The sequence below is a fragment of the Cryptomeria japonica genome, chromosome 7 (assembly GCF_030272615.1).
Source record: "Cryptomeria japonica chromosome 7, Sugi_1.0, whole genome shotgun sequence".
NCBI lineage: Eukaryota > Viridiplantae > Streptophyta > Pinopsida > Cupressales > Cupressaceae > Cryptomeria > Cryptomeria japonica.
The window spans coordinates 16,892,346-16,964,434 of NC_081411.1; the positions used below are offsets into that span (position 1 = coordinate 16,892,346).

The 72,089-nt window shown below is 37.7% G+C and overlaps 2 protein-coding genes and 1 pseudogene across 2 annotated transcripts; 1 reads left to right on the top strand and 2 right to left on the bottom strand.

Annotated features, from left to right (window-relative positions):
- Positions 1-342: 342 nt before the first annotated feature.
- On the bottom strand, positions 343-945 carry LOC131037144 (uncharacterized). Its single transcript, XM_057969189.1, has one exon. The coding sequence runs from the start codon at positions 943-945 to the stop codon at positions 343-345; it is 603 nt and encodes a 200-aa protein (XP_057825172.1).
- A 2,566-nt stretch (positions 946-3,511) lies between these two features.
- Positions 3,512-7,234, top strand: LOC131037145 (GDP-mannose 3,5-epimerase 2-like; annotated as a pseudogene).
- Positions 7,235-24,005: 16,771 nt separating this feature from the next.
- LOC131053771 (TMV resistance protein N) lies at positions 24,006-28,727 on the bottom strand. The gene is made up of 5 exons (XM_059207872.1): positions 27,823-28,727; positions 26,542-27,628; positions 26,090-26,434; positions 24,709-25,923; positions 24,006-24,636 (listed from the first exon to the last, which is right to left on the bottom strand). Exons 1-5 carry the CDS (start codon positions 28,587-28,589, stop codon positions 24,055-24,057), a joined length of 3,996 nt encoding a protein of 1,331 aa, XP_059063855.1. The 5' UTR covers positions 28,590-28,727; the 3' UTR covers positions 24,006-24,054.
- Positions 28,728-72,089: the final 43,362 nt, after the last annotated feature.

The window sequence follows — 72,089 nt, forward strand, 5'->3', positions numbered from 1 at the left end:
ATTGCAAGCTTCTGCCCATAAAAAGCAAGACGCATCCTGATAGTGAAGCATGGCCTTGGTTGCTCCAATTATAGCCTCGTTTTTTGTTCAACAACCAAATTCTGTTGAGGGTTGTACGAAACTGTCAACTCTTTCTTGATACCTTCCTGAGCACATAAGTCTTTGAAGGCATTTGAGGTATACTCACCTCCATTATCAGACCTTAGTATCTTGATCTTCCTCCCTGTTTGGTTCTCCACGAGAGCCTTAAACTCTTTGAACCTACTGAAGACTTCATCTTTATTCTTCATAAAATATATCCATGTCTTCTTGGAGAAATCATCAATAAAGGTAACATAATATTCATATCCACTCAGGGATCCTATTAACATGGGCCCACATACATCTGAGTGTATGAGATCCAAATCCAAAAATTTCTTTAGATCTAGTATTGCTGCTTAGAAAATTGGTCTTAGCATATTTCCCAAGAGCACAGCCTTTGCACACCTCATGCTTATCAACCTTTATTTTAGGAAGCCCTGTTACTATTTCTTTGAGCACATTAAGTGCTCCATGGTGAAGATGAGCCATCCTCCCGTGCCACAGTTCTCTAAGCCCTTTACTGTTACTCATCAATGCATGTGCTGGTTCAAACTGTAACCGAAACAAACTACCATGCTCAACTCCAATCACTTTTGCTACCTTGGATTTCTTAGGATGGATATAAACTTTGCCTTCTTCAAAGGTCATGATGTAACCCTTGTCCTCCAAAGTAGAAATAGAGATTGAGTTCCTTGTCATTCCAGGAACATACAACATGTCCTCCACCAATAGAGGTTTTTCGGACTCCCTCTGAAACTTGACCATGCCAACACAAGTTGAATGGTACTTGGCATTGTCCCTGAGCTCAATGAAGAAATCCAACTTCTTCTCCTCCAACTTGGTGAAATATTCTCTGACTCCCATCTTGTGGCAAGAAGCCCCACTATCAATATACCAAACACTGTTGGCAATTGAACTTGAGAGACAAGTAATGAGTGAAAACTCATTCTCAAACCACGTTGAAAACTCTTCCACCTCTGTAGTAGCTGCAACTTACTTCTTCGGCTTACCCTTGTTTTTCTTATTCGGGCATTGACTAGCATAGTGACCCATCTAATGGCAAGAAAAATACTTTATCTTACTTAGGTCTTTCTTCTTCCCATCCTTGGAAGATGGCCCTTTAGCTTGCCCTTTACTGAATTTCTGCTTGCCCTTGCTTGCAAGTGCAATATTTTCTTCATCATCAACCTTCTTTGTCTGGCCCCCTCGATGGTCGCTTTCACGAATCTCTTCCTGGACGAAATCATCCCAAAGCCTTGCACTGTCAAGTAGGTGATCACGACCAACAATGTATTTGACAAACACTTCCCAGTGCTTTGAAAATCCATTTAGGGCTATCCGCACCAACTCATCTTCAATAATCATCTCTCCAACAATAGCCAACTCATCCCTGATCTGTGTCAATCTGGACAAGTAAGAGGTCACACTCTTGCCTTTGGACATCTTTGTGCTATGCAACTTGTCCTTGAGCATCATCTTACGACTTTGATAGTTGCTCTGATAGAGTTTTGTGAGCGTATCCCACATTTCTTTGGTAGTGTCTTTCCTAGATAGATGAGGAATCAAATGATCTTTTACCCCATCAAGGATAATCCTCTTAGTTTTGGCCTCCTTGATTTCATGTGAATCTAGGGCAATAGGATCATTTGCTGGAGGAGTCACTTTTGTACTAGCATAGATCCACAACCTATTCTCCTTGAGAATAGATGTAATTCGAACCTTCTACTGTAAGAAGTTAGATGCACCCTCGAGCCTATCCTCATACCGAACACTGGTTGCCATTGCAAACTAAGACCCTCGAAGAAGTTGCAAACTAAAATCTGAAGAAATTTGTGAAACAAAACTTGGCTTCTTATTCAGAGTTTAGAGCTATGATACCATATTAATTTTTATAACCCAACAACCGATTAATTGCTCAACAAATATCACATAGAATAAACTATCTGATTTGTAACAATTAATACTCTGGATTATTTAACTAAATGAACATCGAAAGCAAATTTAAAAAAACCAAACACATAAACACAGATAACACTGATATACCCAAGAAACCTCAATGCGGGGAAAAACCTGTAAAATGTTGAATCTTCTATTCAGCTTCAAGAGCAAACTTTCCTTTGAGAAATCACTTCACGAATCTTCCAATCTCAAAAGAATCTCATACTAGTTGCTACAATGATCTTACATATATAGCCGTTTTGATGAAAACATCAACTATGTAAGATAAGTGAAACTTTCCTCACACAACACACCCTAAGAGAAACATTCCTTACATGACTTGGGAAAGGAACTTTCCTTACATGACATGCAAATTGAAAGTTTCCTTACATGACACATGAGAAAGGAAACTTTTCTTACACAACTAAGACCATCCACACATAAAACCGTTCTTGGAAATAACCTCACAACTCTAAGAAACATTCTAAATACATAATAGAAAATATCCTCTTGTTGAACATCCAACATGAGCTGCACTTAAGCAACTTCCACAAACACACCTTCCGGACTACAAAAAAATCAACATCCATACATTCATCTTTTAAAATCCTCCATGTTGATTCATCCTAGGTTGGTGTCACCCATGTTCCTCCATCTTGAGACAATCCTTGACTTAGGGAATATTCCTTTAAAGTCGTTCTTCATTTATGCTTGTCTTGAGACAACTCTAATTCTTTTACTCGACATTTACCTCTTGAAAGAAAAACACGTTTAAGTTACACGAATGAAAGGATGCTAGGATCACTTGAAAAACATATCAATGCAAAATGCAAGAAGTAATTAGAATGAATTCGTTGAAAAATTTGATGAATTCTTGCATTAGAACGCATGTAAAAAGGCTTTTCATAAATTTGTCAAATGAAAATCACAAGAAAATGATCCACATCCTTGTTTAAAACCTGGATATATAAGAAAATTTGAATGAAAATCTGATTTTGTTTCACTTAAATAACACTTACTTCGTTTTTACTCCCTTCCATTTCTCTTCCAAAATTCAGAAATTTGATTGAAGATGGTGCTGTGAGCCTGAAAGATGATGAAATGAAGATAAAATCACTTCCAATCGGTATGGTTCCACTTCTCCTTTGGTTGGAATGATTGCTCTAATTAAGTCTGATAAGAATTCTACTTTGTTCCTTGAATGATGATGGAAAGTGGCTTCAATCTATTGCAATTCGTTCTTTAAGGCTGGGACAAAATCTCCTTAAATGCCCGCTACAACTCACTCTAGGTCTGATAGTAAGGTTGCTTCAATGTCTGCTACAATTCGCACCAAGGCCGCTGATAATTTCGTCCACAATCTACTTCAAAACCTGGTTAAATGTCTTCCAAGTTCGCTCAAATCAGGCCTCCCAAGTTCGCTTCAATGAGTTGATCAGAAATTCGCTCCAAATGGAAGGAGGCTGCTGAAAAATTAATGAAAATCGTCTTAATGTCCGCTGACCTACTCACCACTCCTTTTGCAGGATTTCAACATGGAAGTGGAATTCGCAAGATGTAAATACAACTTTTTCTCTCATCTTGAGCGCATGTTAGAATGGGATATGAAATTTTTTGAGTGGATGGAATTGCAAAGGGAAGAGGAAATTCCGCCTTCTTTATTGCTCTTCCTCTTTACTTAGTTAATTTGATCATATCTTTGGTCGAAAATTGAATGGTGGGAAGCAATTTCTCGTCTTTGGGCGGGATTGCACATAGGTATAGAAATTCCGACCAAACTCACTGTTTCTCCATCTTTCATGTTGAGCGCATTTTCATGATTGTAAGGAAATTTCATGATTGGAGGGCGCAATTCCTATGTTGTCAAGAAATCTCCTAGTTTGGGGTGCAAATTAGAGGTGGACAAGAAATTTGATTAGAGCACCATTGCAAGGTGTATAGAAATTTTTTTTCTTGAAGGGTGCAATTCTCTATATGTTCTTGCAATAAGTTGTTTGCTTAGGTGCAATTGAGACCCAAGGAAGGAATTCAATCCTTGGAGCGCACTTTAGATGTTGAAAAAGAATTTAATCTTTGGATGGTTTTAGACGAGCCACTAAATTGCATTCCTTGTTTTGAAAATGGATGTCCTTATTAAAATTTTCCTTTCGACCATATTGACAAATTTGACAACTTCTGCATTTTGACAACTTGATAATTTGAATTTTTTTTTTATTTTTTTATTTGCACTTTTTACATTTTGACAAATTTTTGACAATATTGAAAAACATTATACAAAATTGTCAATATTGTGCATTTTGTCCTTAACTCGTAGCCCTGAAGTTGATTCATAAATCCCGACTCCGATGATTGACCTAATCACATCCTTGATAGTAAATCTCAACTTCAAGAATCAAAACCACTACCAAACATACTAAACCTTAAACAAAGCCCTAAAGCAATGCAACTCAATAAAACAAAAAAACAAAGGGGGTCCCCATTTGCAATGGAAAGATTTGTACAAACGTCACAACATAAAACTTAGTCGGCTTTATAACACTGGAGCGGAACCGTAGTATGCTGTATAATAGCCAAACTAACTGAGTCAATTGACTTTTTCTTCTTGCTATTGTTTGTTTACATTTTCTGTTTTTTAATTTCTTTGCTATTGTTGTTATTCTTTCATGAAGTAAGTGAAATGTAACCATTGTAAACGAAATTATTAAATAGCTTTAGGCTGGGTAAAAACAAAAGCATTGAGATTTGAGTGATTAATCTAATTTGTATGATTTTCTATGAATTTGAGGGTACAACTATCTTTGATTAATGCTGATCTCTGAGCTGTGTGAAGTCGTGGGTACAATTATCTTTGATTAATACAGATCTCTGAAGTCGAAATCTTTTAAAATTATTTAAATTTTAAACTCTCTTTGATAAGATTGGACTGTTTTGCAGGTTTTTCTATTCTTCAAGTGCATGCATCTACCCAGAGTTTAAGCAGTTGGAGGCAAACGTGAGCTTGAAGGAGTCTGATGCCTGGCCAACTGAGGTATGGAGTCTATTGCAATTATTACATACGATAATATTGATTGAAGTTGTGCCATGCAAAATTTTGGACCAGAATTCCAAGGCTTTAGGACTGGAATCTGTATAGAGAATGCATTCAAAGGTTTAAGAACTGGAATATATGTAGAGAACAAGGTAGATTTGATAGCAGGCATAGATGCTCAGTGGTATTTGACTGTGTCCTTACTCCTTACTCATTGTCAATCTAATATTGAATATTATTGAGCCACTGCAGCAGGGCAGGCCCTGATTTTAGTTTTTTGTTTTCCAACGAGACATCAGGGTCTTCACTTTTTGTTTTCGCGTGAAAATATTGGGGCTGGTGCCTCCCTGGCCTAGAAGGAAACAAAACTCTTCACAACATATTAGGCTGCCCGATCAAGGAATGTCAACAACTCCATTTTCAGCAAATGATTTATAGTAGTGAGCCATCCCAACAGGATAGGGCAGTGCCCAATTTTAATTTTTTACCCCTACTTTGAAGAGAACATCAAGGCCTTTGTAGTTTGTTTATTATTAGATGAAATTATTGGGGAGTGCCCCTTCTTCCCTTGCAATAACAGTAATTCTTATCCTTCAAGGTAGCTAACTCATTACACCTCCTCCATTGGACAGCCCAATCAAGTAAGTTCAACAACTTGATTTTCTTTAAGGCTACATTATACCGAATTTTGAACTCACAGACAACAAGGCCTCTGGAGTCACAAACAATGATGTAATACTGTAGGAACTGATTTTATAACTAGAGGTTTGCAAATATTCTAGATGTATCATGCTTTCTAAATAGTGAACAGTTAAAATAGAATTTGGAATTTATAGCTGAATTTGTATGAGACTGTTTGCTAACTGCTGGATCTGTTGGTTTCTAGCCCCAAGATGCCTATGGCTTGGAAAAGCTTGCCACTGCAGAATTATTGCAAACACTACACCAAGGACTTCGGTATTGAATGTAGGACTGGGCATTTCCACCCAATTATGGTCCCTTTGGCACATGGAAGGGTGAGTTATGGAAGTGACTAACTTTGATGGTTGTGGTATGATGGATTGTGTAATAATGCTCAAATTATTGTGGTTACCTTGCCAACAGGTGGACGTGAGAAAGCACCTGCTGCTTTTTGCAGGAAGGCACTAACATCCACTCATACATTTGAGATGTGGGGTGATGGCAAGCAAACACGATCATTTACATTCATTGATGAATGTGTTGAGGACCTGAGGTACCCGAGTCATAGTTCTTTCACCATGAATATTGGACATATTCGTTCTATCTAATTTTGTGCTATCAGATATTTCTTTTGTTCTAAATGATTGTGGAAACTTCCATGGTCGCATATTTTCCAGGTTGACAAAATCAGACTTTAGAGAGCCGGTGAATATTGGTAGTGATGAAATGGTTAGCATGAATGAGATGGCTGATATAGTTTCTAGTTTTGAGGACAAAGCATTAATCACATTCCTGATCCAGAGGGAGTGCGTGGTCGGAATTCTGGCAATATATTGATAAAGGAAAAGCTGGGATGGGCTCCAACTATGAGACTGAAGGTAAAGTTCTAGATCAATCAAGCAAATAAATTTTAAGATTGTTTTGATATGCAATAAAGCAACTTGCGGGTATAAACTATTAGAAAATGCAGTTAATGCTTGCTATTTGTATTGACAGGATGGCCTTAGGATCACATTTTTCTGGATCAAGGAACAAATTGAAAAGGAAAAGGCTCAGGACATTGATCTTTCCATCTATGGATCTTCTACCCTGTTCAACTCGGTTCGGTTCGTGCTGCTGATGGCAAGGAGTGACAGAACCTTGATATTGAGAAAAATAAGTAACTTGCTATTTATTATATAAGCAGTAATGGAAGGGCATAGACAGTGGAGGAAGAAGCGGCAGTTTGAGTTGGTACTCACCTAAATATATGGAGGTGGTCAGGCCGAGAAGCAACTGTACTACTTTTCTCTCTTGTTCAATTAAGTAAGCACACTTTGGTGTGATGGTGATGACCACATAGTTTCTCTAATGTTGAAGATGACATGACTTTGACATGCAATCAATCATGCTTGGCTTAACTAGAAAATAATCTCTTGAGATGTCAAATATTATTCCGAGAGTATTTGCATTGAAGTGCCCATGCTTCCGTTCAAAGTTTTCATTTATAATATAAGGCTATTTTACATTTTAACAGTTCTGTTGCTGTTGTTTTGATTTATGCTTGGTTGCCGACTTGTCTAGCATATCTGTAACTGAGTTGAAAGTGGTGTCATCTGTTTTGATGAGTATATTTTTAAGTAGGTGTATGGAATTAATGGCATATTGCTCACATAATGGAGTCCTTGAGGAAAGTAATTTAAATTGTAATTCTCATTATATGACCCATAACAACTTTTGCTTCACTAAATTTGTAAGGTCAAAACAAAGTTCTATTTGTATGCTTTGATAATTTGTTCTAGAACATTTTCAAAATTATAACACTTCGCACACGGGTATTATGCAACTTTTATTCTTATCCTACTCATCATGCAAAATAATTACAAATTATCAATTTTGTCAAAGTACATGGTATCAACTAGAATGGAGATCTCGTGCCATTTATCTTTGTGATTGATCATAGAAGGCAGTGGCAGACGACTAGACTGAAGTTTATTCTTCTCCTACTCATCTTCTAAAACAATTACTAATTATCTTTGTGATTCATCATGGAAGGCAGTGGCAGTCAACTGGACTGGAGATTTAGTGTTGTTATTTGTGGGATTGATCATGAATGGCAATCACAGTCAACAAGAATGGAGATTTAGTGCTGGTAAACAATTTTGGGCAATAACAAAGTCAATTTTTTAGTTTTCCTGGTAAAAGCTGAGAATAAAATAAGCATTTAATACTGGTCATCATTTCTATGTGATTTTTATTTAGCCATATCAACTACACCTTTTCCCTACAACATTTTAGCCACCAAATGTCTAGAGTTGACTTAAATAATACTCTATTCCAAACATGCTGTAAGTTTCTTGTCTTGCAAAGTTTTCTAGTCTACCTTTTATTTGAGTGATCTGATCTGATCATAAGTGGAGATTATAAGATTGTAACGAACTAGTATGGTACATGCTGGAGCCTTCTTGCACTGGAAAGTTTTCTTGTTTATGTCACATTTCAGTGACTTAAGCTGATCATAAGTGAAGGTTTTAAGACTGTAGCAAAAAAATGTGCTATACTTTTGTTTGTTTCACATGAAGTAAGCTATTGGTTGCTTCCATGTTGAATGGGGTTTCAATCCAAAGATCTAAAATATGTGGTTTGAGTTTCCATCTACAATGTGGAGGGCTATGCATTAACAAGGCTTCACCATATTCTACCATTGAAAATACTATTACCTGCTGCCCTCCATGAAACTAATCACAGTAATAAACCAAATCAAAATGAAGTAAACAATACTTCCTACTACCAGTCCTCATGAAACCATTCCACATTAATAAACCAAATTAAAAGGAAACAAAAGATGCCTTAGACTCCATATGTATGAGTGTCGTGGTCAGATTTGTGCCACTAGGTGGTCTATGATGTTGGAAATATGCCTCGAATTCTCTTGACCAGTGTTCGGGTTGATCGGTGTAACTTACCTTGATGGAACAGCTTGTGGGAAGGTATCAGGCTATGGACTTTTTCCTATCGGTGTAACTCTGGCCGATGAACATGTTGCAGACAAGTATCAGGTTAGCCGGATTGAAGTTATCCCGATGACCCGACGAAGTCGGCTTCAGTCATCGGGGTAGCATCGGGTACTGAGAGCGGTCTCGGTCTGCTATATCGATACCCAATGAAGTCCTTCCTATGTCTAACAGAGCTCGGAATAGCTGGTCTTGGGTTATCCCAATGACTCGACGAAGTCAGCTTCGATCATCGGGTAGTATCGGCTATTGGGTGAACCTGTAAGGAGTTATACCGATACTCGATGGATCCACCTTGGGTCATCGGAGTGCTATCGGATATCGGAGGAGCCTGCTGGATGTTACGCCGAAACTCGATAGTCACCTTAGGCGATTGGGTTGGTATCGGCTATTGGGTGGACCTGTTCGGTGTTATGCCAATACCCGATGAAGTCGCTTTAGGTCATCAACATAACCTATCCCGATGGAACAGTTGTCGGTGTAACTCTTGCCAATGAGCCGATGAAACCATCTTCGTATGATTGGTTAACTGGTGAGCAAGTCCAGGATGATCGGATGACTATCGCTACACCACATGATAGAAATGCACGAACGTTATCCATTGTCACTTGGTGACCAAGTGGTGGAGCACAAAAAGAGATTTAGGAAGATTAGCTTATCGGGATAACATCTCAATGTTGGTTCTAATGGGCCGATGAGATCGTCTCTTAGTTATCGGAGATTGGGATAACATTTCATATGTCTTGTCGATGATCTAATGGAGTCGCCTTTGGCGATCGGGTTTCATTGGGAGATTGGAGTAACATGTTTGTGATCTGCCCGATGGCCGATGGAGTAGAGATCGACTATGGATGTGCGCTCGAACTGTAGTCCAAAAGTTAACACTTGGACACTGAAGATGGTCTTGTCGGTATATATGAAGATGAGGCGACCCGATTTCCTGGTGCATGTGGGATATTGTGTTTCTCACAAATGCAGATCAACGGTTAGACTTCCTGGTGGTTGGAGCGACTAACTGTCAGAGTGGCCAGAGGAAACATAAATGCAGTTGGACAGATGGAAGACTGTTGGATTCCACAACGGTTAGGCTTAACCGATAAATTGCAATCTTGGCTGATATATATGTTGCCAAAAATGTAACCAATACTGTGATGAGTGAGAAGCTCAGAATTACATAGAGTAGAAGGCATGGAGTGTCATTGAAGTATGATAGGAACTTCGAGATGTTTTGTCTTGCTCGATGTGTGAGGAGTGAGAGAAGTTGAACAGTGGTTGAGCAGAGTGGAGTGAAACGATAGGTCTGGGCTGATCAGAGCAGAATGAAATGACTACGAAGGAATGTAGAGAGGCTACTTTGTTGTAGTCTTGCATGACTGTAGTTTTGAGTGTTTTGCATGATGTTATAGCAGAGTTCCAAACTATGAGAATCTGAGAATGAATATCTGTAATTGCAGACTGTATCTTTATTGTAATCTGTTTGTTGTAAATAAAGTAGTCTTGTAGTTGGGTGGTGGGTTTTTTCCCTTAAGTATTTTCCTATGTAAATCTTGGTGTGATTTCTCTATGTGTTTGGATATGTGAATCATCTGTCTGTGTCATCTTAATGTGTTGCAAAGAATTTTAAAAGACATACTTGCTTAATCCCCTATTGAATTGACATTAGGAAGACGTTTCCACATTGTGTTTTCCTTACAAGTGGTATCAGATTCTGATTTTGTTTTGTTATCCTTGTTGGGTGGGGTTGTTGTTGTGTCAGTTATGGTTTCAGTGGGAGTTTAGCAGAGCATCTATTTGTCTTATTTGTAGTTTAAGATGGCGAATTCTTCTGGGCGAGTGGAGATCGAGAAATTCAATGATGCGAGTTTTGAGTTGTGGAAACTCAAGATGGAAGACTTGCTAGTTGATAGAGATCTCTGGGGTGCTGTGATTCTAAATGCAAAGCCTTCAGGCATGAGGCAAGAAGACTAGGATCTTGCAGATACAAAAGATAGAGGGTTAATCAGACTCTGTTTGGCAGACTCTGTTCTGTTGAATGCCAATGAGGAGAAGACTGCTAATCTTCTATGGAAGAAGCTTGGAGACATTTATCAGGGAAAGTCTCTGGTAAACAAGCTGTTCCTGAGGATGAAGTTATATTCCCTGAAGATGGACGAGGGTACATGTGTTGCAGATCATTTGAATTTTTTCAACATGATCATTGCTCAGTTAACCTTTGTAGGAGTCCAGATTGATGACGAGGATCAATGCATGCTTCTGTTATGTTCTTTGCCTGACTCATGGGATCATCTAGTAATGACCATTGGGAGTACAACAACCAAGCTCACAATGGAAGGTGTGGTTGCTTCATTATTGTCAGAAGAAACTTGAAGGAAATCTTCTGAGATGGTCAAGGATTCTCTCACTATTAAAGGTAAGCTAGAGGACAAGAAGTCGAAGTCCAAGTCAGAGGAAAGCTCCAAGACTCTGGGAAAGAAGTCCAAAGTGAAGTGCTGGAATTGTGGGTAGGCTAGTCACATCTAGAAGGATTACATAGAGAAGAAGAAAAGTAAGGGTTCTTTTGATTCTGTGTCCTCTCAGAATGAGGATGGAGATGCCTTCTGAGCTGCTTTGGCAAGTCAAACATCTGTTGGTGTTTGGTTCAATCACGATGCCATTAAGACTGGGTATTACAGAGAGAAGAAGAAAAGTAAGGGTTCTTCTGATTCTGGGTCCTCTCAGAATGAGGATGGAGATGCCTTCTAAGCTGCTTTGGCAAGTTAGACATCTGTCGGTGTCTGATTCAATCATGATGCCATTAAGACTGGGTACCTTGGGTCTTTGGCAGTGATGTAGATTTATCATGTATTGGTGAATTTTCTTCATGTAATTGGAGATGTTAACATCTTGAGGATTCATAAGGGCTCTTTGGTAGAGATTTGTTAATTCTTAGTTAGAATGTTTTTATGTTAGCATATACTCTTGAGATGCATTTAGATTTTTTGACATAATGTGTTTATGTTCATATAGAGCATGTAATCTCTTTGAAAGAGATGTTTTAGATCATGGTTGTCATGTTTAAGTTCCTGATTTTGTAGTTGGAATTTTGACAATGATCTTGGTTTTGTTTTTGTGTTTAGAGTACATTGATCATTTGTTTGGTACTTCATTATATTGTGGTTTTGCATTTGAAGTTTTAGCATGGGCTGATTAGCTATAGGTGCTCTTGGAAACATGGAAATGTAGATGGTGCTGAGTTGGAATGAGTAATAGGTTCAACTGAAAGGCATTCATCTATGATAACACAGTTAGCATTTAGAGGTGAAGAAAGAGTATTGTGAATGCTCTTGGTACAAAGGTTTTATTTACTTCTATGTAATGTTGACAAAAGGATCTTTTTCAATTCTGGCATTACCTATGCAGTGGGAAATTCTTGGTATGTATGTGACTGTCATTGCACTTGGAGTTTGAGACTGTAAGTAATAGGCTATATATGTGGGTGATTTGAAATTTATCTTGTTATACCATGAAGGTATGTATAGTTGGATGTACTAGCACTTACTGTGGGTGCTATTCTAGCTATGTTTGTGACTAATGTTGGTACATTTGAGTAGCCTTAGGATCGTGAGGTTTGTGTTCTGGGAGACAGAGTATGTGGTTTTATCAGTGGATAGCTTCTATGTGTGTCCGGTGACAGTGGCATGGTAGAAGGTAGATATGTCCATGAATGAGATGAGATTTCTCTGCATGTGTCTCAGTGGTGCACAAGGTAAACTATATTTCCTAATGGTTTATGATCGAGTGATATATCAACATTGATGGGTTTTTTGAGTCCATGGTTCTCAATGGTGTTGGTATGTGTTCGACATGGTAGACAGGTCCAGTGGATTCCTTGGCAAGTGGGAGATTGTTGGAAATATGCCTTGAAATCTCTTGACCAGTGTTCGAGTTGATCGGTGTAACTTACCCCGATGGAACAGCTTGTGGGAAGGTATCAAGCTATGGAATTTTTCCTATCGGTGTAACTCTAGCCAATGAACATGTTGTGGACAAGTGTTGGGTTAGCCGGATTGAAGTTATCTCGATGACCCGATGAAGTCGGCTTTGGTCATCGGGGTAGCATCCGCTACCGGGAGCAGTCTTAGTCTTCTATACCGATACCCGATGAAGTCCTTCCTATGTCTAACAGAGCTCAGAATAGCTAGTCTTGGGTTATCCCAATGGTCCTCGACGAAGTTGGCTTCGGTCATCGGGGTAGTATTTACTATTGGGTGAACTTGTTAGGAGTTATATCGATACCCAACGGATCCACCTTGGGTCATCAGAGTGCTATCGAATATCGAAGGATCCTGCTGGATGTTATGCCAAAACCCAATAGAGTCACCTTAGGCAATCGGGTTGGCATCGGCTATTGGGTGGACCTGTTCGGTTTTATGCCGATACCTGATGAAGCCGCTTTAGGTCATCGACATAACCTATCCTGATGGAATAGTTGTCAGTGTAACTCTTGCCGATGAGCCGATTAAACCATCTTCATGTGATCGGTTAACTGGTGAGAAAGTCTGGGATGATCAGATGACTGTCGCTACATCGCATGATGAAAATGTATGAACATTATCCATTGTGGTTTGGTGACCAAGTGATGGAGCATAAAAGGAGATTAAGGAAGATCGACTTATCGGGATAACATCTCAATGTTGGTTCCAATGGGCCAATGAGATTGTCTCTTGGTTATCAGAGATCGGGGTAACATTTCATATGTCTTGCCGATGACCTGATGGAGTCGCCTTCGGTGATCGGGTTTCATTAGGAGATCGGAGTAACATGTTTGTGATCTACCCAATTGTCGATGGAGTAGAGATCGACTGCAGATGTGCGCTCGAACTGGAGTCCAAAAGGTTAACACTTGCACACTAAAGATGGTCTTGTCGGTATATATGAAGATGAAGCGACCTGATTTCCTGGTGCATGTGGGATATTGTGTTTCTCACGAATGAAAACCGACGGTTATACTTCCTGGTGGTTGGAGCAACTAACTGTCAAAGTGGCTAGAGGAAACCAAAATGCAGTTGGACGAATGGAAGACCGTTGGATTCTACAACGGTTATACTTAACCGATACATTGCAATCTTGGTTGATATATATGTTGCCAGAAATGTAACCGATACTGTGATGAGTGAGAAGCTCAGAATTGCACAGAGCAGAAGGCATGGAGTGTCATTGAAGTATGATAGGAACTCTGAGATGTTTTGTCTTGCTCGATGTGTGAGGAGTGAGAGAAGTTGAACAGTGGTTGAGCATAGTAGAGTGAAACGATAGGTCTGGGCTGATCATAGTAGAACGAAATGACTACGAAGGAATGCAGAGAGGCTACTTTGTTGTAGTCTTGCATGACTATAGTTTTGAGTGTTCTGCATGATGTTATAGCAGAGTTCCAAACTATGAGAATCTGAGAACGAATATCTGTAATTGCAGATTGTATCTTTATTGTAATCTGTTTGCTATAAATAAAGTAGTCTTGCAGTTGGGTGGTGGGTTTTTTCCCGTGAGGGTTTTCCCACGTAAATCTTGGTGTGATTTCTCTGTGTGTTTGTATATGTGAATCATCTATCTGTGTCGTCTTAATGTGTTGCAAAGAATTTTAAAAGACATACTTGCTTAATCCCCTATTGAATTGATGTTAGGAAGACGTTTCCGCACTGTGTTTTCCTTACATATGATTCAAATAGTCTATTGGTTTGTTGGAACTGGATTCACTTTGAGAGGGGGGGGTGAATCAGAGTGAAGAAAAATTTCACAAGAAAACAAACTTGAGACATATGTAAGACTTTTAATCACAATACATGAGTGAAATGAATTGAACATGTGAGAGCAACTGAAGCACTTACTCAAATAAATAATTCATCTTAAGAGCATTTAATAAAATTGTTCAAAAGAATTTACTGAACAATTTGTTTATGCTTTATTGACATAACATGTTCATTGCAAACTTATAATCATTAGTCAAACTGACCAAGAAAATTTTAGCAATAGAAAGGTACAAATTGAACTGAATGATCAACTCAAAGAAATTAAGTATCAGAGCTTGACATATTGCATGAACATATAAGATAAATAGAGAGAGACAAATGACAATGCATAACACCAAGATTTCCTGAGTGGAAAAACCCTCATGGGGTATTAAAAACCACTCGAACCTGTCTTCTTTTATTCAATCTCAAATCTTCAGCACTTTACAATGGTGGAGTATAACCCTACACCTCAAATCAACTTCCTTCACAAACACCAATATCAAGAAATGTACTCAACAATGATCTTACAACTGCATTATATGTGCAGTCCTAACATCACCGTTGAATACAATTAAAGTATGATTTTTAATAATCTCATTTCAATACCATTGAATAAAAAAATCCGCAATAATGCCTCTAACTGAAATAATGTTCTCTGTTATCAGAACCAGAGACAATACAAACTTGTTCTCTTTTTTCAATCTTTTAATTAAGATAGAACGGTAAATGCTTCTTAAACTAAGGAAGAAATCCGAAGCAACGGAGAAGTTTAAAATTTTCAAAGCTATGGTTGAGACCAAGACATGATTGAAGTTGAAGTGTCTGAGATCTGACAGAGGTGGAGAATTCACTTCTGGTGAGTTTAATGCATATGGTGAAGAGCATGGAGTTAAGGGATAGTTATCTGCTACTAAAATGCCACGATAAAATGGAATTGTGGAGAGGAAGAATATAACAGTTCAAGAAGCTGCTAGAACCATGATGATTGAAGGAAATGTGTTGCATGTGTATTGGAGAGAAGCCATGAGTACTGCAATATACACTCTTAACTGGGTGAGCATGAAAGGTGATACTTGTAAGACCCCTTCTGACTTATAGTTTGGTCATTCTCCTATTGTTAGATATTTCACAATTTTTGGAAGTAAATGCTACATTAAAAGAGATGAAGATCTAGGAAAATTTGATGCTAGATGTGATGAAGGAATATTTCTTCGTTATTCTACTAAGAGTAAATCCTACTGGTGTTATAACAAAAGACTGAGAAAAAATGTTGAAAGTGCTAATGTGAAGGTCGATGAAGGAAATATGAGATAGGTGAGACCTTGCGGATGTGATTCAGATGATGAAGATGTTAATGCAAATAAAGGAAAGCCATGCTGAATGCGAATAAAGTTCAGATTGATCCGGAAAAGATAGAGAATCAAGGAGATTGTACAAATGCTAATGTTGAAGAAAGAATTTAAGAACCGAAAAATCAAGCTAATCGTAAAACTCCAAAGTATGTGAGATTGAATCATTTAAAGAATTAGATTATTGGTGATAAGAGTAAAGGTGTGATGAATAGGAGAAGAATTGTAGAAGAAATTTGTCTGATTTCTAAGATCAAGCCTAAAAAAGTTGATGAAGCATGTAAAGATGAAAACTGGATTAAAGCTAGGGAAGAAGAATTAAATAAGACTGAGAAGAATGAGACTTGGGAACTTGTTCCTAGACCTAAGGATAGAAATTTAATTGGTACTGTAGTCACATAAATCTATCCATTTTAATTAAATGAATATTTGCTACTTATTTGATTAAAAATCCACTAGCCATCAGTTAATTAAATTAATATTTAATTAATTCTTCTTCAAACATTCTCCTATTAATTAAATAAATTATTCAATTTATTTTAATTAATTCATTAAACCAAACTCACAATCAATTAAATGAATAAATCCTATTTATTTCATTTAACCCTTTTCATCTTTTAAATAAATTAAATAAAACATTTATTTAAATCATTTATCCCCCCCAATTGCATTTTCCTACAAATGCAACTTGCACCTATTTATTAACATAAATGAATTTTATTTTAATAAAAATCCTATTTTCTCTCAACCACCAAACCCACTTGCAATCCTAACCCCCTTCTAGATTCTTCTAAACCCTTCCTAATTAACCTAATCCATCCCCTAAATATTGTCACATTCCTAAGCAAATTAGAGTCATAAAAAACAATTAATGCTTTGTGTGTTCAACAATTTAACCTCCAAAGTCTTCCAAACCACTAATGGCTCTTACATGACCATTTATGGTTAAATCCACTTGCACCCATGGTTAGGGACTTTGACCCCTAACTCAACCCTCATGTGACTCATGTGTCTCCTCAAGCATTTGTTGCTTTGACCATGGTTATCCCTTTAACCTTTTCACAAGAGTTTGTCCATTGGATAAAAGCATTATCCTTTGGATAATAAATTTATTCACTCAACCCAACCATTGACCTTAACTCCCAAGTTAACCCTCAGGTCATGTCAAGCATTTAATGCTTCTTCCCTCTCCTCTCAACCCCTCTCATGTTGACACTTGTCATCTTGGGATTGGGTTGAAAGCCCTCACATGGATTGAATATCATTCAATCTCGACCCTTGTTGAGATTACTCAATCTCAACCATCCATTGCTCCATTTTTCCTATAAATAGAGCTCACATTCCTCATCAAATCCTCAAGCATTTAGCATTCGTAGTCATAATCCTGAAAACTTGTATGCATCTAAGTTATAGAGAATTTTAGAGAGCATTTAGCATATTTTAGTCATATTCACTCTTTTGGTTAAAATTAACAAATAGCATTTAGATAACTCATCTTTTTTTGGTTATTAAGCTTGCATTTGCATACTTTTCTTAATCATCTACAATCTTGAACCTCCATAAGGCATCCATAATGCAAAAAGCTGCTGAGAGCTACACTAATTTGGAACTTGGAGGGAGAGGAGAGGAACAAGGGAGAAGGAGCTAAGAGCATGTTAAAAGGCATTTGGAGATGCCTTGTTGTATTTACTTCCATATTTAAATATTTTATCATGTTTTTAGTGTCTCTTTTGATATGCCTGCTTAGACTTCCTTTTGGTTGATTAACACTAACTTTGATCCTTGTTTCTTGTTGTTTTTGTGTGTTATACGACCACAGGTTTTAGTCTAACCTTTTGTGTATTTTGCAGTGCATCAGGTACTAAATGGGATTTTTAGAATAAGATTAATGAACAGGGTGAAGTTGTTAGATACAAAGCTAAACTTGTGTGTAAAGGATACTCTCAAGAAGAAGGAATTGATTATGAGGAGAATTCTGCTTGGGTAGCTATAATTGAAGCTGTTAGATTATTTCTTGCTTATGCTATCATAAAGATTTTAAAATTTATCAGATGGATGTCAAATGTGCCTTTCTAAATGGTGAATTGGAAGATGAAGTCAACATCGAGCAACCAAATGGATTCTTACTGACAAATGAAAAAGACATTGTTTGCAAGTTAAAGAAAGCATTGTATGGACTGAAGCAAGCCCCTAGAGCCTGGTATGCCAGATTGGATAATTATTTGATGAATCTTCAATTCAATAAAGGTACCGTTGACAGTATTTTGTATTTCAAGATTGATCAGAATAACATTTTGATTGTTGAAGTCATTGTTGATGATATTATTTTTTAAGGAAATGATTTCTTATGTAAGAAATTTGTTGGAGATATGCATAATGAATTTGAGATGTCTATGATTGGTGAAATGAAATTCTTTCTGGGATTGAAAATTACTTAGTTGGATAAATGTATCTTTATATCTTAGAGTATGTGAAGGAATTGTTAAAGAAATTTGGTTTGGATGACTCAAAGCTTGTTGGTACACCTATGATGATTGGATGCAAGTTGACAAAATATGATGAATCTCTGAAAGCTAATCAAACCAAATATAGTTCCATGACTGGTGGATTATTGTATTTGACACAAACTAGACCACATATAATGAATGTTGTATGTCTTGCTACTAGATTTCAAGATGATCCTAAAGAATCTCATGTAATTTCTATTAAACGGATATTCAAATATTTGAAAGGGACAGTTGATTTTGGTTAATGCTATCCTATGCATGATGACTTTACTTTGAATTCTTATATAGATATTGATTGGGCAGGTGATGTTGATTACTGAAAAAGTACTACAGGTTGTGCATTCTTTTTTGGTAAGAAGTTGGTGTCATGGGCAAGTAAGAAGAAAAATGCTATATCATTATCTACCGTAGAGGCTAAATACATTTCTATTGCTAGCAATTGTATTCAGGTAATTTGGATGAAACAAATGTTGAAGGATATGTGAGTTATTTATGATAAGCCTATTGCTATATACTGTGATAATTCAAGTGCTATCAATATCTCTAAGAATCATGTACTACATTCCAAGAAAAAGAATGTATAGATCAAGTATCATTTCTTGAGAGAGAAGGTGAATGGGGAAGAATTTAGACTGGAGTATGTGTCTAAAAAGGAACATATTGTAGACATCTTTATGAAGCCTTTGCCTAAAGATAGTTTTGAGTATCTTTGGGAGAAGTTAGGGATGATTTACCCTCCCGATGAGAACTAAGATGCATGAATTTGCATCAGTATAGTGAGCTTCACAAAAATATCTTGTGATCCGGATGGATGAGTGGTGGCTGCTACTCAAAGGGAGTAGTCCGTGTTATGATTCAGATGTTCTGAATTGTGTGCTAATTCTAAGAGGGAGAGAGAATTCATATTTTTGCACCTTTGTCATTGATGTCAAAGGGGGAGAGAAGCATGTGAAAAACCCTAAATCTATTTAGGGGAGATAAGAAATATATCAGATATTTGTGATTTGAGTTGTTTATCTTAGGGGGAGTTGATTCTTTGCATTGATTGTTTTTCACATTTCATATGTTGCCATCAATGCCAAAGGGGGATATTATCGGGAGATTGTTGGATATTGGCTGATATGTTGTCACTGATGTCAATATATGTGAAGTCAATATGTGTTTTTGTGTTGTAGTCATATTGGTTGAGTTGGTTTAGCTTGTATGTTGCAGATGAGCTTATGCGGTTTAATGGGTTTCCAGACACTTATCTCTAGTTGATTCAGCTGAATTTTTAGAGGTCCGCATGATGATTTGATTGAGTTATGTGATCAAGTATTGAGGTTTGTTGTTCAGTATTGGTAGTGTTGGTGAATCCATATGTTGTGCTCCAGAATTGCAACATCTTTTGTTACAGATGTGTAGGATGTGTCTTGGACATTAGTGTGTGTCCTTAGTTCAAGTGGTTCATGATTTGGAAATCCACAAGCAAATATTTTTCGGTTGTTAGTTTGTTGTGTTGATGTTCTTGAGGTTTGATATAAAGATGATGATGATTCTTGTAATACGAGTTGTGGCAGTTGTTGCGGTATGATTCACGTTGCTTGTGAATCTTCTTAGATTGTGTGCTATGCATATTGGTGGTCTGCATTGATCCTTGTGGGCGTTATTGAAGATTTTCGTAATCCGATAATGTTCTTTGTGTTATGCAACATTTGTCGTGGTGTAGTGTGTTGCAGATGATCGAGGGATAATTCTTGTAGGTGTTTCATATTTGTGATGGTTGTTTACATCTAGACTATATGTCTTAAGCTGACATTGTTTTGTTCTGCATGCATTATTGTAGCGTGTATGATTATATTTTTTAATATGTAGCATGTGGTGAGCCAACCTTGCAATATAGGTTGATGACTTGTATAAATATATGTAATAATCATTGTGAGAGTATCTACGTGGTATCTGTGAGTGAATTAGAATTTGTGTGATTGAATAAGTATGCGAACAAGTGATTTGATCCTTCGGTAGTGTGAAGAAGTGTGTTGGAGAGCATATCAGATAGCGAGTTTAACCAAAACTGTACTCAGGCATGTGGAGATTCTATTTCATCAGTTCATGATTTTGTGGATGTAATTCGAATGATTGTGTACGTCAGTGAGACTTCCTGTAAGGTAGTTAGCCTTCCCTAAGGGTTGTAGCCCTCCCGGTTTTTGTAATTTGTGCAGTGAGCTCTAGGTTGTGTGATGGAATGCATGTGCATTACCCAATGTAATATTTCACTTACCTCTAAAAGTGTATTATCTCATTGTGGGTAGGTTCCCACCATGGTTTTTCCCTTAGCTGGGTTTTCCATGTCAAAATTCTTGGTGTTATGTGTGTTATTGATGTGGTGTTGTATTTATTCTTTAACTGTTCATTATCAGATCCGTGTTTTGGTTGAAGTTGTATAATTTTTAGAGAAAACTGATTCACCCCCTATCAGTTTGCTACATTGTGGCAAACATGTACATGACATAAAAAATAGAGATTGGGTACAAATCAAACCTAGATAAATGATGAGGAAAATATACACTAAAGTAGGGGCACAAACATAAGGTGTGAGTTGGCCTGGTGACAATTTCCAATGCTACATTTAGCCCCCACTTTAACAAGAGTAGGAGCCTATTCAAATACTTGCAGCAAAGTAGATGAAAGAGATGATAGAGAGGAGCAATTAGGAGCACAATTACAAGGAGTTTAAGACATAAGAAATAAACCTCACAATAAGGTTGATGATTGTATCAATTATCAATTCCCATTGATCACCTGTGATGCTAGTTAGGGTTTTGACTTCTTTGTTCTTAACTGTTCTCTTCACCAAAATGGGTCCAACATCACAAAGACTAGGAATAATTGATATTGCTTCATTCAAAATTGGATAGGGTTTTTCCAACATCATATGACCATCCATAATATTATTCAAAAGAAATTTGATCAAATCCTCATTTGCAAACCATGAAAACTTGCTCCAAATATCCAAACCTTGGTGCCCTAATTCTCTGATTTTCTGTGAATCTTCATTTGATAGGGAACTTTCCAAAATTTTAATTTTCTCATGATCATATTCTTACAAAAGTACATAATCCAATTTTTGAGTATTTCTACTACTAGGTTCTCTCGCAACTAACTTCTTAGGATCCATAGAAAAAGATGTAAAGAAAAATACCTTTTCATGCTAACCCTGCTCTAAATTTTGTTCTTCTCTTCAACAACTCTGCTCTTTAGAATCTTCAAAACATAATGCAAAAATGATCTCGAAAAGTAGATGTTTAATATGTTTTATACACTTAAGGTACTGCCGCCAAAAACTGTCTTGTCAAAATGATGTCAACTAGATCTTGTGCTTCTACATACACACTCTATCGAAGCATGAACAACGCCAACATCCCAATATCAACATCAACATGTCAAGCCACAACATGTAACTCCTTCACAAGAGGGGGAAACATATAGGTTTTCTTTGATACTCCCCCTAAGCCAAAGCTACCAGATCAATTTTTGAAAGAAGAAGCACCTATACCGAATTCACATGTAGCAAAATTAGTCACTTCCTTCTTTTTCCATACCATAGCATTCTTCTTCTTAGGTTCATTTGATTTTACCAGAGCATTTAGGTTCTTGCATTTTTTAGTAAAATATCCATACTTTTTGCGATTGTAACACTTTATATTCCTCTGTCCTAAATTCATCGGAGTTTTTTTAGATCTACACTAATTACCTCTATGACCAAATCCATAACATATGTGACAATAACCTTGAAAGAGCTTATTCATAATTGATCCATTTATTCCATTCACAAACGGCTTATAGCTTCTATTCATGACTTGATTACCGCAGTTATTAACCTTGTGTCCAAAACCTTTACAATTAAAGCATTAAGTATTTCGATTTACTTTGCACTTGCATTCTACAATTTTATGTCTAAAATGTAAGGAAGTTAAGTAGTGGAACAACTTCCTTCACTAACCTTGAGAGGAGGGTAATGCAAAAGCTTTTATAGATTGTTACAATGGTTATAGAAACTTAACAAAAATAGACATAATAACATGCATACCATAACGATTTACGTGGGGAAAACCCTTTCAGGAGAAAAAACCCACACTCCAAAAGCAACTCAATATATTATTCAACAATCAATAACATATTACAATATACTTGTAGAGAAAGCTCTTCACAAGAGTAGCACTAATTAGAGATTCAAAGGTAACTCAATAGCCATAAGACTCTTACACACAACATGCTCTCTAGATGACCCAAAATGTCATTTTCAATCGATTAAAGCCTTGCAACTACCCAATCATATTTTTCCCACCCAAAAATATTTTTTCAGTATAAAGGCATGGTATATATGTACATTTGGTGGTGGAAAAAGAAGACGACCCTTGAAGCCACTAATATGGTGGTTGAAATTTTAGTTCTTCATTGTCATCACACCATATCCTATATTTCCAATGTATTTCACATGCTCTTCCTTGGCATACATGCACCAACTACTCCATCAATATTAGTATAGGATTATGAATTTATCAAATTAAATGTTGCGAATTGAAGATGTTATGTTGACCTACAAAGATTTCACATGTTCTAGTCTAGGTAGGGTTTCTAGTGGTTCATCATTTTACCTTTGATTGATATGATTAATTCGACCATGTGGGAACTATACATATGAACATGAAATTTTGAATAGTCCTCTATACTAAGTACCATATTGATTTGAGGAAGCACAAAAGTTTAAGTGTTTTCTACACATTTTATCCTAATACATTTTTTGGTTGCATAATATAAATTAATTATTTCTATTATAGTGATCTTTGTGATATGATCTTTTCTCTAAGATGACCAGTTTGTTATATTGAATACCTAGTTTATGTTAGTCTATATTTATGCAATATTATAAACCTTTCATGAATGGTAAGGAGGATACTTTTCATAAGAGATTACTAAGTAGAACTATGTACGATCAAAGCACAAAGCAATGGTACTTGTTTTGAACCCTTAAAATATCAACATGAAGTGAAGGTATTACTTTGGCTTTGTATTTCCTTAAATTGACACCAATCAATTTGTAGAAACTCTTTTATCACTGTCATTCTTTATAAGCTATAATATAAACTATAATACAAAAAACACAATCATAAGAATTATTTTTGATGAATTCATAACTGTTCTTTTATTTATATTAAATAATATATATATATTTTTTTATAAAAGTGGATAGAACCACTGAACTATATTAAATTTTAAAAGTTTTTTACAGTGTCTGGTTCAAAAAGCACTGGAGGGAAAGAACTAGTAAGAAAACCCTTCAGTATTGCTTAAGTAACACAAGCCTATTCTACCCAATACCCAATGCCCATTGGCATAGTACATAAAAAAACCCATCCCAATTACATAAGCCGCATTAGATATAAAGGAAGCCGCCAACAGAAGCATATAGAAGGAAGATTAAAGTATGATCACCGAAGGATGCATATCCATTGCTGCCAAAAAAACATCAGTCTGAACCACCCCTGTCTATGAAACACAATTCTCCAAACCACTGGTTAGAATGATACCACATAGCAGAAATGAAACCATAATCAGAGACCCTGTCAAAATAAACATTGTGATCAAGCATAGCAGTAAATAATATTACACACAGTGAATAAAATAAATAATTTTGAATTCATATTATATGATATGAATTTTGCAATATCAATTTGATAGAAGCTGGCATAAGTAGATGAAAGCCTCCCCAAGCGTCTCCACCTCTCCTTTCACAACCCGTCCTCTTTCCACTTTATATGAAGGGATTGTGCCTATTCTGACCTCTGCTGTATCCCAATCTGCAGGGTTTATGATACCTGTACTGTTCAAAACTGAAAATAATCGCCATGTCGTCATGCCTGCTCTCACCAGCCGCGTTGCGCTTATTGTCATCATACTTCCTCTGCTTCTTGCCGACTCCTCTTGTGAAGAGAATGCTGAAGGGAATGCCTTTATTTGATATTTCTGTGTTCTGTGCAACCTGGATCTTTGTGAGAATAGAGCTATCCATAACCATTTACCCTTCTTCACCTCCATGGAGCATATTTCTTCCGTATCACCCATTAACGCCAATTTCATTTTTGGAGATTTACAAGTTACAACAAAACGTACCAGAATTCCGTGGGCATTTGAATTGATATCCTGATTATCATCCCATTCAGACACAGAGAGATTGGGAAAGGCACAGTTTACAAGTGAACCGGCGGCAGAGACTGCCCGCGTACATATTACAATTTCATCTGGCCATTTCTGAAAATTGCATGCACAACATTCAGTCAACTGAAAATAACTAGAATTCTAAATGCTTATAAATATTATTACCTTCATGCTTTGAATGCAACCTTCGACAGCTGATCTGCTGATTGCTGTGAGTTTCACAATCCTCAATCTTTCCATGCGCTCCAAACTTTCTATGCCCGCTTCCTCCCACATCGTTTCTGCTGTCAGCTCCTCCAACGCTCTGCAATGTTCCAAACCTTGTATTTTCTTAACTCCGTAGCAGCCTTTAAGCTCAAATACACGGAGAGAAGCTAATTGCACAAAACTGGGAAGCTCATCCAGCTCGGGGCACCCAGTTATAATCAGCCACTGAAGCCTTACCAGATCACCAACACCGCTTATACTCCTCAGCATTTTACTCTCCGACAATCTTATGTTCTTCACTGTACTTGGTAGAACTTGTATTTCCGTTAGATGTTTATTATATTCAATGAAGATAGTCTCAAGGCCTGGACAACAGTCCTGATGGATTGAAATCTTGGGCAGTTCTGTTTTAAACAAATTTATGAGCTTAAGGTTGCAGAGAGAAGAAACAAACGATCCTGCCTGGAGATCCAATTGGCGAATTGGGCACCCATGAATGTAAAGTGTTTGAAGATTATTCAGTTGCCTAACTGATTTTGGTAAAGATTCCACTCCTGAATTCATTATCATTAAAGACTGTAAGAGGCTGAGATTCCCCAGAGAGTCTGGTATAAATTGCAGCTTGGGACAATTCTCCATCACAAGAGCAGTCAAGGAGGACAAATCTCCCAGAAATGTCGGCAAACATGTGAGCAACTCACTCCCGATCATCAATACTTGCAACTTTTTCAGGTGATTGATGTGATGAGGCACCTCTTTCAATTGTTGGCAGACAGAAAGGTTCAAGTACTCAAGCTTTGTCATGTTTTCTAGAATGTCCGACTCCAAGGTGAGATTAGAACATCCCTGTAAGCTGAGGTGTTGCAGGAGTGTGAGCTCCTTACAAGAGACAGGCAGCCTCCTCAAATTCTCACTATCGGACAAATCAAGATGCCTCAGGTTTCTCAAGAGGCCAAAATCTCTGGGTAGCGATGATAGCTGTCGACAACCCGATAACTCCAGGTGCTCCAACGATTGGAGAAGGCAAAATTCTTTAGGCAGACTCCCCATCCGGTTCCAAAACATGTTTCTCAGGACTATCTTTTTCAAATGTTTGAGACTTCCTATTGACTTTGGAAATCTTTGGAAATTATCACATTGAGAAATAACCAATTCTCTTAACTGCACAGGAGCCTGCAATAAAACACATCAAGTGGGTAGGGTTTTCGCTGTGCTGAGTTACGTGATAAGTGAATGAAATTGACTTATATTTAAAGAGTTGAATTTGATTAAACATCATATTATATAATTATAAAAAATAGTTAAATAAAACTTTTAAACAGTTGAAAAAAATACTTACATCACTGTCAGCTACCCACAGTTCTTCTAGCTGATGGTTTGAAAACGGGTTTTCATAGAATTCTAACACCCTCAAATTTTTCAATGAACCCAGTGAATCCAGATTGTTCCGCTCAATGTCAAACCAGCGGAGCCATATCAGATCTTTAGATATATCAGCAATCACTTGATTATAGTAATTTCCTCTGACATGAAAAATTTTTATTCCAAGCAAAGAGGGTGTGAGAGTATAATATCCTCTGTTTGTGTTAATTGTGATCTTCCTGCCCCGGGAACATAGAGGAAAGCCCTCCACTTGCCTTGTGGATCCAGTTGTTGTGGTCATTATTCCTCGAATTCCAATTCTCTGTTAAATATAAAAATGAATCAATCAATAAATAAATTATTGTAAATTTATGTGAGACAAGAATCAAACAAATACAAATAGACAAAGAATGTAATAATTTGTTTTACCTGTGCTTCATTTTCAACATTAATAATCTGTTCGGTAGACCAAACACGGTAGGGTGATTGATGATTTGCAATTTCCCTTCCTAAATCTCTTAAATGGTCGTGCATTCTTATGCAGTCATCATCACCAAGCTCAATAAAACACTTATTAATAAGTCTTTCACAATTATGCAAACCATTCCACCCTGATCCATCCCAAGCAGCAACACCTAACTTTTTTGTCTCTCCAATGAAAAAACATGCAGTATCCAAAAACATCTGCTTTTCTTCATCATCTAGGGCATCATAACTTATTTTCAATCTATCTTTAATATCTTTGTGTAATATTTTGTAGATCTTATTCAATTCACTTTTCCAATAATCTCTGTTTGAATTACCGTATAATTGTGCTCCAAAAATCTTTAAAGATAATGGTAATCCATTGCAAACATTTAAAAAAAATTGAACCAAATCTTCAAACTGTTGCGGTGGAGAAGGCTTCAAGAAAGCATGCCAACAAAATAGTTGCTTGGCATGAGGTGGATCTAATAATTTCATTTTATAAATAGATGAGATGCCCCAATGTTGAAGGACTTCAAGTTCTCTTGTAGTAACTAGAATCAAACTACCCCATCCAAGACTGTCCTTATTGGGTACGAGAGCATCTAATTGATCTTCATTATTGACATCATCTAGAACGATGAGCACCCGAACAGATCTCAAGCGGTTGGCAAGAATTCCCTTCCCTTCTTCTACATTATCAATTGATAGACCTTGGAGACCGAGGTCCTCTAAAAGCTTTTTCTGTTTATTGTGCAACACATTATTTGAAGCGGCATCCCTGACATCTAAGAGAAAACTAGACTTTTCCATAGTTGTATATTTATTGTTATATAATTGTTTAGCAAGAGTGGTTTTGCCAGAACCACCCATGCCCCAAATTCCCACAATTTGCACAGGGGGAGAGCTTTCTGCAGATTGAAGCATTTTCCTCTCGAAATCCATCACAGTCTCTTCTAGACCAATCGGATGTTTGGAAACCACAAATGGCACATTTTTTATTATTTTCAACACACGATTGACAATATTTTTGAGCAGGCTTCCCTCATCCCTGAACATACATAACAACGACAAAACGAAACAGAACTCATCACTGAACATATAGAACAACAGCAAAAACGAAACAGAACAAACATTGCTTTAGTGTGACATGTCTAGTGAAAGTTGAGATCAGTAAAAATGCACCAAATGTAGAAGATGGTAGGAAAATGTTTTAATTGCAGCAGGTAAGAGTTTGGTACTCACTCTTCATTATGAATGATGCTACCAACAGTATCTGAAACATTGTTGAGCGCGTTCTTCCACTCCTGAAGCTTTTCTGAGGTATACCTACCCTTCTTTTTGTGCTCTGAAAATGCCTCAGCGTAGACTCCTTTCGCATGTCGGACGTCACCAGGCTGAATATGGTAGAAAATAGGAATAATTTGAGTGCCCGTCTTGAGCATAAATGAAAGTTCTGCCAAACACCATGGGGATTGTGCATAACTCTTGGAAAATATGGCTATATGAAGCAAAGCACTGTGCATTGCTCCTTCTATTTCTGCAGGCAATAAATCCCCCAATTCGAGCTCTTCTTTATCAAGAAAAACCCTTAATCCCATGCCAGTGAGGGTTTTATAGAGATCGGTGGCGAGTCCCTCCTTCACATCAGGGCCACGATGATTAATAAATATATCATAGGGCAGCTTTCTTTCGGGCATTTTGGATCTACTAGAATTAGAAGGAGATGATGTAACTTGTTCAAAGGTATGTGTGGTGGATGGAGATGGTGTGATCCCTTGACAATCACTTCTAACCCCAATACTAGAGGTAGATGTAAAAGGCGCAGAACGGGATTGAGTTGAACAAAGAGAAAGTAAGAAAGAAAACCAGCTAAAACAGGATGAAAACAGAGTTCCCACCGAGGTTGTAGCAGAAGTAGATGGAGAGGAAACAATTTCTTCAGATGCATTTGTTTGCTCATTCTCTGGTTGACATCCAGTATTACAGCTAGAAGCAGAAGTAGATGCCATGGAGCTGGACCTGAACTTTGACAGGAAGAAACAATAAGAAAATAAAATGGATTACAAAAAGCCGTGTTATTGAGGAGGTTAAGTGCTAAGTATTTGTAAGAGGAGGGAGTAATGATTGAGCGGCTAAAACAAGAGGAGAGCTGTCCAACCGTAAAAGCGTGGGAAGAAACCTTAAAATCGCTTGACGTGGTTTGCCTGGGAAAAACGCGGGAGGAATCCATCACGATCATGGAGGACATCATCACACAAGTCTTGATTACTTGCGATGAAATGAAAGCAAAATAAAATGTAACTATTCAGCTTTATCTTTATCTCGTTCACTCTGGTCGATACGCTTGTTGACACATATATGTCTGTCGACGCGATGGAAAGGAGTGTAAGGAATCCCGTGCGACCATAATGATCAGAGTGTGCCCCATAGCACAGGTGTTTGCTCACTTAAAATAATTAATGATACAACGGAATCAGTGTGTTCAGATTTTCACTTTATTTCGTCCCCAGACATCTTTACGGTTGTTTACATTTGTATTTTCGTATACACATCTCAAAATTACATTCCCTACTTGTAATTTAATATACACATCTCAAAATCACATTCTCTCCATATATATTGAATTTCTTTATATAAATGCCACAATTTATCATTTTTTTTTAAAAAGAAATTTGCTTAAATGTCACAATGTATCTTTTTTTTTTTAAAGAGTTTTGCTTTAGTCTTGTAAGGTCTATGGTAGCTTTGAATATTTTTCATTAAAATATATGATTTTTTTTTTTTTTTTTCATGTTTTTATTTACATTTTATGATATTTAGATTGTCCACTTTAATTCCTTTTCTTGGTTCTGAAGTTATCTTATTTTTTCATTGATTTAGTTAATTTATGTTTTCATTTATTAGTTAATTTATGTCTTCATTTATTAAGTTAATTTATCTATTATTCAACTTTTGATTCTCTTTTCTTGTTTGTCCACTTTGATGACATGGAATGCAATCCTAAACAATATGAAAAAAAATTGTTCACATAATTTATACACATACAAAGAAGGAAAATGGTGTTGTTTATAGGGGTTTACCTAGGTCCAATCTAAAATTGGAATTAACCCTATAATTGAATTGAAAGCTCTAAAGTAAAATGCTAAATAGTATACCTCAAGCTTGTTGAAGTTGATGATGCAATGCTCTTTGAATGTAATTACAAGTATTGATGCAATAATATGGCATGACATAACAATACATAAATGAATCCCTCATAAACACATTCTTGCATGAAGATTGTTGTAATTTTTTGCTCTATAATGCTTAGATGTAAAAATGTTTGAAGGATATGATGGGATAAAATGTTGCCTTGATACTTAATAACATGGATGGAAACTAAAAACTTGTGATATGAAAATAAATGAAATAATTCTCTCATACAACGTTCTCAAGGTATTTCATAAATTTGGCCAACCTCCTTTGGTCGTATTGAGGCATTGGGATTGGGAACCAACTAGCGGGAACTAGGCACTAGTATATTCATAATTGGGCCCTGTTTTAAGGGACAAAGAAGCCCCAAGTGCCCTTGTCTAGGACAAGGGTGACACAAACTCCATTTTCCACCCAAAAATATTGAATAAGCTGTGGAGAAGGTGCACTTAGTTCATAATAGAGGTTTTGATCACCATGCAGACATATGACACCAGTTTAGTAGCACAAAGGCTAGATATAGGCTTAGATAAGAGTTATGAAAAAGAACACTAAGGAAAGGGCACAAAAGTAGTGTAAAATTGTATAAGGTTACAATTTACAATGCTACATTTAGACCCCACTTTAATATGAGTATAAGTCTACACTCATATTTATGACAAAGGAGAGAGAGAGAGAGAGAGGTCATCATTAAGCTCAAGGGTAAAAAATACCAAGATAGGGATCTTAATTCACACAATCACATGCAAAGACACCTAAAACAAAACAAAAATAAATAAGAAGGAAAAAAAGACAAACAAAGAGTTGGGTATCTTATTCTTTTGCGACATAGTCCTTGGAGACGCTATCATATCCACCATCAATCCATTAATCCCTTCATCTAGAAATTGTTATATCCCAATTCCTTCATCTCTTCATCTATAATCCTTTCATCTCTTGATCTTTATCCATCCACTATCCTTTCATATCCCAATTTTTTTTTTCTCATAATGCTACCATCTCCATATTATTTTAGTTTAATCCTCCATCTCTTAATACTTTCTACCATCTCTTAATACTTTCTACCATCTCATCAATTCATCCAATCATCACTTTCCATTGGTATCTAGCTATTGGATACCCCATATAATCCAATTTTATCAAATCCATCCCTATGCTCCCTGCAATCCATCATCACATGAAAATATTAATTCATCTCGTCCAATTATCCAATCTAGTACACACTCACCAAATCACATACTTGATTTTATTGTTGGCATTATGGATGAATTGATTATGTGTGGCATTGAAGCTTTTTCATTAATGTCAACACTAGTTGTGTAGTGTCGTAAATTGTACGCACTTGCTGTGGTGGTACAATTTCACACCTAGTTTAGCACCCACCTTGGTGCATTTTATATTTTGCATTGCATGTCTCCTTTAGCACTTAATTAATCAAATTAATTAGGTCTAAGGCCCTATTTCATTGTCCTCTACATCATAAAGTTGGGCCCTTTCGTTAAAGCGTGCCCTTTTCATTTTATTCCTCCAATACATCACTCAATCAAAAACCCTAATTAAGTCCTATTTTGAGATTGGGGGCTTGGTTTCGGGGGTCAAAACATCTCGAAATCACCTGTAACTTCGGGATTCTCTCTAAAACCATCATATCCGACGGCCCTGAAAATTTGGTGAAAAGTTGTCGGGACCGTGGCGCTCGGAGTGCACATGGTCTCAGACATTTTTCTCGAAATTTTGGGAGCACAATCCAATCACAAAATAAAGCCTAACCCCAAGAAATTGGCGGGAAATTCAATCTCTAGGTCGGCCAAAAGACGAAATTACGATCTAGGGTTTCCTACATAAGAGCTCTCTTTCTTCATTTGAAGGGATCCGAATTTTTGTTTTCAGGAACCTCATATGCAGTGAAAGAGCAGATCTTTGAAGACTTCAACAACATTCAACATCCTTCTATCAAGCATTTATCAATTTCATTCATCCATTTAGGGCTTGGAAGACATTGAAGAACAATAGGAGATTACCGACTGAAGATTGGCTTGTACTCCTCCCTTGAGGGTTGGGTATGATTTCATGTTGTTTTCATGTCTTTGCATAAGCTTCAATATATCCTTTATTCATGCTTTAGATCACTTTGCATCTTGATTTAGAGCATTTACATTATCATTTACAAGCAATTAGGGTTTACTTTCTAGGTTGCTCTAGTTTGCTTTCTTGCATTTTAGGACCTTGCACATACACTAGGTCTGCACACACAATACATTTTACAAAACAACTTGGCTATTCATGGAGGTGGAAATCACCGAAGCAGGGGTTTGACTAAGGCAAAACCCTATATAGCCGTCCATACCCTTTTCAGATATAAGTGCAGGTTTCGAGACTCGGACAACGCCGCAGGAGACAGATCCGGGAAAAGCAGGTCGAGACAGCACTCCACATCAAATTGCAGAGAAAAAGACCTGGACAGGGGTGCTGGGCGCCCTGGTCCCTGGGACAAAGGCGCTGGGCGCCCTGGTCCTCTGGACAGACAGCATTTTTTGACACTTCCGGCAGTTTTCCAGAGTGCAAAACAGTAGTTTCAGGTGCAGTTTTCGGGACAGAATCAGGACAGTGGCGCCCGCGCCCCCGTCCCGAACATTTTCAATCCGATTTTGACTCCCGGTACGCATCTGCATTCTTATTTCATCCTTGTATTTACAGCTGTTCATTGTTTAATCTCAATTCTGCAATCTTGTTATTCGTTTGTATATGCATTTTGGGATTAGGACTTGAACTTGTATCATTTTATCTTTCAAATTCAACAAAGGAATAGAAATCCTAATAGGTAGCCCGTGGCTCTCTCTTTCACAAGAAGAAGTAGCCAATTGTGTGATACCTCTAGGCTCTTTCGTATTCCGTAATGTGTGTCAAAAGGTAGGATTAGGGCATGTTAACCTAGTCTCGCTTTTTCCCCTACACATTTTGGTGAACCCGACGTGAAATCTATCATTGCTTCCTCTTGCATTGCATTTGTTAGATCTAGATCTAGATTTAGTGTGTTTTCATTTTCATTTTCATTAAAAAGAGAAAAAAAAGAGTGTGTTTCTTTGCATTGTGTGTTTAAATTTTATGCAACCTTTATTTCAAAATGTCACATTTTTATTTGCAAAATGTTCATGCTTTTGATGATTATTATGAGTATAGCCAAGATGAATTAGATGAAGCTTTAGATGAGTTTTTAAACCCTAAAGATGCCAAACCTTCATTTTACCAAAAACTCATAAACCTTGTTACTATGCCATTTAGATGTGATGAGAAAGATAAGTCGAATGGTTCCTCTCAAGGGTACATTCCTATCAACTCTTCCACTGAATCTAGTAACATGGTTGTGTTCAATAACCCCCTCTATGAGGAGATGTCTCCTTTTGAATCAAAAGACAAACCTTTTAATCGATATGATCATGCTTTGTTGGATGATGCTCTGGATGACTTTGTGGCTTTATCAAAATCTTTAAATAAGAACAAGACTTCTAAATTGGTTAACATGATAAACTTGAATGAACATAACAAGCCTCTTTTTGAAGTCCAAGGTGTTTATCCTTCTCCCACCTTTCAAGTTCCTAAATCACCTCTCCTTACTGTCTAAGGAGGGTATGATCACGATTCCTTTCATACTCCGAATAAACCAATCATCACCGTGCAAGGAAGAAAACCTATAAGTCCTTATAGTTATGCCAAGCAAATAACTAGAGAGAGTTATCATGCGGTTGCCCATGCTTATCACACCAGAAATAATAGGCAACCTAATCCTCCTCCTGTTATTGGAGTTTCCCTTCCTAATCCTCAACCAATCCTTCCACAAGCTCCCCGTATTTCGCAAGTTATGGGTAAGGAATATGATCTCATAGAACAACTTAAAGCTACCCCTGCTAAGATATCCCTCTGGGATTTGATTCAAACTTCTTCCGCTCATCATGGAATGTTACAAGATGCCTTGAAAGATTTGAATGTTCCTCCACCGAATACATCTAGTAATATAGCATCTTTGGTTAACTCTGTGATGAATCCTAAGGCTCAAATTGTGTTTACCCAAGATGAGTTGCCTACTAGTGAAATTCAACAACAATATGATCCCTTGATGATTGTGGTTATCATGAAAGATACTGCTATAAGACGAACACTAGTAGATAATGGCTCTGGCCTTAATGTGTGTAGCATCAATCTATTGCATAAAATGAATTTGGATACATCTCTCATTGAGCCTGATTCTCGTCCCATTCGAGGCTTTGACAATGTGGCTAAGACTTCATTAGGTATTATCACCCTACCTCTCACAGTGGGACCTGTTACTTTGCCTACTCCTATCCATGTTATGTCGGGAAATTTAACATACAACTTGTTATTAGGGAGGCCTTGGATTCACAGTATGCAAGCGGTCCCCTCTACATTGCATAGACAAGTTAAATTTATCTATAACAATAAGACATATACCTTGATAGGTGATACTAATTTCCAAGCTTGCTTACAAACATCTACTTCCAAAGGGGGTTCTTCTAAGCCATCCTCGTCTAGTGATGACTCTTTAAACAAGATACCTATCGATGAGTCCTCACTCTCTGATGATCAAAATTCTTTGGATGAGTTTGGAGCTCCTGAAGAAGATTCTTCTCGACTTGAATCTACACATAAGAAGGATTTTGATCCTGAGAAGGTCCTCGCAGAAGATGATTGGGGATCTCTTGATTTCAATCCCACCTTTGTAGGTGAATATAAGGTTCCTTCTAGAGAGCTTAAAGTTGAAAAGAAGGAAGAAGCTAAAAATCAATCAATCTTACCTGAACCTATGAGTAACAATTTTGTGGCTGCTTCTCAAACTTCTTCTCCTCACACCTCTAATTATGAAGAGTTTGATTCTTTGTCTTATGAAAAACCACCTTCTTTTTCTGAAATGGCTGATCGTTATGGTCGTGGTTTTCGCATTTTTGCTAAGCATGGGTATCATGGAAATGGTTGTGGTGCTCATGAACAAGGGATAAAAGTTCCTCTAGAGACTAATTTTCACAATTATGCCTTTGGACTTGGCTATAATCCCTGCAAACGCACTAAAGCTTCTAAAAGACCATGCATTAGTGTTAATGCTATTTCTACATCTCTATCAATGCAACACCCTAAGTATATTGATGGGGATCCTTCGGGTGACTGTGCTTTGGATGTCTTCCCTACCGACGATGCTTTAGCTGAGTTCTTGGGAGCCTATGACACTCTTCCTCGTTATCATCACAATAGGGGAATCCCTTATTGTTTGAACACTGAAGCCTATTTTGGAAAAGAGATTGATAATGATGAGATTGTGAAAGAATTCCCTCAGTTAAAGGATACTCCTCAACAAAGTAATCTTCTCATAAGTGACACCACTGATGTTAAGATGGATCCTTGCAATAAAGAGAAAGTTATTAAAATTGGAAAATGTTTGGATGAAGAGGAACAAAAACAATATGAAGATTTATTGCATGAATTCCCCGAGATCTTTGCTTGGACATACTCTGACATGCTTGGTATAGATCCTAAGATTGTTACTCATAACATTGTCTTAGTTCCTAATGCTAAGCCCGTGAAACAAAAGATTCGAAAAATGAATCCTAAGGTGGCTCTGCTTGTTAAGGCTGAGATTGAAAAGTTATTGGAAGCTGGATTTATCTGCCCTATCGACTATTCCCCATGGATTTCAAATATTGTCGCTGTGGCTAAACCAGATAACAAGATAAGAATGTGTACTAACTTTCGGGATCTAAATAAGGCTTCTTTAAAAGATGATTTTCCTCTTCCAAACATTGACATGATAGTTGATTCTACGGTAGGAGATGCCTTGTTATCCTTCATGGATGGTTTTTCAGGATACAATCAAATTTTCATTAACCCTCAAGATCAATTCAAAACCGCTTTCACCACTCCTTGGGGTATGTTTTGTTGGATGATGATGCCTTTTGGACTTAAAGATGCCGATGCAACTTATCAACGAGCGATGACCCTTATCTTTCATGATTATATGCATAAGATTTTAGAGGATTATGTTGATGATATTTTAGCCAAATCCTTTCTTCGCATGGATCATATTAAAATCCTTCGTCAAATCTTTGAAAGAATTCGTAAATATCACATGCGCTTGAATCCCCGAAAATGTTTTTTTGGTGTGGATAGTGGAAAACTATTAGGGTTCATAGTTTCGCATCATGGGATTGAGGTGGACACTAAGAAAATAGATGCTATTGTCAACATGCCACCTCCTAGAAATGTGTCTCAACTTAAAAGCTTACAAGGAAAGATTCAAGCTATTCGTAGGTTCGTGTCTCAACTTGCAGATCGTACCTTTCCTTTTACTCAACTTCTTAAAAAGGATATCACTTTTCAATGGAACGAAGATTGTCAGCAAGCATTTGAAGATTTAAAAGTGTATTTGGCTAGTCCTCCTATTCTTCAACCTGCCGAACCTTCTAAACCCTTCCTTCTGTATACAGCGGCTTCCTCTCATGCTCTCGCAGCATTGTTGGCCCAACATGATAAAGATGGTAAGGAATGTCCAGTTTATTACATAAGTCGTACCTTACTCGATTATGAGACCCGATATTCTGCGATAGAAGGACAATGCTTGGCCTTGGTGTTTGCGACTTAGAAATTGAGACATTATCTTTTAAATTCAGAAGTCCACGTCATGGTAAAGTTTGATCCTTTAAAGCATCTTTTCTCTAAAACCGATTTATCAGGATGCCTAGCTAAGTGGGTTATGATGTTAACTGAATTTGACCTTAAATTTGTTTCACAAAGAGCAACAAGAAAACCCTCAAAATCCTAAAAATGCTGCTCTTTGTGAAACCCTCCACGTCCTCCATTAGATCATGTAGATGCCACACAAGAGGATCTCATCAATCGCCTTACACAAATAATGCCCAAATTTTTATATTGGTGAATAGGTTGAGGACCTCTAGGCTTGAGCACCACTCAACCCTTGCTAGAACACTAGAAACAATGGCTAATAGTGCAAATGAGGTATCTAGGGAGGTTACGAAATGGGGTTCATGGAGGGATAGATGTCGAACATTTTATGCAGATGGTTTGTCATATGATCAAGTGAAGAAAAAGGGCATAGTTAAAGCTGACATATGTGCTCTTTTCAGTGATCCTGTTACCAGTAACAACCTAGACCTAAATATGACACAGTTTCCTATACATTGGTGTGTTCATGCTAGGTTGAAAGAAGGTTTTGGGATAGGTGGTAGATGGTCTTTGACCAATCACCTTTTAATAATTGGGAGGTGCCTCTATATTTTTTGAGAAAGTTGTATTGTAAGTTTATCTTCGGCGAGAAGCCAAATTACTTTGACATCCAACAATTTCAGGGTAGAGGGAGAGGCTCTGTGCAGGATACACTTGGGGCCCATAGGGTGGTAGATCCACAACATAGGAGGCGTATAACTCCTAAACCCATGGTTCATGTCACTATCCCTATATCCTTGAAGGAGTCTATGGAATTACAGATTCTTTAGGCAGCTACATCATTGACTGATGTCATTGTTCAGCATGGCACACATCTGGTCGGAGTAGAGGATGTAACAACACCTCCTTCATCAGTGACACCTCCTTCATCAACGACACCTCCTTCCTCAGCGACACCTCCTTCATCAGCAACACCTCATGCATCATTTGGCACGAGCCAACCCATTCAGCATATGTGCCCCACCTGCCAGGGTGTATGTTCTAGTGTAGACACTGACGCAAATGAGGATGGTGGGACATCTCATTCATGTACATGTTGCGGGACTAGATGCCATGATTCCACTGTAGAGGATGTGGCCCTCATTGATGAACTTCTCAATATGTTGTACCCTCTCTATCAGACACAGGTGTGTTTAATTTTGTTTATGACATGTTATCAATTAAGTGACTAAATCTTATAAAAAGAAATGAATTTTTATTGTTAGAACAATTTAAAGTGACATATAAATAAAATGCATTGCAGGGTGCAACAGGTGGTGGGAGTACACCACATATTGTGCAGTCTACTCCACGGTCACGAGTAGTTTCGCCACTAGAGGTAAAGATTTGTAAATTTGTTAAAAATATAATAATACATTGGATTCAAAATATATTTTGTTAATTATATGTATCATTACTTGATATTTTGTAGGGCTTATCAGTGGCTGAGATGTCCCAACTTGATGATATCACGCTTTCAACCATTGACTTTGGCCAAGATAGCTATGCGGTACCATTTAGATTTATATATTTTTGACTTAAGTGATATATTAAATACATGCTCTTTTCCCTTATATTAATTTTTTTCCATTAGTTTACCCCACCTCCCTCGAGGACATCTCGTGTGAGAAAGCCATTCTCTAGCACTCTGAGGCAGAAAAAGATATCCTCTCAGACACCTAAATGACAGAAGGCAATTCACTACAATTTAAATTCAATTGTTGAAATGTATTATGATTAAACATGTATATGTAGATATTGATAAATGCACTTAATTTATTTGTTCTATATACAGAAACATATGGGGTTTACGGAATTAATGAATGCACCTGATGTCGATGAGGTTCAGCAGAGGGAAGAGGTGATATCTTCATATTCACTTTGGATTGCATTCTTGCTTGTTCGAAATAACTAAATCCTTTTATGTCTATATCATATGTTATCATTTTTCATATAGGAAATGGTAATAGCTGCATCAGATTCGACTAGGCCTCCTAAGGTTATAGGAGAGCTATACGAGGCTTCGGTGTGCATTTTTTTTACATATGTTAAAAATATTTTTTTTATCTAGTTTGTCAACAACTTTGGGTTATTGACTTGTATGATTGTCTTTAAACTATTACAGGCCCCTTCCAAACTTCCTACTGTTATTCTACCATTCCATTTCAGTAGAAGTCCTACACGTATATTATGGGATCCAACACGAGCAAGGCAAAAGGTATGTCTGTCTTAGATCAACTCCTTTTCACTAAGTGCACAACGGAGTTGAAACCGTCTAGTTAACTCCTTTTGGATCACTTACCATGGATATAGGAAATGGTCGTAACTGATTCATTTGTGACTTTGCCTCCTACAACCACAACACATCCATCTAAGGCTCCGGTATGCTTTAGTTTTTTAGTCTATTCATTTTTAGTTATTATGTGTTATTTGACATACATATCATTAACATGTATTAATGTTTGTTGGTGTAAATAAATATTCATTTTGGATATTATTACACTTACTTAAGTTAACTTAGGATAATGCATCTCTTCATAGTTTGGATTTGAGACACTTAGGGAAGTGTGCACTTAGGGATAGAGCTTGTAGGAGAAATTCCACCCTTTGTGGTCTTATTTTGCTGTTACACTCCACATTCGGTGGGTCATCCACCTCTTGTGGAATATTATATTATTTCTCCTACCTACCCTTAGTATTTCTTACCTACCCTTGTTTCTCATTGAGCCACATGTCATATTTGTGTGCTCATACATCCATATGGCCTTGCCTATATAAGCAGGCCTCTATTCATTGTATTGGTTAATCTAGTTGATCATTTTGCATATTGATGAGAATACAGTTTGTTCTTGTCATTCTATTGTCTCTTTTATGCTTTTCATTGTGCCCTTGATCTTGGCAAAATCCTACATGGTATCAGAGCTATTGGGGCTTTGTTGATCAGTTTTTGGAGACATCGTGGAAGGCTTCTACTTTCGGATTTGGGGATCTTCATTTTTTGGGGGCATCATACAACGATTTGGACATCACTGTTGAATCAGGGAGGCCATGTCCATAAATTTCGACTATAAAGTCGACCTATTTTGGTGAGAATTTTTTTTTCCCCATTTTGGCTATTTTCGTACGGATTTCGAAATTTTTTTACAAAAAAAATTATTTTTCAAAAAAAAAAATTCGAAAAATTTCGAAAAAAAATAAATTGAAAAACTAAAGCAAAAAAAAAAGTTTTTTTTGCATTTTTTGGGGGGTCCGCAGACCCCCCCCCTTGCTGTACGAGTGGTGTAGGGTTTGTAGGTACGTACCTGCGCTGTCCGAATGCCACCGCAGACCGCCGGTACCCGAGCTGCAGGCGCCGCTCGTACCTGCAGGTTCCGCCGCCGCCGCCGTGCTCGCTGCCCGTGCCTGCCGAGTTCCCCGCGCCACCGTTGCCGTCGCCACTGGCCGCTCCAAACGCACCGACCCCGTCGGCCTCCGCCTCCTGCCCTGGCGATGCATAGACTCTCGCCGCTGGCCAAAGACCTCCGGCGCCGTCGTTGGCCAAAAGACCTCCAGCGCCGTCCAGTCACCTCCGGCAGCGCCACGCTGACACCCAGTCAGCATACAGACCCCGCCACGTGGCTCGAAAATAGCTCTCCATACACCACATCATCGCGCCACGTCGACTGTATGGTCTGCACAGTCATAGAGCCATGAAGTCGTCCGTACAGTGCCATTTCATCCGTACGGTCTGCACAGTCACCTGCGCAGTCAACCGTCCGTACAGTATGGATGCCCAGTCAGCAGGGAGGCGAAATTTTTGCGACGGTCATACAGTCGTCAAATTTAACATAGTGACTTGTTGACATCAGTGCCACATCATCACTTTTTGAAATTTTTTTGACCCCTCTCCATTGGGCTTTTCAATTTTACAGTCCAACTTTGAAAGGCCATATCTTGCTCATTTTTGCTCCTTTTTTGGTGCAATTTTTTTTGAAATGGGCTAAAATTTTGTGATCTTCGTAGTGGTGTGGTCATTTTCTGATTTTGGTGCACAGGTTTTTCAGAATTTTTGGATTCTCTTAGCTATACCTGTCCAATCCTCAATTTTGCAACTTCAAAGGCCTCGTTTGAGCTCATACGACCTCCTTTTCAGGTGCCGTTTTTTTTGAAAGTGCTTTTTTTTTCGTCTACTTTTAGAATCTATGATCAGATTTTAGAGATTTTGAGTGAAAATTGTACTTTCAGATATTTGTCTTATTTGGCCTATTAGGTACTTGTAAATTGCTTGGATCTTAGTTAGATCTCTTGCATTATCAGTTTGAGTCTCTTTTGGCCTTATTGAGGGAGTTGTAAAATTGTAAATCAGAAGTCCACTTTGCCATTTTTTGCAAGTGGCCCATTGTATACGCACTACTTATAAAGTGCCAAAATCATCACATTGGGGGGGGTTATTTGATTGAGTGAATTTGGGGGGGTCTCTTGTGTGATTGTGCCTCTCTTTGTGCTCTTTCCATTCTTGTTGCAATGAGTCCTAACAAATTTCCACCTTTAACTCCACATAATTATGCATCATGGAAAATTAAAGTATGGAGTAAACTAATGGAAAAGGGTCTCACACACTACATAGATGGAACAATAACAACACCACTTGATCCTAAGGCTAATCCAAATGCTCAATTAGAATGGCTCACAAAGAATTGCATGGCTCTTGGAACTTTACGCAAGTATGTATTAGATGACCTCATTTTTCACATTGAGAAGTGTAAAACAATCAAAGAGGCTTGGGATATGTTTTAGAAATTATATTGACAAGTTGATGAAATCAGAGGCTATCAGATTGACAATGAGCTCACCAACTTAGATCCCAAGAGTTTTGATACAATCCAAGATTATGTCACCAAAGCAAATGAGCAAAGAGCAAAGCTAAAGGATTGTGGAATTGACAAAAAGGATGCTCAATTAATATTCAACTTGTTGGATAAGCTTGCACCAGAATATGCAGAATTTGTGTCTAGCTTCCAAACTCATCATTTGACAGTGGGGAGTTCTTATGTTATGCCTTCATTTGATGCTTTCACAAAAATGTTGATATTGGAACAAACTAAGTTGTTGAACATGGGGTTTCTCAAGTATTCAAAGTCCAAGGCTTTGGTAGCAAATCAAGGAAATCAAGGAAGTGAAGGCAAAGATTCTAACAAGAAGAAGAAGCAATCCAAGTCTAAGCCACACCAGGAAAAGGGACAATCATCCTCTCCATCACAAGGCGATTTTACATCCTCTTCCAAGAAGGGGACACCACCTAAGAAGGATAAACCAACTTGTGCATATTGCAAAAAGTATGGTCATGATGAGCATCGATGCCACGCAAAACAAGTTGATGAGTTAACCAATCTTCTCAAGAAAAACAACATCAACTTGCCATCCGCCTACACAAAGAAGGATTCATCTCCTTCTTCTTCCTCACAGTCTAAGGGAAAAGGGCAAGCATTTGTGGCTAAAACAGGTTCTTCACAGCAATGGATACTTGACTCAGGTGCCTCATATCACATGGGTTCTACAAAGGAGCAGTTTTCTTCATTGGAGCCATCTAAGGTACCTCACATTTACATAGGTGATGACACACAAGTAGAGGTTGAAGGGAAAGGTTCAGTTGACATGGATGATGGAACATTTGAGAATGTTCTCTATGTTCCTAACTTGTCTACCAACCTTCTCTCCATCTACCAAATCACTCACTATGGGAATGGGAAAAAGGTTGAGTTTACACCAGATTTAGTTGTGGTAAAGGAACTTGATGATGATGCCTTGGTAGCAGTGGGACAAGTCAATGACAACTCAAGGCTTTATTCATTCTCCCACTTTGTGCCAAGTTCACCTTCTAGGGCCTTGCTTGCTCATTCAAATTCAGAAAGTAAGCTATGGCATGAGCGGTTTGGTCACCTCAACTACCGCTATCTTCAGCAGCTAAGCACTAAAGACATGGTCATAGGTCTACCTCGAATCAGTTTTTCAGAGGGTGTATGTTCAGGTTGTTCCATGGGCAAGCATCGTGAAGAGAAGTTTGATAAAGGGAAAACTTGGAGAGCTTTGGAAGTTCTTCAACTTGTTCACAGCGATGTAGCAAGTCCATTTCTAGCACCTTCATTCAGTAAGGCTTGCTATGTTCTTACCTTCATTGATGACTACTCCCGCTTCACTTGGGTCTACTTTCTCATTCATAAGAGTGAAGTATTTGACAGTTTTTAGGACTTCAAGACTCATGTGGAGAAGCAATTAGGGAAAGTGGTCAAGATTCTTCACACAGATAATGGCAGGGAATATGTGAACAAGAGACTTGAGGATTTTTGTACATTTGAGGGGATTGATCTTCAGCATTCTATTGCATATACTCCATAGCAGAATGGGGTTGCAGAACGCAAGAATAGAACTCTCAAAGAAATGGCTAGCTGTATGATACATACACATTCTCTTGATCCCGCCTTTTGGGCAGAAGCTATCAGTTGTGCCACACACATCTAGAACCGGGTTCCTCACAAAGCTTTGCAAGGTATTACTCCTTTTGAAGCTTGGGCTGGTAGGAAGCTGATTGTGAGACATTTCAGAGTCTTTGGGTGTCCAGCATGGGCTTGCATACCTCCATAGAAACGCAAGGCATTGGAACCACAGAGTCAGCCTTGCATATTTGTTGGATATCTTGAGGGTGTTAAGGCATACATATTGATGGATCCAGAGACACATGAGGTATTCATTGAGAGGAGTGTTCACTTTGAGGAAAGCTCTCCTAGCTTAGCCTCTCTACCTCCACCTTCATTGTGGATAGTGATGTTAGTGATTCAGATGATGAGACTCCCTCAACCCCGACTCGCAGGATTACACCTTCGCAGGGTCCACTTGCAGTTGACGAGCCTCGTTCTCCACCTCCCCCTAGACCTCGTTGGGCTCGACAAACACTTGAGTCTGCAGGTTCTCTTGTTGGGTATCCTTCGGATACACGGAGAACTCGATCACAACATTAGGATCTTCCACATGCATTCATTGCTACCGCTTCCGATCCACAGACATTTAAGGAAGCATCAAGGGTTCTTGAGTGGGACCAAGCTATGGAGGAAGAGTATAGTTCCTTGATGAGGAACAACACATGGGATCTAGTCCATCTCCCTAAGGGGAGAAAGATGGTTCGATGTAAGTGGATCTATCGGACCAAGTTTGCAGCAGATGGTAGTGTGGATAAATATAAGGCTCGGCTTGTTGCAAAAGGTTTCTCGCAGGTTGTAGGTGTTGACTATACTGAGACCTTTGCACCCATAGCCAAGATGAACTCCATTCGTTTGACACTTGCTATTGCTGCAGCTCATGGTTGGGCTGTACATCAGATGGATGTGAAGAGTGCTTTTCTTCATGGTGATCTTGATGAGGAGATTTATATGGAGCAGCCACAAGGTTTCATCCAGGACACTTCCTTGGTTTGCAAACTAAGGAAATCTATCTATGGCCTTAAGCAGCCCCCGAGGGCTTGGTACGCCAAGATGGATTCCTTTCTTCTCTCCGCAGGTTTCACCAGGTGTCATTCCGATCTGAATGTCTACATTTTGTGACAGGATGACTCTCACTTGATACTTGTGCTCTATGTTGATGACTTGATCATTATAGGGAGTACTTCATCCATCATTAGCAGGGTCAAATCTACTTTGCATGACAGATTTTCTATGACTGACTTGGGTCTTTTGCACTACTTTCTCGGGATAGAGATTTCACAGTCACCTTCTGGGATTACTCTATCGCAGCCCAAGTATGCTCTTGATCTACTTGCACGCTTTCATATGGCTGATTGTAAGCCTGCCCCGACTCCCTTTCTTTCAGGAGTCAAGCTTGAGGCTCAGTGTTCTTCTCCACTAGTTGATGCCACTTTGTATCGTCAGCTTGTGGGTAGTCTCATCTACTTGACTCATACACGCCCTGATATTTCATTTGCAGTTGGCATGGTTTCCCGCTTCATGCAGGATCCACATGAGCTTCATTGGAAAGTCGCCAAACGCATCCTTCATTACATCCAGGGTACACATCACTATGGGATTCACTATGCAGTAGGCACTGGACTTCGCTTGGTTGGTTACATAGACTCTGATTGGGTTGGCGATCTAGTTGATCGTAACTCTACTTCTGGTTACAGTTTTCACCTTGGTTCGGGCCCTATTTGTTGGCAGAGCAAGAAGCAACATGCTATTGCTCTCTCTTCGACTGAGGCTGAGTATCGAGGCACTGTTAACATAGTGACTGAGGCCATTTGGCTCCAGCAGATCCTCACAGAGTTTGAATTCACCAATCCTTGGCCGACAGTCCTACATTGCGACAATCAGAGTGCTATTGCCATCTCGAAGAACCTGGTCCAGCACCAGCGGACCAAACACATTGAGATTCATATGCACTATATCCGAGAGCTCATCCAGGAGAAGGTCATTGATTTGCAATATTGTCCTACAGCAGAGCAGGTTGCTGACATATTCACCAAACCTTTCACTGAGAGTAAGTTCTAGCAGTTGTGAGCTCTCTTGGGGGTGTGGGATGTGTCATTAGTGGGGGGTCAGCTAACTTCTCCTTCCTCTCTTATGGGGGGGACTTTTTCCTCTTTGAGGTTTTGTCCTTCTTATTTGAGATTCTTTTGTACATTCATCTCTCTTTTGGGGGGGAGTTTTTCCCACTGGGTTTTCTCCCTTTCTCTGTTTGTGAGAGATTGCATTGCATAGTTTTGCTTGCATTTGCATATTGTACATGGGTACCTATCATGGCCTAGTAGTCGGGACCCATCTTGCATTGTTAACTTGAGTCTTCATTCCCCTAAGTTGCACTTAAGGGGGGGTGTTGGTGTAAATAAATATTCATTTTGGATATTATTACACTTACTTAAGTTAACTTAGGATAATGCATCTCTTCGTAGTTTGGATTTGAGACACTTAGGGAAGTGTGCACTTAGGGATAGAGCTTGTAGGAGAAATTCCACCCTTTGTGGTCTTATTTTGCTATTACACTCCACATTCGGTGGGTCATCCACCTCTTGTGGAATATTATATTATTTCTCCTACCTACCCTTAGTATTTCTTACCTACCCTTGTTTCTCATTGAGTCACATGTCATATTTGTGTGCTCATACATCCATATGGCCTTGCCTATATAAGCAAGCCTCTATTCATTGTATTGGTTAATCTAGTTGATCATTTTGCATATTGATGAGAATACAATTTGTTCTTGTCATTCTATTGTCTCTTTTATGCTTTTCATTATGCCCTTGATCTTGGCAAAATCCTACAATGTTGTTTTACCAGTTGCAGCCTCCTTCAGGACATCCCATGGATCCTCAGCCTCACTAAATTGCAGAAGACAAAGATGAGGTAATCAAAATTTCAACTTCAAACAATTTAGAGTTTAGTATTTAGTTATTTTGATGTTATATTGAGAAAATATATCTGATTTGACATTTGAATTGTCATTGTGCAACCACTTGTAGAGCCACGTACTGCTTCGAAGAGGCTCTATTTTGATGATCCGCCACAGTCATAGATACCGATAGAGACATAGTTATAGTTGTGGTCATTGAAGGACCAATTTTTTTATATATTCAACATTTGTATATGTATATATTGACTTTGATAGACATGGCACATACCACATTTTTGTAACTATTATTGATTTGGCATATATGCCATTTTTTGATATATGTACATGATTATTGTTCATTTTGATATATATGAAACTTGATATTCGATCCAATTTATTCATTGATATATATGAAACATGATATTCCTGAAACTTAGTTATATGCTATTGAAATGTGATCAAATTTGTTAGTTGTGTATATGTCTTAAAATGTGATCCAATTTGTTCATTACTTGTAACTCATATGCCTTATACTTTTAAACTATCTATTGCTCATATTGTGTATACCCAAGTACTGATACCGGTAATGTTGATATTGTGTATTTTGATTGAGTGAATTTGCTTTGAGTCTTTCGTGCATGAAGAGATTGGAGTGAAGTTATTATTTCGTAAACTCATGCTTATGGAGTGAAGTTCATCATTTCAAGAACCAATTAAGACAAAATTTGAACACACAAAGCATATTTGAAATTTATCTAAGGATGAGTCAGCTTAGGTAAGGTTTTCATTTAAATTTTATTCCATAACAAGTCGGCCTTAGCATGAGACACACACCTATTCATCCAAATCACCTAAAAAAGAAGAGTTGAAGCACTTATGGATGATCTATGTGAACCAATGGGGTCATTTTGTTGCTGCCTAAAAAATCCTATCTCGATTTCGAGCAACTCGATTCCATTTTCTTGTGGTGAGATTTTTTCTATCGCAACAAAAACTGTCAGTGAGAGGTGGCAAAATAGTGCATCTTTCATTCTGCTTGTCATGGGAACAAACCGTCAGTGCAAGTGCATCCGGGTGGCAAGTTTTATGCCTGTTGTGCCCTTGTCTCACTCCCCAAGATGTCCAATCATTACGAGCCACCTCATAGCAACGTTTTCCCTTGAGCGCTCAAAGTGGAAAAAAGGTCAAAATTTGATGTCCTGTAATTCAGAGACTGTGGAACTTATGGACGATCTATTTGAACCTATGGGGTCATGTTGTCTCTGCCTAAAAAATCCTATCTCGGTTTTGGGCAACTCGATTCCGTTTTCTTGTGGTGAGATTTTTTCTGTTGCATCAAAAATCGTCAAAAGCTGTTAGTGAGAGGTGGCAAAATAGTGCATCTTTCGTTCTGCTTGTCGTGGGAACAAACCATCAGCACGAGCATGTTTGGGTGGCTGGTTTTATGCTAGGTGTGCCTTTATCTCACTCCCTAAGACGTCTGATCATTACGAGCCACCTCGTAGCGACATTTTCCCTTGAGCGCTCAAAGTGGAAAAAAGGGTCAAACTTTGACATCCTGTAACTCAGAGACCGTGGCGCTTATGGATGATCCGTTTGAACATATAGGGTCATGTTATCACTGCCTAAAAAATCTTATCTTATTTTTGGGCAACTCGATTCTGTTTTCTTGTGGTGAGATTTTTTCTATCACATCAAAAACCATCAAAAATCATCAATGAGGAGGCAAAATAGTGCATCTTTCGTTCTGCTTCTCGTGGGAATAAACTGTCAGTGCTAGCACATCTGGGTGGCTGGGTTTATGCTAGGTGTGCCCTTTTCTTGCTCCCCAATACATTCGATCATTACGAGCCACCTCATAGCGACGTTTTCCCTTGAGCGCTCAAAGCGGAAAAAAGGTCAAACTTTGACGTAGCATAACTCAGAGACTGTGGCATTTATGGAAAATCTGTTTGAACCTATGGGGTCATGTTGTCACTGCCTAAAAAATTCTATCTCGGTTTCGGGCAACTCGATTTCATTTTTTTGTGGTGAGATTTTTTTTGTCGCATCAAAAACTGTCAATGAGAGGTAGCAAAATAGTGCATCTTTCGTTCTGCTTGTTGTGGGAACGAACTGTCAGTGCAAGCACATCCGGGTGGCTGATTTTACTCTAGGTGTGCCCTTGTCTCACTCCCCAAGATGTCTGATTGTTATGAGCCACCTTGTAGCAACGTTTTCCCTTGAGCGCTCAAAGCAGAAAAAAACAGTCAAACTTTGACGTAGTGTAACTCGGAGACTGTGTCACTTATGGATGATCCGTTTGAACCTATGGGGTCTTGTTGTCTTTGCCTAAAAAATGTTATCTCATTTTTGGGTGAATTGATTCCATTTTCTTGTGGTGAGATTTTTTCTGCCACATCAAAAACCATCAAAAACCGTCAATGAGAGGTGGCAAAATAGCGCATCTTTTGTTTTGCTTGTTGTGGGAATGAACTGTTAGTGTGAGCGCATCCAGATGGCTGGGTTTACGCTAGGTGTGCCCTTGTCTCACTTCCCAAGAGGTCTGATTGTTACGAGCCACCTCGTAGCGACGTTTTTCCTTGAGTGCTCAAAGTGGAAAAAATGGTCAAACTTTGACATAGCATAACTCGGAGACCGTGGCACTTATGGATGATCCATTTGAACCTATGGGGTCATGTTGTCTCTGCTTACAAAATCCTATCTCAGTTTCGGGTAACTTGATTCTGTTTTCTTGTGGTGAGATTTTTTCTGTTGCATCAAAAACTGTCAAAAACCGTCAATGAGAGGTGGCAAAATAGTGCATCTTTCATTTTTCTTGTCGTAGGAACGAACCATCAGCACGAGCACATCTGGGTGGTCAAGTTTATACTAGGTGTGCCCTTGTCTCAATTTGCAAGACATCTGATCATTACGAGCCACCTTGTAGCGATGTTTTCCCTTGAGCACTTAAAGCGGAAAAATGGTCAAACTTTGACGTTGCGTAACTCGGAGACCGTAGCACTTATGGATGATCCGTTTGAACCTATGGGGTCATGTTGTTTCTACCTACAAAATCCTATCTCAGTTTTGGGCAACTTGATTCTATTTCTTATGGTGATGAGATTTTTTCTGTCGCATAAAAAACCGACAGTGAGAGGTGGCAAAATAGTGCATCTTTCATTCTACTTGTCGTGGGAATGAACCATTAGCATGAGTGCATCCAGGTGGTTGGGTTTACGCTAGGTGTACCCTTGTCTCACTCCCCAAGACATCTGATTGTTACGAGCCACCTCATAGCGATGTTTTCCCTTGAGCGCTCAAAGCGAAAAAAAGGGTCAAACTTTGACGTAGTGTAACTCGGAGACCGTGGCACTTATGGACAATCTGTTTAAACCTATGGGGTCATGTTGTCACTGCCTACCAAAATCCTATCTTGAATTTAGACTATTCCTACTAGCCCTTCAAATCGGGTAATTCAATAATAACTCAAAACTTTCCCAAAACACTTGGAAAAAAATTTGCATATTCAGATACCCATTTGCAAGTTATTTAACCTATGTCAGAATCAGACTCAGTTATTTATAATCAAATGGTACAAGTTTATTACAAATGTATTTATAATCAAATGGTACAAATTTATGCTCTCAAAATTTGCAAATCAGCCCCATGGACACTTTCATATATAAAATTTGGCATCTTATATAAACAATCAAGCTCAAAACTGTTTATATTTACAAAATTTTGCATCTAAATATGTAAATTACAACTCGTTGTTGTTTTTTTTATACATAACTTAGCATCTAGATATGCACATTACAACTCGTTGTTTTTTAATACAAAATTTAGCATCTAGATATGCACATTACAACTCATTGATGTTTTTATATACAAAATTTGGCATCTACATATGCATATTATAGCTCATATGTATATTACAGCTCATATGCATGTAGAGCACATCCAAAAAAGTGAAGTTACAATGTTTCGCAAAAGATATATACAAAATTGTCAAAATTATTCTACCATATTGTAGAATTATTCTTCTAGATGGCCCAAAATCAATCAAGTGAACCTTCTGGATCAGCTCTAACCCTTAGTGTCTCAAGTATTGCCTCATGGTCTGATTCACGAAATTTCCACAAATCCTTGTTAAGAGGTCTACCACGATATTTAATCAAATGAATATTTGTTGCAACAAGAAGATTTGAGTAATGAAGAATATGTCTGTGTCTCAAAGTCCTCAAACAACTAGGCATTAGAATTTTTGATAGGGTACCTACATTTTATAGAAGGATAATGCCAAAATCAATACAACGACTGCTAAATAAATGAGTTTAAGAGGTCTCAATACAACTCGACACAACAACGGTACCTTCTAATCCATGTCCCTGTCACAACAACGGATCCTATTCGGTACTCAATACCCTCTCCATCAACCACTGTAGAAGTCAATTTCTTTTTGGCCTCAATACAATGACACAAAAAGTAATATGTTCCTTCTTCGTTGTTCTCATCCGCAATAACTACATATACATGACCTACATTTAATATAAGGATATAAGTTAATACCAAAATCAGCATAAGTTAATACTAATAAATTAAGCTTAAAATTGTAGAAAATTGCAACCCTTTACCTGGTTCAACTATGTCTGATACATGGTCAAAATCCACTGATGCTTCAATCCGGTTCATTTTTAGTTCTCTAGGAAGTTGATATGTATCTAGGGTTTGCAAAGGTCTACAAGACCATTGGTCAACCCACTCTTTTGATTCACATTCATCCCACAAAAAATGCATACACGAAGAGAAAAAACATGCAATATGTCTAGTATAAATAACTAGTGATGTTGCATTTGAACTTCTAAATGAATGCATGTCACTTGATCCAGTAAGTGTACAACAATCTAGATAGTTTTCAATGTTAGAATCACTTATTAACCAAAAATATCTAGAAACCATAGACTTATCTGCATTACCTGGTCCCATCGTAGAGATACACCATTGCACAATTGCTTTTGCATCTATTAACATTGCACCACCTTTGTACTTCAATTCCTCTCTCATAAGAGCTCTTTTCACACATGCTCCTACACCATCATGCTTTCCCTTTCCATGCCCTGCCTGAATGAAATTCCAAAAGTTTTGCACACCACTTGTCATAGGCATCCTAGTCAACTAGTAGAACATCCTTGCATTCTTGAATTATGCGGTGCAATTATCTGACCATATTAAGTGTTGGTTGTATCTTATATCTCTTTTCCTTAAACTATCATAGAAGACTGTAAAGCATCCTTGCACAAACTTTGAGGAATGAGTACAATCATCGCTGATATAGAAGTGATATTCTCTTATAACCTTTCTGTCCTCCTCGGTGCTATCATGTGCATGCATGAATGCTACGTGTACAAAAATTGTAACTTGCATAGAGTGGTAATACATAGATTGTACTTCATTTTGTGGCTTTAGTGTATAATTCTCAGCAAAATCAACGACAGAGACAATAGTGCCGAGGGGGAAAGTGTCCTTACACAACTTGAATTGCTCATCTAACCACCTAGCTCTATGTGTGACCTATGTACTCATATACTAGTTTCTCTTGAAACATCTTCATAAAATCAGCTACGCATATATCCCTTTTCACTAACTCACACCTCTTTAATTCTTTTCCATATTTAACACCATATGTGACTGACTTATATTTTCCAATAGAAACTAGTTCCTTACCAATTTCATGTGTGCTATCCAGATGTAGGCATCTATGCAACTATTGCAAACCGCCACATGTAGGACAAAAACCTCTCAAACACATCATCTTATAATAAATGCACCCATCATCTTGTCTACATAGTACACTTCAAATAAATTCTCTCGGTGACTTAGGAGGTGCTTGTAGACCACATTCCTACAAAACATTGTTAGTGTGCAAAGTACAACAGATATAGCGATAAATATCATAATGCATGGAAAATTCAACATGGGCCCTACAACAACATGTTGTACATGCATGATTAATCTTAACATAAAATGGTTTTGTCATCTCAAAAAATCTTTGACTAATTTTAATCTGAGGAAAGCTTTGAAGAAACCTTTCATAAAATTGTGTTTGAGTTGTATCTAAATAGTGTTTTGGATGTGGCTCATGATTACTAATTCCAATTCGCCTTCTAACAACATCTCTTTGGTTGGGTGAAACCCTTGTGTTGTCATGCCAAAATCTCTCAATTAATGTTCTTAGTGCATCAACAACAACCTTGTCCTTGCATGGGAGTTTACTCGAGAATTCCCAAAGAGAATTATTGTTAGGATCCTCGATTTCCTCTCGCCTCTCTAAGGCATAGTGTAATGTGGTTCTACTTATCCTTAATGACTTGCTTGTTTTGCTTATTAAATGAGATTTTTTCATTTCATTTCCCATTATGGTTGATGTGAGGACACGACGAGTAACATTAGCATCTTTAGTGTGTGATTTCAAACCAATGGCTTGGTATGCATCAAAAATATTTCTCACAATGGTTCTTTCACTATCATTTTCGGATGTTCTTAACCCCAAAATTTTCATTGTCTCTCTAAATTTCAGATTTTTAATCATTTCAACAACTAATTGGCATCTTCCACTTTGATTTAAGTTTTCAAAATAGTTATTCCAAATTCTTCTAACCGTTCTTCTACAAGTTCTTTCAGAAATTTATCATGCATTGGCTTCACAATATTTTCATCAATATCTATTAGGAACTTTGGTTTTCTATGAATTATTATAAGAGGGTTAAGATTGATGCATCCTCTTCGTTTTCATTAGGTGCATTATGTGCATTGATCACATCAAATTCAAATGATATATCTTCTTCAATTTCATTAACATGTGCATTCACCGAATCATTTTCAAATGGTGTATGTTCATTGTATTCAATACGTGCATTCATCATATGTATTTGAATTGGTGTATATTGATCATTTTCATTTTGTGCATTAATCATATCAATGTCAATTGTTGAATGTTCATCACTTTCATTAGGTGCATTAGATGACGTACCTTCACGTAATCTCTTCATACACTCCCTTTGTCTTTCCTTTGCTGCCTCTCTTTGTTCATTTGTTCTCTCTTATTCTTTCCCATTGTCCTACACATAACATCATGATGACACTCCACAATCAAATAGAAACAAAACAACAAATGATCATCATTATGTTATAATCTAAAGTAACAATAATAAAATAACTTCAAAAAAATAAAAAAATACAAGACAAATAAATCATAATCAAAGCAAAAAAACAACAAATGATTAGGATTTTGTTATTGTCTAAAGTAACAATTATAAAATAACTTAAAAATCAATCATTCCAAAGCAAAAGTGACAAAAGGATATGAAAACCTGACTGTTACTATCCCAGAAAATCATGTGCAAAAGCAGTGGAGCCTTCAAACAACTTGCAATGCTGGTTTTTAGGCCATTGGGACTAAAATATATAAAGGTTTTCCCATAACGCGTACAGGTTATGGAAACTTTATATGTCAATGTTCACAATTTCTCATAACTTGTATGGGTTATGTAGAACTAGAATTTTTGGCCTTAGTTCTACATAACCCATATGGGCTGTGTAGAACTAGGAAAAGGAGAGGGGGAGAGGGAGAGGGAGGGAGAGAGAGAGAGAGGGAGGGAGAGAGAGGGAAAAGGAGAGGGGGGAGGGAGAGAGGAAGGGAGAAGGAGAGGGAGAGAGAGGGAGATTGGGAAAAGGAGAGGGAGAGAGGGAGAGAAGGATAGGGGGAGGGAGAGAGGGAGATTGGGGAAAGGAGAAACTGAGAGGGAGAGAGGGAGGGAGAGGGAGAGAGGGAGAGAGGGAGGGAGAGGGAGGGAAAAGGAGAGGGGGAGAGGGAGGGAAAAGGAGAGGGGGAGAGGGAGAGAGGGAGGGAGAGGGAGGGAAAAGGAGAGGGGGAGAGGGAGAGAGGAAGGGAGAGGGAGAGGGAGAGGGAGAGTGAGGGAGATTAGGAAAAGGAGAGGGAGAGAGAGGGAGAGGGAGAGAGAGGGAGGGAGAGGGAGGGAAAAGGAGAGGGGGAGAGGGAGAGAGGAAAGGAGAGGGAGAGAGAGGGAGATTGGGAAAAGGAGAGGGGGAGAGAGAGAGGGAGAGAGGGAGATTGGGAAAAGGAGAGGGAGAGAGGGAGAGAAGGAGAGGGGGAGAGGGAGAGAGAGAAGGAGAGGGGGAGAGAGAGTGAGATTGGGGAAAGGAGAGGGGGAGAAGGAGAGAGAGGGATATTGGGGAAAGGAGAGGGGGAGAGGGAGAGAGGGAGAGGGAGAGAGAGGGAGATTGGGGAAAGGAGAGGGGGAGAGGGAGAGAAAGAGAGATTGGGAAAAGGAGAGGGGGAGATGGAGAGAGGGAGGGAGAGGGAGGGAAAAGGAGAGAGGGATAGAGGGAGATTGGGAAAAGGAGAGGGAGAGAGGGAGAGAGGGAGGGAGGGGAGAGAGAGGGAGATTGGGAAAAGGGGAGGGGGAGAGAAAGAGGGAAAGAGAGGGAGATTGGGAAAAGGAGAGGGAGACATGGAGAGAAAGAGAGGGGGAGGGAGAGAGGGAGATTGGGGAAAGGAGAGGGGAAGAGGGAGAGAGAGGGAGATTGGGAAAAGGAGAGGGGGAGAGGGAGAGAGGGAGGGAGAGGGAGAGAGGGAGGGATGGGAGAGAGAGGGAGATTGGGAAAAGGAGAGGGGGAGAGAGAGAGAGAGGGAGAGAGAGGGAGGTTGGGAAAAGGAGAGAGAGAGAGAGGGAGAGAAGGAGAGGGGGAGGGAGAGAGGGAGATTGGGGAAAGGAGAGGGGGAGAGGGAAAGAGAGGGAGATTGGGAAAAGGAGAGGGGGAGAGGGAGAGAGGGAGGGAGAGGGAGAGAGGGAGGGAGGGGAGAGAGAGGGAGATTGGGAAAAGGAGAGGGGGAGAGAGAGAGGGAGAGAGAGGGAGATTGGGAAAAGGAGAGAGATAGAGGGAGAGAAGGAGAGGGGGAGGGAGAGAGGGAGATTGGGGAAAGGAGAGGGGGAGAGGGAGAGAGAGGGAGATTGGGAAAAGGAGAGGGGTAGAGGGAGAGAGGGAGGGAGAGGGGGGAGAGGGAGGGAGGGGATAGAGAGAGGGAGATTGGAAAAAGGAGAGGGGGAGAGAGAGAGGGAGAGAGAGGGAGAGAGAGGGAGAGAGAGGTAGATTGGGAAAAGGAGAGAGAGAGAGGGAGAGGAGAGGGGGAGGGAGAGAGGGAGATTGGGGAAAGGAGAGGGGAGAGGGAGAGAGAGGGAGACTGGGAAAAGGAGAGATTGGGGAAAGGAGAGGAGGAGAGGGAGAGAGGGAGAGAAGGAGAGGGGGAGGGAGAGAGGGAGATTGGGGAAAGGAGAGCGGGAGAGGGAGAGAGAGGGAGATTGGGAAAAGGAGAGGGGGAGAGGGAGAGAGGGAGGGAGAGGGAGAGAGGGAGAGAGGGAGAGAGGGAGGGAGAGGGAGAGAGCGAGATTGGGAAAAGGAGAGGGGGAGAGGGAGAGGGAGAGGGAGAGAGAGGGAGATTGGGGAAAGGAGAGAGGGAGAGGGAGAGAAAGCGAGATTGGGAAAAGGAGAGGGGGAGATGAAGAGAGGGAGGGAAAAGGAGAGGGGGATAGGGAGAGAGGAAGGGAGAGGGAGAGAGAGAGAGAGGGAGATTGGGAAAAGGAGAGGGAGAGAGGGAGAGAAGGAGCAGGGGAGGGAGAGAGGGAGATTGGGGAAAGGAGACGGGGAGAGGGAGAGACAGGGAGATTGGGAAAAGGAGAGGGGGAGAGGGAGAGAGGGAGATAAGGAGAGGGGGAGGGAGAGAGGGAGAGGGAGAGGGAGAGAGTGAGATTGGGAAAAGGAGAGGGGGAGGGAGAGGGATAGAGAGGAAGATTGGGAAAAGGAGAGATTTGGGAAAGGAGAGGGGGAGAGGGAGAGAGAGGGAGATTGGGAAAAGGAGAGGGGGAGAGGGAGAGAGGAAGGGAGAGGGAGAGAGAGGGAGATTGGGAAAAGGAGAGGGGGAGAGGGAGAGAGGAAGGGAGAGGGAGGGTGGAGATGGGGAGAATAGGATAAAGAGAGGGGGAGGGAGAGAGAAAGAGAGTATAGGAGAGAGAGGGAGAGAAAGAGAGATTTAAGATAACTAAAGGGGGAGGGAGAGGGGGGAGAGGGAGAGGGAGGGGGAGAGAAAGAGAGAGAAGGGGGAGAGGGTGAGAGAGAGAGAGAGAGAGAGAGAGAGAGAGAGAGAGAGAGAGAGAGAGAGAGAGAGAGTAGGAGGAGGAGAGGGTGAGAGACATGAGGTAGAGAGAGAACAAAAAGGAGAAAGGGGTGAGAGAATCGAAAAATAGAGAAGTGTGAGGGGGAGAGAGATGAGATAGAACTCAAGGAAGATAATTAGGGCTCAAAATAGACAAAGACAATGATGGGGGAAGTAAGACAAGAGAGAGAGGAAAATAAGAGGTACATGCATGTATACAAACATATATACATATATCTATATAAATATATGTATATATAACTATAGATATGCATATATACATACATAAACACATATTATCTTGGTATGTCTAAAACATGTGTAGTAAATGCTAAGCTTACAAGCATACATTATTATGTCTTCATAACCTATACGGGTTTTGTGAAATAAAAAAAAATGTTTTTAGTTCTTCATAACTCGTATGGGTTTTGTGAAACAAATTTTTTTTTTTCTAGTTCTTCATAACCCATACGGGTTATTTAGAACTGCGATTAGTAATTTTAGTTCTTCAAAACCTGTGTGGGTTTTGGCTTGGTAAGAGGGTTGGAAAACGACCCTAAGGCTTGCAAGCACATTTTCCCCCCTTTTTTGTTCCTTTACACATTTTTTCATCCTCCACCATGATTTCTTGACTTCATCATCATCAGGTTTACAGATGATCAAGTGGGTATCTCTAAAATTACTACCATAATCTCACACAGCTTCTTAGTTTTCTGACCATATAATTTTTTAAATTTTTGGACAACATTAGCATAGTAAACTTTAATTTTCTTTATCAGTGCCTTGATAGTCCTCACAGACATATGTCTACCATTTTTTTAATAACTTTTGATATACTTGACAAAATTCAAAATAAATTATATATTATTGTCCTACAATAGATTATATACACTTTAAAAAAAAAAAAAATTGCATTTTTGATTATTTTGATGCAAGTTATGCCCAGCGTATGAACAGGTACCAAATTTTCAGGATGCGGTCACTTCCAAAAATCATAAAAAATAAAATACTCAATGGAAAATTATAAAAAAATACACAACTTATAGATCTCACTCTTACCTATCAGACTACCAAAGGGTTTTGCAAAATACTAAATCTAACTATATATTTTGTGTAGTGCACAAAAACAGCTATGTTATATTTTTCTGAAAAAATCAGGAACAATTTTTTGTGCGTGAAAGGTTTGACCCTCTTAATCTTATCCAATTTTTTTAAAAATTAGTAGTTTAGAAACTAAATTCAGAGTAATACAATTCTTATTCTTTTCTCAACTCCTAGTTTTGAGTGCATGACCTTTAAATAGCTCTTTGAAGTTCAGGTTTACCTGTTTTTAGAAGAAAAAAAAGTGGCCACTTATACCCCCCTTTTTGTTCACCATCTTGGTGCACTTACCCAAGATATGAAAACTTAAATGGAAGAAAATGAAAGAATTGCTATGTTTATGGAAAGAATAAATGAGATTGTTATGGGAATTCAATGTTGTGGAGGATTTCTAAGTGAAGATGAAATAGTTTCCAAAGTCTTGAGAGCCCTTCCACCGGCTTAGAAGATGAAGGCAATTGCAATTAATGAGCTGAGAACAATGGCAAACCCTTCAGTTAATAGAGATATTCTGATTGGGAAATTATCTTCTTTTGAGCTTGAAGAATTTGGATCTTTAGGAGCTGTAAATTTTGAACCTGCTTTTCGTGCATCATCATCAACATCTACCAACAAGAGTGATTGGAGAGCCTTAAATGCAAAAGAACTGGAAGACATGAGGAAAGAAGATGAAGAGCTTGAGAAACTTGAAGCCTTATTTACTAGAAGAGTACCTAAAGGACCTACTGGATGTAAGTATGAAGGAAAAGGACCTTTTAAATGTTTTGCATGTAATAAGATTGGTCATTTTGCATCTAGATGTCTTGAAATGAATGCTAGGTTTGAGGAAAGAGTAAAGAAAACTTCTAAGCCTAACCAGAATAGATATAGATTCAAGAAAAGCAAGAAATGCTACATAGCAGATGAGGAAGGAGTAACAAATGACTCTGGAGATGAACCAATAGAAGACTCTGCTAGTGGATCCGACAATGGAAGAGAATGGGTGTTCTATGCTTTAAAGGAAGATGAATTGGAACCCACTATCAAAAATGAAGAAACGGCCCTGGCAGCAAAAGTTGAAGATAAAGATGAATGGGTAATTGGCAGTGGATGCTCACACCATATGACTGGAGATAAAAGGAATTTTTTGTCCCTACAAGAATACAATGGCGGTCAAGTCAAATTTGGAGATGACAAGGCATGTATGATCAAAGGTAGAAGTATTATTTGTTTGGATGGCAAGCATAATAGTGATAATGTCTATTATGTAGAAGGCTTGAAGCATAATCTTTTGAGTGTTGGATAATTAGTTGATAAGGGTTTTCAACTTCAGTTTAAGGATAGAAAATGAAATATCATTAACAAGACTGGTTTGGAAATTGCAACTGGTATTCAGACAGGATGTAATATCTTTCACTTAAACACTGGTAATAAGACATGTTTGATTGCTCATATTGATGAGAGTTGGCTATGGCATAAAAGATTGTGTCATGTTAATTTTGATTGCATTGTTAAGATCAGTTCAACTAAGGTAGTTAAAGATATACCTAAGATTATGAAGCCTCATAATCCGATATGTAAGGAATGCCAATTGGGTAAGCAAATTAGAAGTTCTTTTAAGAGCATACATGATAAATCTAATGATGTACTTGATTTGATTCACACTAATTTATGTGGTCTAGCAAGGACTAGAAGCTTTCAAGGTGATAGTTATTTCATGTTGATTATTGATGACTATTCTGGAATGATGTGGGTGACTTTTCTAAGGGAGAAGTCTAAATATTTTGAGAAATTCAAGATCTTTAAAGAGAAGGTTGAAACAGAAACTGGATTCAAAATTAAATGTCTAAGATCAGATCATGGCGGCGAGTTCACTTCTCATGAATTTAACAATTATTATGAGACAAATGGAATCGGGAGACAACTATCTACACCTAGGACTCCTCAGCAAAATGGAGTAGTTGAAAGGAAGAAAAAAACTATTTTGGATGTAGCTAGATCCATGATGATGGAAGCCAAATTGCCTCATATCTACTGGAGAGAAGCAGTGAGTACAATAGTCTACACACTGAACATAGTTGAACATAGTTCACATTAAAGGTGAAACCAGTAAGACCCCTTATGAATTATGGTTTGGACATACACCTACTATTAAGTATTTCAGAATTTTTGGAAGTAATGTTATATCAAAAGAGATGATTCAATTGGAAAGTTTGATCCTAGATGTGATGAAGGAATATTTCTTGGTTATTCAATTCAAAGCAAAGAATATAGATGTTATAACAAAAGATTGCAGAAAATGGTTGAGAGTGCTAATGTAAAAGGGGATGAATAGTACATAAAGCAGTCTATATCATATGACAAGGAACCAGCAGTGGAAATTATAATAACAGAACCAACAATGCCTCAACCGGTATAGGAAGCTGAAACAGTTACACTGGCACAGTCAGAACATTCAACTGTGATTGATGATCAGAGCAGTGAACCTAAAGTTTAAAAGACACCTAGGTATGTAAGATTAAATCATTTTGAAGATCAAGTTATTGGAGACAAAAACAAGGGAGTTATGACAAGAAGAAAACTGGCAAATGAAGAGGTATGTCTTATTTCTCAAGTTGAACTGGCAACAGTTATTGAAGCTTGTAAGGATAAACATTGGTTAAAGGCTATGGAAGATGAATTAGATCAGATAGAAAAGATGGAAACTTGGTCTTTAGTTCCTCGACCTAAAAATAAGAATGTTATTGGAACTAAATAGTTTTTTAAGAATAAACTGAATGCGGATGGTCAAGTTATAAGAAACAAGGCTAGATTGGTTTGTAAAGGATATTCTCAAATGCAAGGAATTGATTATGGTGAAACATTTGCACTTGTGGCTAGAATTGAAGTTGTTAGACTATTTCTTGCCTATGCAGCTTATAAGAAATATAAGGTTTATCAAATGGATGTCAAATGTGCATTTCTAAATGGTGAGCTTGAGGAAGAAGTTTACATTGAGAAACTTGATGGATTTTCATTGACAGATGATAAGGATATGGTTTGTAGATTGAAGAAAGATTTATAAAGAGCTTGGTATGCAAGGTTGGATAAATATATTTTGAAACTTGGTTTTACTAAAGGCAGTGCTCATAGTAATCTATATTATAAAATCACTGATAATGATATTTTGATAATTGAAGTTTTTGTTGATGATATCATTTTTGGAGGAGAAGATAAAATGTGCATGGAATTTGCTAACAACATGAAAAATGAATTTGAAATATCCATGATTGGTGAAATGAAATTTTTCTTAGGTTTGCAGATTACTCAAACCGACAAAGGGATTTTTATCTGTCAAACTAAGTATCAGAGGGAATTGTTGAAGAAGTTTGGCATGGAGAATTCCAAATTGGTAAGTACTCCTATGACTACAAATGAGAAATTATCTATCAAGGATGCTTCTACACCGGTAAATCCGACAAGGTATAAATCTTTGATTAGTGGCCTATTCTATCTAACTCAGACTAGACCCGATATTATGAATGTAGTAAGTATTGTTTCAAGATATCAAAGTAATCCTAAAGAAAATCATGAATGTGTAGTAAAGAGAATATTCTAGTATTTGCAAGGAACAATAGAATATGGTTTATGGTATTCCAAAAATGATGATTTCACTTTATGTGCGTATACTGACTCAAATTGGGCAGGAGATATTGATGACAAGAATAACACTTCTGGTGGAACTTTCTTTCTTGGAAAGAAATTGGTTTCATGGATAAGCAAAAAATAGTCATGCATTTCTTTATCTACTACAGAAGCTGAGTATGTTGTAGCAACAACTAATTGCACTCAAGTTTTTTGGATGAAGCAAATGTTGAAGGATATCAGGGTAAATTGTAGTGAATCAGTAGTTTTCTATTGTGATAACTCTGCAGCTATTGACATGTCTAAGAATTCGGTATTTCGTTCTAAGACTAGGCATATTTCAATAAAGTATAACTTTCTGAAGGACAAGGTAGAAGAAAAGGAAGTCAAATTGGTTTATGTGAACACTAAAGAACAGATTGCAGACATATTCACTAAACTGCTGTCTAAGGAATCATTTGAATACTTGAGAGATAGGTTAGGGGTTTCTACCCCTCCGACAAAGACTTGATTGATGAAGTTTATCATCAGCTCGGTATGCATTATCAGGAACATTATTCATTCCGACACTGATGAATGGTGCTACTACTCAGGGGGAGTAGTTAGCTTTGAGATTTAGGAGTTTATATCATTGCTTTGATATTTTTGTCAGGTTTTTGGCATTGATGTCAAAGGGGGAGAGATATTGATGTAAAAATAAAATAAAAGTTGTATACATTGGAGAGATATTTGTTTAGAGCCTTTCAGAGATATCATTCACTAGGGGAGAGCTATTGATTGTTGGTTGTCTTCCACAGAGGGAGACTTGTTTGGCATTTATTGGTACTTAGATGTTTTTCACATCTAGTGTTACCATCAATGCCAAAGGGGGAGATTGTTGGAATTATGGATGAATTGATTATGTCTGGCATTGATGTTTTGTCATTAATGGCAATACTAGCCATTATCGACAGATAGATTTACATTGGCTGATATGGATGGTTACTGACAAACATGTTATCAAAATAATATCTAGTGTTACCGATAGAAGAGATTATCTGGTTGGTACTTCTGACATGTTTGAATCATTGAAGTATATTGGATTTCATGTGTTATATTCTCCATGAGCATGTTTTGGTCAGTTGGTATTGGCTTGGTAATTGGATGTTATAATACACACTGGTAAACCCTTACTGACACTGGTTTAAGGCTTTACTAGCAGAGCTTTCATTGAGCAATTGTGACAGGATGCATAAGTGGTGTTGGTGCAACTTCTAGATGGATTGCAAGATGCTAAAGATGTTCGTTGATCATTGCTTAAAGATGTTACTTTGGCGTGGTGGACCCAAATAAGGTCTGGTACCTATCTAGGTTATGGACCTGTATCATACTAGCATGTACTCTACACGTTACCTGGATGTTTCGATATGTTTTATGGATTTTCTATTATTGATCTTAAGATGACATGGCATATCATTGTAAAAAGGAATTATGTCATGATCTTATTGTAATATCTTTAGGTGGCGACCTAATTGGTTTAGGCCTTAAGGTTTGTATAAATAAGAGGTAAAACTCTTTGTAATGTATCATGGTTATAAGAAAGGTCATGGTCAAGGAATTTAATGTGCAAATATTGTAATATCACTCAGGCTAAGGAGTTGATCAGTCATTGGTGATTAGATTGGATTCAGAAGAGGATTTAGTCCTCCTATATTGAGCTTAAATGATACTATAATCAAGCATAGTAGATCATATCTCCAATAGTTCACTCTATTGGATTGTTGTCCATTTATCTTGAGAAGTTTGTAGCCTCTTTGTAGTCACTGAGACTCTTTTGTAATGAGTAGTATGCTCTAGGCAGTGTGCCTTCCTGCAAGTGCAGGCCCCTCATTGTAACACATATTTTCTGCAGAAGTATCATCTAACTATGGGTAGGTTTTCCACATACAAATAATTGTGTTATATGGTATGGCTTCTTTACATTGATTATCTGGTTAATTACTAAGTTGTATTGTTTACCGATATCTGTTCCTACCGGTATCTGTTTGTGCTTTATCGGTACTTGAACTGTTTAAGGTTATATTATGGATTAAAAGTTATAATTTGTTAACAACTGATTCCCCCCCCCCTCTTAGTTGTTCACCGGTTATCTTAACATTTATTCACATCTTAATCATCATCATTGGAATGTATCCTTCCCAATCCTTGTGTCTTTTTAGGATATATCATTACTACATAAAAAATACTCCATCTAATATCAATCTAGCCCTTTTGTTGTTTTGGGATATATCATTCCCACATCAATAATACTCAATCCACCATTAATATAACACTTGTGTTCTTTTATGATATATCCTTCCCACATCAGCAACACCCCATCCACCATCAATCTATCTTGGCTTTTTATCTTGACTAGGATATACTAGCATCATCATCCATAATCCAAACCCCTTGTATATCTTGTACATATTGTAAATATCATGTCACTTTCATCTATGCACTTAGGTCCCTTTTTACATGTGTCATTAGGTCTCATATTTGTTTCGATTGTCCTTGTGTCATTAAGAATTTGTCCCTACCAAGTTAGCATCTCAACAATAATCTACTAGTCCCTTTGAGGTTTCAAGTGTCTCACTTACAACCTCATCATAATAATCCTATTTTAGTATCCATCTTTAGCCTTCACAAAATGTATCCTTCCTCGTATCAAGTTACATCAACCCCATCTACTAGTTATTCCTATGGGAAAAGGTACTTGAGATGATTTCTATTTCGTTGATTCATTTTGTTTTGTTTATATTTATATCGAGATTCCCATTTTTACCTCCTTATGATCACCAAGACCTCTTATATCATGGTGTATTGTGAATGGTGTTCAACTAGAGGCATTGTCTTTGTTTTCTGTTTACTTTTGTCTTTCGATGTGTCTTGTGTTATTTCCACATAGATTATTATGGTCTCAAGTTACATTGAAGCATATCTTTAGTTTGTGGTTATCTAGCATCATTCCCACAAAAGTTCTTTATAATGTTCCAAGATGCTAAATTAACATTATTGTTTATTATATCAATCATACATTTTATATGAAGTCATCTTCAATCCTCATACCTTTGTCCACAGTGTCTCATGCTAGATCAAAATAGGTACTTGCTACATAGAAGTTATCATGCAGTGCTTAATATCCCCCATACTTCTATCATTCATGTTTCTATTCCATTCATCCTCTAGTTTTATCCCCTATATATATATCTTAATTATCCTCTTCATTCCCACCTTAATCATGCATCCATCTATCTTCTTTCATCTTCCCATCTTCCATTGCTTTTTTTTTCATTTCTTCCAACATATCATTGAATTTCCATCTAGTTGAATCTTGCATAATATAAGTTTGTTAGTCTATTCATTATCATGTTCATCCATTTCATTATCATATAGCTTCATTTCAAATTTTATAGACCTTTTAGTCAATCGATTATCATTGCCATCCATTTTATTATCATCTAGTGGGGTATTGCATAATATAGACTTGTTAGCTTATCCATTTATCATTTTCATCTTTTCACCCATTATCATGTGCATCATGTTCAAATGCCACATGGATTACATATCCATTGTAATCATCCACACATCCTATCTACATCATCTCATCTACTTTGAGAGCACATCTAAATTCACTTCAACCCACATGTCTTCTCTAGGAGGCTTCCTCCCATCACATCAATCACATGGGTCTTACCCCTTCAAGTATTGTCTTCATCTTGTCAATTTTCCGTATGCCATCTCAACTCACCTCATGGTGCCACTTAGCACAATTTCATGAGGTGAGATGACTAGTCTATCCTCCACCTCTAATATTCATCTCTCAATCTTCATCACCCATTCAATCTTACCCTCAATTATATATCCAACCCTTAGCCATATTTTTACAACTCTATCGCTCCTTTTTTTATTTCAGTGTTGTTATGATACCAATTTTTTGAGTAAGCATGCATCTAACTCACTATCCTATGCACATCAATGTAATGGGAGGTCTGAGATACTTCATTTTTGTAGCATTTTAAACTAATTTGACTTTTTATCCTAATAATAAGTGTATGCTTCTCTTCTTCTTTTTTTTAATTGCTAAATCATTCACTTTAGAAGCATAAATTTCATGAAAACAATTATAATGACATGTTGTACTCTTGATCACTAGTTTAGAATTTTGGCATTATATGACACTCTTAGGAGAATCATAACAACCCTCTAACCCTATCAGAGTTGAGAAGGTATAATGATATTGAACCTATATGTAGATGCAAATGAATTAACTATGTTTGATATTAATTAATGATGGCATTCTATTACATTCAGTGAATTACTATGATGATGATGATGATGATGACATTATGATGTTGACCTCATTTGGGGAATAGTTATATGCTCATCTTTACAACAAAATGATAGTGATGTCAGTATTTAATGCAAATAATTATATGAGATTACTATTTTGAGTTTCAATGGATAATTAGATCGGAAAGGGATGATATCACAACATTCAAATATTTGAGAATCCATGCAATTATAAACTCCCCTTCTGATGATTTTAGTTACCTTTACTATTTATACATATGCATGAGTTGGTACTCTTGACGTTTGAATGTTTTGGTGACTACAAGTACAAGACATCAACCCTACCTAGCTCCATAGGTCTAAGTGTCCCCCTATTCATAACAGTGGTTATTAGGAGATGACATGCTGGTGAATTCCCATGAGCCTTGTTTGATGTACTCAGTTGTGTGTGATTTTCTTTTATTGAAACTTGTGTCATACCTTGACAACCATCATTGGTAACATTTGGTGACATTGACCGTATGGGGATACCTCATAAAGAGTATTTTTATATTTACATGCATTTCATATGAATTTTGCTACTTGTATGAGTTTACAATGTAAATAATTATTTTTCTGATTTAATGGTTAATTGAGTTTAATGCAATATTATATGATTTGGTATGATGAAATAACACTAAGTTAGTTTATTGGGGTTTCGGGTTCAACTAGGGTTAAAAAGAAAGTGATTGTTCATTTAAACTATAATTTAATATTAAATTGGATTTTATTGTGTAAATGATTATTTAATATTTAAAAGAGATTATCTAGTATTTAAAAAGAGCTAAAAATGTCATATTTGTACTCAATTTAATGTGCATTGCATAATTAGTGCAAATTAGTTATTTAGAAATTCATAAATGTGTTTTAATTATTTTTTTATTATATTTGTTTTCAAAAAATGAATAGCATGTTATTTTAAGAAGGGAAATCATAATGCATTTGGATACTTATCCAATTTTTTATAGGAAAAACCCTCTCCTTGCTTGATTTTCGAAAAATGGAGATTAAATTGGATTGTTGATGGATTATTTAGAGATTGAAGCGTTGGAAAAGGAATTTGAAGATCTTGAAGTTTCCCAATGGATTTACAAATTCGTTTGGTATGTTGGGTGTTTGTTGCATTTTCAGTTTAAAGAAAAATGATGTAATGCTTCTCATATCTCTGCATTTCTTCATCTTTTAGTTTAATTTTTTTGCATATGGATTCTTGGATGATTTAAATTATATTTTCTGTTTGAAGAATTTTATTTGAATGAGTATTTATTTATATGTTTCAAATTTGGAAAACATGGTTTTATAAGGGGGCGTGGTACTAAATTTTTATTAGATCATGGGAAGGGAATTTTAAGTACATTTTTGTGTTTTTGGGTGCATGTAGACCAACGGGTTTTATTCGATTTTCATTTTGATCATTTTAAATTTTTAAGTTTTTTGAGATCCATCAATAAATGATAGCCTCTTGGATTGGTTTTTGTCAAAAAATGAGTTTTATTTTAAAAGAGGAATTTGAGTGTTTTGATGTTATATTATAATGTGAAATGATGGATTTACATTATATAATTTCTTAATTAACTCGATTTGAGTATGTTTTCACTAGGTTATACTCATTTTTTTATTGAGAATGAATGTGACTAGTGAAATGAAACTTGAGTGATGCTTGTGTGTGTTGGACGATAGAATTCATTAAGAAATGCTAGATTGTAATGAGGAATGGTCTATTTAGCATGTTGAATTGACTGAAGTTTTTTTAGACATTTGATTCATGCCTTCTTGAGTGTGGATGAATTGATGATTTATGATATGAGCAATTGGGATGAATGCAAATGTGTTTAATGACAAATAATTGTTATTGCTATAAATTGAGTTTTTTGTGTTCATTTGGAGCATGTCGAGCCTTGTATGTATTTTAAAAGTATGGTTTGGGAGTGGATCCCTATGTGGCACCAAGCATGAGTGTCCACTCAGTTGGCCCATTAGGAGTAAAGTGAAACAAGTGATTGAGGCAAATATGACAGTGTTATATATATGGTTATATATGTTTGTTTCCCACCAACTTCATGCTTAAGTGCCTGTTGAACCTTGGTATGAGTTGGGAGTTTGAGACTTACAATGAGAGATGTCCCATTGGTAGTGGATTCCTCCTCTTAATGAGAGGATCATTCTCTCCACGTGAGTCATTGGTGTTGCATGATGAAACTTCCCTATTACTTCCCCTATTACCTAACCCCCTCATAGATTGAGTAGTACCCATGATGTATTATATTATTCATGTAGTTGATTCTACTCTTTATTTTCATGTTATTTTTTTTTTACTCCATGTTTGGCTTGAGTGTAACCCTCCTTACCCAAGTGTCTTCTATGCTTGCTATGTTTGGGCCATGTCATCATCTTCACAAGCACGATGGGGTGGACCTAAGGGTTAGACATGGCCATGTGATGCAAATAATGGGTAGGAATGTTAAAAATTTCCTAAAAACCCACTTGAAAAGGCCTTGGGGTGATCACTCATAGGTCTTCCTTCATAAACATCTCTCATTCCTTGTAGCCCTCCTAATACGTCTGTTTGCCCATAACATTTGAAACAATCATTACCATAAAAATGTAAACATGGATTTGGATACCCATTTTGCCTTTTCAAAGCATACTTCAAAATTAAATAGGTTCCCTTTGTATGGATAGGGTCAAATGTTGACAACTATAGTTGGAATTAGGCCTAATTAGGCTTATAGGATTGTGGACAACTTCTATTTGGTCTCTCAAATGATACGAAAGTGGCATTAGAGAATATATTTGTCTTGGGTAGGGTTCATACAGACCTCTTAACATCCCATAATAGTTATAAATAGTCTTGTATGGATACAGTGAAAATTTAGCCTTCCTACTAAGGGTTTTAGCCTAATACATAGATATATCAGGCCTAGGGCATCACTCTTCCATAGGAAAAAAAATCCTCCCTATTCCCACAAGTTTTAAATATTTAAGAGAACATATCTACAATCCATTCTACCAATTTATAGGATATTTCACCATTGGAATGGAGGTTTATACATTTTACTTTACCACTGGATACCCTAGGTGGGGTTCTGGCCCACCTAAACAAAATACTTGTAACGTCTTCAAATCTTGATGAAATTGAATGCCACTAGATGAAAATGAGAAATAAATTAGTCTAGATTCAATATCAATTACTTTTAAAGCATCATGAATTCGTACAGGCACGTGTGAATCAATAGAGTAGTAAAAACACATTCAAATTGTAGAAAATAGTGAGCTTTATTAAATATTCCACATCAATGATGTCCATCCAACCCCTTGGGTTGATGTGATAGGGCATTTAAAATATTTTCCAATCACTTTACAATGTTACTTAGCCATTTTTCAAATTATGACCTCATTATGACACTTTATGCCAAACTAATGTCAAAAGTTGCTTGACGATATTGTGTAACTATGACAACTGTTATATTTTTGCATCTCCTAGCACATAGAACCAAAAAATTAGCTCCAACTGACCTAAAATGGTCACGAAAGACCTTATTATATGTGATAAAATCAATTGAAGACATAATACCAATTTTCACCTATTGGACCTAGCCTTAGACCTAGGATGCTCCTGCCCCAACCTAATGGTTTCACATGTTCAGGTGGCTTTGCAAACCACCATTGGGCACTGGAGACTCAACATCAAATTCAACATTGAACTTCTTCTCTCTTTCTCTATTGTACTCATGATCATGTTATCTCATGTATATGTATAACTTGAAGACTCATGTATTATGTATTATAATCATGTTTTATGGACCCTTTCTATGAAGGTAATTATAATAATAGAATGATAAACACGGTTAAGTAACTTGTGTGTGCCACTGTTATTAATGAGCATGAAAAGCATTGCATTTTGTATATTACGATTCGATGATGTATCATGGTTTACCACAGGAACACTTCAATTGGTGCACTAAAATGAATATAGATTTGATTTGAGTAGTGATGGAGAATGATTTAGTCATCTTCTTTTGAGGTCATAAGTTATTGACTAAGTTATAGTGGATTTGAGCCCTTCAGGGGTAATCTAGTCTCAACCAAAACCACTTGTTAGGTGTTTCATGGAGCTCTATTATAGTTTATAGTTACATGGGACTCCCCTATGACTTTTTGTGTTATTTTTGAGTGTTTTGGGTTGGGCAGTGGCATTTTGAGTCCATCTGGACTCTGCCTAGTCTTGTAGATATTATTTAGTGTCCCAGTGTTACTCTTCTTGATGAAATTCCACACCTTTTTACCCAATTATCCAAACCCTCAAACCATATGTATTTTGACTTCACCAAGTGATTTGTGGTGTTTAAGACATTATACAATATGACTAAGAAGCTCACTAGTCTAGACAACATATGCATATCAAAGGATGATAGCATAGGTTTACTACTCTCAAAGACACAACACATTCTCGAGACACTAGCATGGGTGGAGAACACTAAAGTGTGAGATTATTGTCCACCTAGTCCACTAGTGTCTAGCTGGAAAACATAATTCAAGTTCGAGAGCTCATATATTGTTGTGCATTTCATAGATGATTTTGAGAGCTACAACTTTCACTTTGACTCTTTTTCTATTTTGTTGCATAGGTTCTGAAATCTAGGAACCCTCAAAAGTATCTTGTGTTGGTTTTGAGAGAGTTAGAAAATTTTCAAGGCTATTTATGTGTGATCAAGGTTTTGCCAAAGCTCATTGGTTATGTCGAGACCTAGTAGGTGGTCCTTTTTGTTGATTAGTCTCGTAACTTTGGGGCTGGTCTTGTGGGAGTATATTAACCTCAATAATGTTTTCCTATGGTTTCAAAGACCTTTTCCCATGTTTTATTTGTTGAACATAATGTACCACTGAGAGGGGGGTGAATCAGTAGTTCGTAAATTATTTTCCCTTCTAAAGCAACCTTAGAATATTGGTTGTTATCCTAAGAACTAAACAATCAAACCCATAAGGCAAATGAAGATACCAAAGAAGAAAAACACACAAATGCAACCCACAACACCATATGTACGAGGAAAACCCAATATGGGAAAAACCTCAGTGAGAAATGTTGCTGGAGACTACTGCTCCAATCCAGCCTCACAAGTGAAACACTGAATTACAAATATTTAGAGCACGAACCCAAGGAGCACCAACCCCTACTGATTTATGAAACCAACCCAAGGAGCATCAACCCCTGCACCAAGGTCCAACTTGGTGATGTGTTGGTTAACAAATTTGTCCCTCTTAAATACCTTTCTGTTGTCCTTGATTTCAGTGAGGCCAAAATCGTGAGGCAACCCTACGAAACTGGTCTGTTTTGTACCTTACGACCTCCGAGAGAGCTTGATCGACTCCGTCAGTTACCTCATTTTCTCGTTTCTCTTTTCTTTTTATTGTTTGTAGGTTCTTTTAGATTTGCAGTTTTTCTTGCAGATCGGACTTTAAAGTCCAACCTGCAGGTTATCCTTCTTTTCAAGGGTAATTGTACATCGAACTTTAAAGTTCGATGCGCAAAGATAATTTTCCCTTGCAGATCGGACTTTAAAGTCCGATCTGCAGGTTGTTTGGTCAAAAGTTGCATGTCTGACTTGCAAGGGTTTTTGACCTGCATGTCAGACTTTAAAGTCTGACATGCATTGCGTAAACTAGTAATTAATGGTCACATTAATTGCTAATTTAGGAGATTATTTATTAAATTTTGGAGATTATTTCTTCATTCTCGTTTGTGAATTCTCCTTTGCACGTGCCCTCCTCCTTTCTCCTCTGTTTTCGCTCACTGGCCTTACGGATTTGTCAAATCTGCATCAGATTTTTATTCACCGTGGCGGATTGAGGTAGGTTTTTGTTCTATTTTTATTTATTCCTTTCGGGTTTTTCCGCTACATTATTTTCTCTTCTTCTTTTTTTCTTTGGGAGTTTTGTTGGTTGGAGGCGTATCAGAAATTAAAATCTGATTGTTCTTCAAAATCTCCCGATCTGCAGGCTATGTGTGAAGATCTATCTGCTTTTCCTTGTTCCCAACCTACATGATGGGTTTTATAACCTGATCCGCAAGTTGCATGCAGAGATTCCTCCACATATCGGACTTTAAAGTCTGATATACAGAAGGATAAACCTCACATATTGGACTTTAAAGTCCGATATGTGAGGGGAGATTGTTCGATTGACATGTCAAGTTTTAAAACCCGATATGTCAATTGGTTGTCCTTTCCTAGCACATCAGACTTTAAAGTCTGATATGCTAATCTTCCGAATGATTTACCTATGTGCACATCAGACTTTAAAGTACGATGTGCTAATGATTTTTCCCCAAACTTGCACATTAGAATTTAAATTCCGATATGCCAGTAAAGATGTTTTGTCTTTGAACATCGGACTTTAAAGCCCGATGTGCAAATTTTGACTCCTAAGGTGCAGATCGAACTTTTTTCCCCAACCTACTATTTTTAAAAGTTTTTCTCCCAAGCCTATTCTGAGTTCTGATTGATAAAATTTGGTTTTATTGATGATGATAACTATCGAAGAATCTAATCGTCAATGTTGAATGCAGTCATTTGCAAATGTCAAAGCCCTCTCACGACAAATCAGAGCCTTCTTCAAGTCAGTTGGAATCTTCACCGGGTAAAACATCAGCAAAGAAGATGAAGTACAAGTATGATAAGTACTTGAATTTGTACCCGAAAAGTTTAGTAGATTCAAACATCAAGGAGATTAAAGATACATAAATTGGACATGTCAGTATGAAGGAGTTTATTGACCGAGTTGAGAAAGCTCCTTCTCACCTAACAAACTTGATCAAATTTGAGTTGCATAAATATGCGTCCTTCCCAGTTGCAGCTCATGATCCAGATTTTGTACTTGCAGTAGCGGATCACTTTGATCCAAATGCAAGACAGGTTAGGGATGCTGATCAAAATGTGATCATGACTTTGGATAGTATTTTCTTCAACAGTGTTTT

Excerpts from the sequence above, each read along its gene's own strand:
- LOC131037144 (XM_057969189.1), bottom strand. The coding sequence starts at position 945 with ATGGGAGTCAGAGAATATTTCACCAAGTTGGAGGAGAAGAAGTTGGAT.
- LOC131053771 (XM_059207872.1), bottom strand. The coding sequence starts at position 28,589 with ATGGCATCTACTTCTGCTTCTAGCTGTAATACTGGATGTCAACCAGAG. Across the intron at positions 27,629-27,822 it reads AGCATCATTCATAATGAAGA|GGATGAGGGAAGCCTGCTCA; the intron begins GTGAGTACCAAA and ends ATGTATGTTCAG. Across the intron at positions 26,435-26,541 it reads ATGTTGAAAATGAAGCACAG|AGAATTGGAATTCGAGGAAT; the intron begins GTAAAACAAATT and ends TATATTTAACAG.